This window comes from Akebia trifoliata, chromosome 10, assembly GCF_017979445.1.
Source record: "Akebia trifoliata isolate Shusen 1 chromosome 10, ASM1797944v1, whole genome shotgun sequence".
NCBI classification, from domain to species: Eukaryota; Viridiplantae; Streptophyta; class Magnoliopsida; order Ranunculales; family Lardizabalaceae; genus Akebia; species Akebia trifoliata.
Window position 1 is genome coordinate 22,343,158 of NC_141384.1, and position 63,238 is coordinate 22,406,395.

General features: G+C 34.6%; 2 protein-coding genes across 2 annotated transcripts; both read right to left on the reverse strand.

Annotated features, from left to right (window-relative positions):
• Positions 1-7,173: 7,173 nt before the first annotated feature.
• Positions 7,174-15,941, reverse strand: LOC147393288 (putative serine/threonine-protein kinase PBL19). The gene is made up of 4 exons (XM_086456225.1): positions 15,132-15,941; positions 9,072-9,332; positions 8,232-8,354; positions 7,174-8,042 (listed from the first exon to the last, which is right to left on the reverse strand). The coding sequence occupies exons 1-4, from the start codon at positions 15,483-15,485 to the stop codon at positions 7,488-7,490; spliced, it is 1,293 nt and encodes a 430-aa protein (XP_086312351.1). The 5' UTR covers positions 15,486-15,941; the 3' UTR covers positions 7,174-7,487.
• Positions 15,942-31,782: 15,841 nt separating this feature from the next.
• Positions 31,783-43,245, reverse strand: LOC147393289 (casein kinase II subunit beta-1-like). Its single transcript, XM_086456666.1, has 5 exons — positions 42,683-43,245; positions 39,167-39,385; positions 32,688-32,797; positions 32,434-32,599; positions 31,783-32,250 (listed from the first exon to the last, which is right to left on the reverse strand). The coding sequence occupies exons 1-5, from the start codon at positions 42,921-42,923 to the stop codon at positions 32,120-32,122; spliced, it is 867 nt and encodes a 288-aa protein (XP_086312792.1). The 5' UTR covers positions 42,924-43,245; the 3' UTR covers positions 31,783-32,119.
• Positions 43,246-63,238: the final 19,993 nt, after the last annotated feature.

The window sequence follows — 63,238 nt, forward strand, 5'->3', positions numbered from 1 at the left end:
TCTTGAATTCCGCACACAAGGAGAAAATGAACAATTCAAAAAAGCCCAAAATCATATCGGATGCCCTATGGCTCACGTGGCAAGTTTTTATAAAAACGAATTCCAACTAAAGTGCCACATGCATGAATAATTACCCAATTAATAAAAAAAAATGGCATCACATGCTTAATTAATTTCCAAAACGGTCAATATCATCAAATGCATAGTTAATTTCCAAAATGATAAATGTATCACATGTATAAATCATTTTTCAAATCGGTTAAATATTTAACACATGGACACATAATTTCCAAATTGGTAAAATAATATCACATTCATAACTGATTTCTAAACTAGCAAAGTGATATCATATGCATAATTGATTCCCAAATCAAAAAATTCATAACATGTATGTTTCATTCTAAATCAGTAAAAAAAACATCACATGTATCAATGATTTTCAAATTGGTAGGGTTTATAACATACATGAAAAGCATCAAGCCAACCAAATTATCATAGGCACAGGTATCATCAAATTGGTCAAGTCATCATGAATATCAATATCATCGAATTGGTCAAGTATAATTACAAATGTGAACATTACCAAATCGATCAAATGTCCTCATAAATACGAATATCATCAAATTAATCAAATCATCATAAGTGTGAATACTATTAAATCAATTAAGTCATCATAAACGTAAAAAAAATACTGAATGAAAATTTTTTATATAAAAAAATTAATTCAATGGTGACTTAGACATGAATTATTGAGATAGTAACATCATCAATTTATGCATACAAATTTACCACATAACGGGAAATATGCCTTGATAAAAATAAATAAATTTAAAAATAAAAAAAATCACACAATCATTGAGAAAGAAAGATGATTCATTCAACTTGATCAATTTTTGAATGTTGTTTACGCGTGATCAAACAAACATTAGATCAAAGATAACCGACCTCACATAAAAATTATGTCACGTTCCTCAAGCCAAAAGAAATAATCCTAAAGTCCTAAAAATTTTAAATAAAACTAGGAAAATGCTGAATGAGATCAAAACATGAAAATATATATATATATATATATATAAAGAGAAAAGAAAAATCAAACTTACTAGTATATTGAAGGTACTATTGTGGAATGTTTTCTTTAAAATTTATTCTGACAAAAGCTTGCTCAAATAATGGTATTCTAGGAAGTGCTCGTGGCTGTTGAAACGTAGGGTGAATATGGGTATTTGGAGTTGCTAATAGAGCATCAAGAAGGATGGTTTGTGATTGTTATTTGGGCTATTAAAAGAAAATAAAAAATTGTTAGGGGTTGATATTTGGGGTTTTAAAGAGAGAAGAATGAGAGGTTGTCAAAGACTGTTTGGGGAGTTAAAAGAAGATTTAAAAAAATAAGTGACTAATGGGGGTGGTTATTTGAGGTATTGAAGAGAGAAGTAAAGAGGAAGACGGAGATGGTTGTTTAAAGGGTTAAAATAAGATTTTTAAAAAGTGTTATTTGGAATATTGAAGAAGAAGAATGAAAGGTTGTCAGGGATTGTTTGAGAGGTTTTAAGAAAATAGAAAAATGATTAATGGCAGGTGTTATTTGGAGACTTGAAGAGGGAGATGGAGAGGGTTATTTGAGGGGTTAAAAGAAGATAAAGAAATGAGTGTTGGGGCAGCACTAGGTCTGGTTTGTTTGCAAAAGATGAATGAGGATTGTGTTGTTGTGCTGCAATATGAATGGAGAAGATGACAGAGCTTCAATAAGCATCAATAGCGACTGAACCAAAGATAGGTCGTGAGGGAGATGGACTGAGGTAAGGTTGACATCTTTTTCTTCTTCTTCTTCCTTTTTATTTTTATTTTTATTTTTTTTATTTTTTTGTTTTTTGTTCTTGCTACTACTAATAAAGAAGAAATATTAAAAAGGGGAGTTATAAGGAAAAGCTTGAAGACATGAGAATAAGGGAGAAAGAGTTGAAAGGAGGGCTACCCACGTCAATGAAAGTTTTTTTTTTCTCTCATTTATTTATAAGTTTTTCTTTCTTATGATTAGTTTTATTTTTACTATTTTCTTTCCTTTTTTTCCCCTTTTTTAACCAAACCAAAAGAAGATGGAGTTTATTTCCTTTTTCTTTTTTTATTTCCATAACGGCATGTGGGTAGTATGTAAAAAAAAAAAAAAAATGAAACAGGATGATCCTATATATCACGTGACCTATAGTAATTCAATGGCTTAGAATCAACTTTTTAATTGGTTTGATGTATAGAGAAGTTAAATTGATTGATTTTAAGATCAAATGATTGTATTTAGATGAAATTTATTAGATTGATGATTAATCGATTGGTGATTTTTAAAGTTGATCGACAATGGATGATTAAATATTTTTAGGTTAGGTCATGGATTAAAATTGATCAGTTTCAGATTGATTGAGTTAAATTATATTTTATTACACTTCGATTTATGATGGGTATGATTGGTTTTTAGGTTTTAATTCACGATTAACTAAATTTTTTAAATTGATTGGTCGATGCTTTAATTTGTCGATCGATCAATGGTTTAAACTGGTGATTAATTGGTGGATAATGAATTGTTCAATATTAAGATTATTTGATTTTTTATTTTTTTTATTTTGTGGATAATGAATATTAGCAATTACTATTAACATCTCACTTTCGTTTAATTTGACCTTTCAAATTGGAGTGTAATAAGTAAATTTTAATTTTTTATCGGCAAAGATTCAATACCCGATTTCTTGATTAAAATTAAAATTCTAATTTAATTGTCTCATCACAATTGATTAGTGTCATTCTATGTAATAGAAATCATCATTTATTCCACGAGGTAGAAATTGTCATTTTATGTACAAAATTTTGATTTTTTTAAGCGTGAAGATTTCTAAATTTTATCGATATGCTTGAATATTGTCGGAAGTTTATTTTCAGTCATGTTTCCTAAGAATCGAGGTTTCTGAATAAAATTTGAATATCAAGGAGCATTTTAATCATTTTTATAATTCTTTGTAAACTTCTCCCTTTTCATCAATTTTAGTCTCGTTAGACTCGAAATCACATTACAAAAATAACATTAGTACTTTCGAGACATTTCGAATGAGTGGGATCCATGAAAGGTATTTTTGTCATTTTATTGATTTTTTAAATTTTTGGCAAGTGATTTCTTTTAGACCCAATGTGATTCTTTCTAAGTCTCAAGGTCTTATTTTTCTAGTGTTGCAAGATTTCTAAGTCGTTGAAACGTGTAGTAATCCAAAGTGTACATACTTGCTACATCTAGTGTAGAATGTAGCGATTCTAAGCGTGTGTAATTTTATGTCGAGCATGTCAAGGAAAGAAGAAAGGGAAAATTACAAAAAGTGAAAGGGATAAAAATGGGAGATGGTCTCTCACAAGCATCTGACTTTTTTACATACTTTACGCTCATCATTAAGAATCCACAACAACTGGGTGACGGATTGTTGGATTAGGTAAATGCAAAATGGGATGTCTATAGATAGCTAACATCGTGGTAATACCCAAAAAGAATGGGGATGTTAGAGTCTTTATAGACCTTACAAATTTGAATGACAACTTCTTAATGTCACACATTGATCAATTGGTAGACGCAATCTCAAGACACAAGAGACTGTCATTCATGGGTGATTATTCGTGCTATAATTAAATCTATCGTAATTAGTATTATGGATCAAGAGAAAACAACCTTCATCACCGAGTAAGGGCTTTATTTCTATAGAGTCATGTCGTTCGGATTAAAAAAATGCTAGAGCCACATATCAGAGATTAATGTTGATTCTATTCAGAGACGTACTAGGAAAAAATGCAGAGGTCTATATTGATGACCTCCTTATGAAGAGTAAGAAGAAAAAAGACCACATGGCAGATATAAAGGAAGTCTTCTCTCAGGTGAGGCAGATCAAGATGCAATTAAACCCAGAAAATTTTACTTTTGTAAACACATCCAAGAAGTTTATGGGATACCTGGTCACCAAAAGAGGAATAGAGGCAAATCCAAATCAGAGTAGAACTTTGATCGAGTGCCATCCCCTAAGATAAAAAGAAAGTAGGAGCAAAAATTAGTTGGAAGACTAGTCACGTTAAACAAATTCATCTCCTGGTCATCCAACAAGTGTAGACCTTTGTATATGATATTAAGCAAGAATACAACGTTCAAGTGGATAGAATAGTATGAGCATGCATTCTATCACATTTTCCACTCCACTCTAACAGTCATGAAAATCTCACCATAAATAACACATTCATTTTTCATTTTGCACAATTTTACAAGCAATTCTACTGATTAATCTATCTGCTTCTTACTATCTAATTTCTCTTAATTGTTGGTATATTCTTTTCAAAAAATTTGTAAGAAAAGTTTATTTTTGAGATAACTACTTGAAGAATTATTGCATGTCGGTATGGAGGTTATTGTGAAAATCTGATGTACATTGGTGGTAATACTCGAATTTTAATGGTATCCGAGATATATACGATGATTATTTCAAATTGTGAGATTATAACAACTTTTATATTTAAGTCACTTATTACAATAAATTCTCATTCAATTTTAATTGATAGTTATAATCAATCTACTTGGGAGTATATATTAGAAGTGAATGAAATTTGCCAAAGTAAATTATTTATGTAGTCCATACTATTAACTTGACATCGTCCTAATTGACCTAAGGTTAACAAACAAAATACTGATGTTGAAGATGCATGACAATTATATTGTAGTCGTTGTGGTGTCATTGGACATTATCGATTAATATGTAAAAATCCTATTTAAAAATTTTATGTTTTTTTACAATAATATGTTATAAGTAAAACATTATATTACTTTATATTATAATTTAATAATAATATCACTTTATATATATATTATAATTTATTAATACTCCATCAAATGTGGTTTACAAATTTTCAGTAAAAAATCAATGGTTCACAATTCTAAACCAGTTTTAATGGACTTAGAAGTTTCAGATTCAGCTGATTTTTGGTGAGGATGATCTCCTCACAACAAATCAGCTCAATTTGAAACTTTAAAGCTACGTAAGAAAACGTGTTGGCTCCTGAACACCACCGTCTATATATATAATTTACGTTATATTATAACTTAATATATATTTATTTATGAAAACCGTCGGGGTTTCAATGAAGGGTATTTTGGGTGCATGGTTAAATTTAAGCTGAGAACCAACTGTCCAACCCCTGGTTTATTACTTTTTCATAATTTTATAAAAATTATTTTTTTGATAATTATAAAATAATTTATTATTATTTTAATAATTTTCCCGTTATTTTACTGTGCATAAATTTTCATGAATCCAAAATGATTCCATCAATCGTCAAATATTTTTAAGAGATAGAATATCATATTAAGTTCGAGATAATCATCTTCCATGCTAATTCAGATGATTTTAGTCGAAATCCCCTTTAATCCTATCCTCTAATCTTTTAGGAAGGAATCGGTTATTTAGAAGATAGAGGATTACAAGCGTCATATCTTTAATATAAAAAAAAAAGTTGAAAAGAGAGATCTGTTAAAAAACGTTGATTTTTGTTAGGAAAAATTACTTGGAGGACCCTAGCAAAGGGATTTCTTTCTAATTGATCGCTAAATTTGTGAAACTTTTATTTCTAATCAGTCTTGGAACCTCACTCCCCACATTTCTCATCGAATTTACCCTAACCATTCAAAGTTACCATTTTCATCCAAAAAGTTGGATTTTCAGCATCAGAATAGAGTTTTGGAAACTCCATTCTAACATAAAGGATTTGAGAAGGAAAAAGAAGTCATTTTCAAAGGTTTCTCACACATTTTGAGGACTACATAAAAACTACAATTTTTTACCTCGTTTTGGATTAAAATTGATCAAGGATGGTTATTTTGGTTTGAAATCATCTTGACAAGTCATTATATCAAGTTTTTAGTCTGCATGTATTTTAAACTGAAAAACGAAAATGGGTGGTTTTTACAACATGGAGTTCACCAAATTCTATTGTCGATTTCAACAATAAAAAAAATGTCAAACTCGACAATAAAAAGTAATGAGCTTGACAATAAATAAAAAGTGATGAGTTCGACAATAAATAAAAAGTGATGAGCTCAATAATAAAAATGTTGACCTCGATAATAAATAAAAAGTGGTGAGCTCGACAATAATGAGGGACCATTAAGAAATAAAAAGTTTTCTAAAGGGACTATCAAGCTATCATTCGGCATTCAAGGACTAATTAGAAATAAATCCCTCTATCAGGGCCCTTTAAGTAATTTTCTCTTTTTGTTATTCTTGAGCCGACTCACTTTCATGATAGTCCAGAGATAAAAAAAAAATATATCAATATTTGAATTAAATTTCAAGACAAAGTTATTATATGAATAAATAAAATTGTTGAGTTTAATCCCAGATCGGACACAAATTGTTTTGTTGCTCTCCTTATAAACTCTTGGGCTTTCCACTCATTGCCAATAGGCTTTGAGTTGGACCCCCAAATTTATCATGGTATTAGAACAGGTCTTTTCTCTCTTCCATCTCACCCAGTTCATATCTCCATTTGCTTTGGCCAAGTTCGGCCCACACGTACAGGGGCATGTTGAGTTTAGTCCCACATCGGACATAAATTGCCTTATTACTCTCCTTATAAGCTGTCGGGCCTCCCACTCATTGTCAACTGGTTTTGAGTTAGACATTAAATTTATCAAAAATCAAAGAAAATATCTTTATAAGCATAACCTCGTTTAACGTCTAATCTTCTTCTTATTCATGGGTATACCATTCGCAGGCATTCCTGGTCAAACTTACTGACTTCGGACCTGGGATTTGATGGCAAGTAGTGAACAAATAAATCGAGACCAACACTCGCCACAGGTAGCGAGTGTGTTTTGTTTTGACTTGTTTTTAATAAAAATAAAAAGTACTTTTCTTACTAACTTAAAAAGTACTTTTGATTATGCGAAAGGTTTCTATGCAGTTTGGTTTTTATCAGTTTATATGATTAGGTTGTTAACAAAGGTTCATAAATAGTTTACCTTATTAATATCCCAAGTTTTAATTATTAAAAATTAAAAAATAAATAAAAAATCATTCTTTTAAAAGGAAGTTTCTCTCTTCTCCATAGAGAGCTAGGAAAGGAGGACAAATCCTTTAAATCCTCATATTTTATGAATACAAGCAATATGTTTCCACTTTAGACTCCATTTTTCCCCCTTTTCATTCAAAATTTAGTATTCAATCCTACAAATGTCAGTCAGTGATTCAGCAAGATCAGAACGAAACATTTAAAATTTAGGATTACATCAATCAAGGTAGTCTCAATCTTTTCTCCCTAGACATCAGCTAAGACAAGATTTCAAATCTTGATTTTGTACGCCTTTCCTGCATAATCATCGTCTTCAACGACGATCATAAAACATAAATATAGAACAATATATATTAACAATCCATCCGCGAAGAATCAAATTGTATTTTTTCAGGAAAAAGGGTAAGAAACTAAAGCAAAAGTGCTCTCTGCTGCATAATCATAAGTCTTCTTCCACCAAGAACACTTTCATTCTCTCTCAATTTGGCCAAGTGGGCCATCCTCATTTTTGCATATTTTGAGCCATCCGCCTGATCGAGCTTCTCATCGGAGTCCATTTGGTTGAGTCCAGGTGACACAAGAGTGGTCAAATTTGAAGGGCTTCCTTGTTCTGATATTTGGATTGCTTGCTTCAAGCTCTCTACTACTTCACTCATCTTCGGACGTTCTTTTCTATACTTGCAAAGGCAACTGTCTGCCAACTTAGCAACTTTCCTTGCCGCGGTAAGAGAATACTGGTTTCCAAGTCGCGGGTCCATCATAATGCGGAATTTCCTTCCATCGACCGGGAACTTTTTCACCCAATCTAGAAGATTTTGTTCTCTCTTCGGGCGGTTTCTCTCCAGTGACCGCCTCCCCGTGAGGATCTCATACAACACCACACCAAAACTCCATACGTCACTCGCAGTCGTGACATGACCGGTTTCAATGTAGTCTGGGGCAGCATACCCGTTTGTCCCCACTACCTGAACATCAAACAAAAATTCCCTCATAATTTTTAGAAATGTGATCAAACAAGCCTAACAATCCTATTAGCGGAGAAATGTGATCAAACAAATCCTGATTGGTGGGGCAATTGCACGTTTAGATGGTTTTATACATCATAACATACGTAAGAACTAATTAAAACCACTACAGATGCAAGTGTTACATACCGTTGTGGATACATGGGTCTTTCCATCCCTTGGTCCCTCAGTGGCAAGCCCAAAGTCTGATATCTTTGGCTTGAAGTCCTCATCCAATAAAATATTTGATGATTTAAAATCTCGATATATAATCTGCCCAATCAGTATAACTGCGTAAGTAACGAAAGGTGTATGAAAAAATCAAAATAGCCAAGACAACACAATCGCATGAAACAAAGGATTTATGTGGTTCGGCAGTGTGCCTATGTCCACGGAACAGAACAAGAACAATGACTCTTTTCTCATAAGTTTTACAGACCTAGAGATCTCTATTTATATACTAAGAGTTACCAAAACATGTAAAACTCCCCAAAACAGAAATTCCAAAAAATATAAAACTCCTTAAGAAAATATTACACGATTGCCCTTTTCATACCCCTTAAAAATTTTGCAGCTCTGCGTAGCGCAAAAGAATACAAGACATTTACACAACAAGGTGAACAATAATTAACACTGAAATCTCATATGATACTCTCCAACATTTCAACTGAGTTTTATGGCTTATATTATACACAAGTTTATGAGGTTTCATGCAAGTTTGACATGTATTATTAGTTCTGCTTTTCTTGGTACCTTCGATTGTTTTTCAATTATTCTATCAGACAGTCTTCTCGACCTCCTTCTTTGTGTCTTTTTTTTATTATTATTATTCTTTGAATAAAATCTAAAACCCATAAGAAAAAAAAAAAGGGAAGCATGTAACTAAAATTAGACAAGAAAAGTGAATTATGGAACATAATATTCTATAAGAATCCATTAGAATTAAAAGGAAATCAAATAATGTCAACCGAAAAAGTGTTATTGTTGAACCTGGACTTCGAATTCTTCGTGCAAATATGCTAAACCCTGCGCTGCACCAAGCATTATCTGTAGTCTTGTCTGCCAGGGAAGAACAGGTAAAGGCCCTCTGAAAAGATGATCTTCTAAGCTTCTATTCGGCATAAACTCATAAACCAATAAACGTTGGATCCCTCTTTCATCATCTACTGCACAATGTCCAATAAGTTTTACAACATTTGGGTGCTCGACAACACCAAGAAATTGTACCTCTATCATCCACTCTCTATGGCCCTAAAACAGGAAAAAAGGAACCCAGATTTAGTGACTAACAATTAGAACTAATTGAAAAACAATAAATTAGAATAAACCCAAACCATCAAAATTGGCATAATTTTCCTACCTTTTATTTGGCATTTTGGAAACTTCATGCTTACAATTAAGTATCAATGCCACAGAGAACATATAATATAAAAGGTATGATACGGCATTGATTGAAACATAATCATGCAATCAGGAACCAAATCTCTACGACAAAATAAAATTTTCATCATTCATTCGCACATGTAATTACAAACTACATTAGTTCATCATCAATTCAGAAACACAAATTCTATAATAGATGATAAATGATTAACGTTCAACAACATTTCTTTTGGCTAATCTGGAACGACAATTTTCCATTAATATTTAACAACACAAGTGGTTGGAATTAGTATTTATCAAATTTATGAAATTTCTATTAAAAAATAAAAATAACTGCAATGATTTTCTTAAAGCTTACGTGGCCGATTTAATAATGTGGTTGTCCTTGCGAAACTCATTATCATAAATTATCATTTATCAAAAACATAAACTTTTAAAGGATGAGAAGGATTTACAAGAGATTACAAAGCCAATACAAGAAAAGAGAAAAGAGGGAGAAACCCTTCCTTTCGAACAGAATTTCAAATGAATGTGGCCTTGTGAAATGGTCCAGTTTACTCTGGTCAGCTTCAACAATAAGTGGGATGGAACATCCAGATATGAACGAATTCCAAATAGTTGCCCGGAAAGGAATTAAAAACTATTTTAATTGCATTCATAAGACTAGTATTTCAAGTGAGGTTCGAACTTTCTTCTTCTTCTTTTTCTTTTTTTGCTGCTTGTTCTCTACTATATAGGTCTTCTTGACCTTCTAGGACCCACTGCTTGGCCACCACTAATGGACCTTCCCCTATGCAGGACAGCTCAATACAGGTTGAGGCCTAAGTCGAAAACTCTAAATGAGGCCTTTTTTGGAAGGGAGAGCGGGGTATTTTAACCGTGGGAACGTTTAAGTCTTAAAAGTTCGTTTGTATGTTTGTTTGTTTTTGCGATTTAGCCATGATCCTCTACATTTTGGTCAATATTAGAGATATCTTCCTAGGTTTTCAAACTAATAACATGCCCCCCTTAACCTAGCACTTCTCTGAGAAAGTAACAGAAATGACCTAAACACTCTCATCATCATCCTCTAGCAGATGAATGCTTGATCTTCTCCAAGAAAAATCTATCATCTTCAAATAGTTAACCAAAAACTCTTTTCTCCCAAAAATCCATTATCTTCAAGATTTTCAACCTTTATGGAAATTATTTTTACCTATTCATCCTCAACTTGATTCCATCATTTACTACCATGATTTTTCTACCCAAAATTTCATTGTCTACCACTTCCAAAAATTTCACTCTCGTTCTTGAGAATTTGTATGTTGAAGTGGGTAAACCTAATATAGTAGAAAGCTCAACGTCGCATGCGCCACACACGCACTAAGGTTTTCCAGCAGGTTGGCCCTAAACAAAATGGGTTGCAATCCCACGGTGCCTTGGGGGCCCCCATGTGCGCGCAAGGCCCACTCTCTTTTTTACTCACATCCAAGACAGAGAGAGAGTAGGATCCTTTATTAGTTGAATACCATTCTTGTATTTACTCGATGTGGGACTAAAGATTTGAAGAGTTGTCTCTACAACTCTCACAAACAAGAAAGCTAAGAGAATCTTAAACTTTCAACTTATACAAAAAAGGAAAAAGCTCATTTAGCTTATGTTACACCCATTAAGGAAATCTCTACACTTTACAAATAACACTCAAGAGGTCTTGAGTTCAAACCATGCACTCAACAAAATACATGAGTAATACTTTGAATTTTACAACAACAACTTGGCTAAGATGATTGGTTTTGGGAAGAAAATCGAAGGGCAAATTCTTATCTTGTTTTTGAGATTTGAAGGTTGAAGTTTAACGGTAAAGAACTTGGCTCAGATGATTGATCTTGGAAAGAAAATCAAGGGGGCCTTTGAAGATGATAAGGATGTTTAGGTCATTTAAGTTATTCTCTTTGAAAAGACCTAGGTCAAAGGCATGACATATCATCAATGTCTCTTATATAGACAAAAAGTTGGAAGGGAGCTTTTGATGAGAAGCTAAAAAAGTTCTTTTTGGGAAGGGCTCTTCTCAGAACGTGGGTTTAGGAGTTTTAATTTTAGGGGCCTTCGCTAAACCATGGCCTTAGGCAACCGCCAAAGTTACCTCAAGTGGAGCCAGCCTTGCCCTTGTCAGCATCGAGGGAGGTATTAGAATATTATAGGATGCATGCAATTGTAATCAAGTGTATTGTGATACGCCAAATCATTTACTTATGAAGATTATGACTAGGATTATTGATTTTTTATCTTTTCAATAGTTTTCCTCTATTTTAAATCTATTAATGGTCATTGTAATTCATCCAATTATCAAAAAAAAAAACTTTGCTTCTCATGGTATCAGAGCTTAAGCTCTACTTGGAACACTACTCTCTAACAGTGGGTCAACGCCGTCCTTGGACCTAAATCTTGCCTTCTTTTTTTCTTTCAATAAAACCCTACCAGAATGTCTCTAAAAACCCATAATTTGTACTCTTACACATCATAATCCCCTTTTTAATTTTATCAAAGACCTTTCAATGAATTTTTTTCCAAGTTGCATGGTCTTACATCATATGCTCCTTGGAGATATAATGACGAATCTAATCTAGACACTGACTCCGACACACTAACAAATGAACAAGGTATGACAATGATGAACTTCTTAGATAAGTGGTGACCAGTAGTGAGCATGATCGAATGTTTTCAACAATCTATTACTAACTCATTTCATGATATAAATGGTTATTATTCCATGTAGCCAATTGCATGCTCCTTCTTCAACGGACCATACAATTGTCAAAGAACCATGGAGAATACATGAGTTGCAGTGTATCCTTGCTATGGTGAAACTCATCACATATCTTCAAGATTTGGATAAACATCAATTGGAATCAATTAGATGTTATTAAATTGATTATCTTTCCATATTGATGGACTCTTTTGAGTCTATATAAAGGATAAACCAATAGCACAAATCTATATAATAAAACACAGTGGTGGACCTCATTCCCTTTATCTCACATAAAAAGGGGTTGAGATTTAATCGCTATGAATCTCGATACTATTACATTCAAGATCCCTTTCCTTTTCTATCTCCCTTTCCAAGAATAACACTCGCACTTTATTGTAGCTCCTCTTTTCTCCACTTTTTCAATAATATCCCTCCCAACTTTTTTGGCAATCCTCTTCTACCCCCTGGCACGGGCAAACTCTAGTCTATTCAAATCCACAATTTTAATAAAGTTCACTTTCTCGCAGAAGCAACCATTTAACCATCATAATTCACCAAGCATCAACCCTTGCAAAAACATACAAAACATATGTTTGGCACCCCCACCTATTGAAGATCAATATAAATATAGATAAAAACCCACAGACCAAATTCAACCACAAAGCATCGACATCGTTTGTCATAGAAGACCCAGTTATATCATTCATAAACCATCATGCTCATAATAAGCAAAACTCATGTTACTAAAACATATGTGTAACGCTGGGCCTAGTGCTATTGAATTAAACAAATAAAAAAAAATATTAACAATATCACCCCATGGGGATGGTCTACAAGGTTCATAACTACTCTTACTACAGGACGCTTACTTGGCCACTTAGATCCCACGCTCAAGCCCCATTTGTAAAGGCCACGATAAATTCAACTACTGATCTGATGTAAACTATAGAGCCCCAAATTATGCTATCTACAAGCCTATCTATCTTTTATTTCAATAACCCATTTAAGCCCCCCTCCCCAAAAAAAAAAAAAACCAAATGGAGAAAAGTAAACTTCAAGCCTCATCACCTCATAACAGACACTCATAATTTACAAAAAAGTCAATCACAGGAAGTAAAGAAATAACTAGTGCACGCATAGATGCTCAAGACTAGATTCAGAACCATCAATGGTCCTTAAGTAGAAAATTAGTACAAAAGTAGCAATGACCAAGTTGTCCATATACAACTAACAATTACAAATGATCTAACCAAGTACCATATTGATTTCTTTTAGGTGTCACAAACATTGACACCCATAAAAGGAGATAATTATTCTAAGTTCGATTCTTGCTTCTGTCGAAATATCATGGAGGATCTAGCAATTATGACACTGCTAATGATATATTTTGTACTCTCCTCCAAATGTAAAACTAGGTGTTACGTTTCTTTCCAAGTTTAAATTCCATTATCATTCATTGGTTAATCCTGCAATTAAAGCACATTAGAGCATAAGATTATGATATGAATAGTATGGATGAAGCATAAAATTCATCGAGATCATTCGAATGTAATGTTTACATATCTAAGTTGTTGTAACTATTCAAAACTTGACATGTTATCAGAGTCCTTGCCAAATCCTTAGACCGGCCATGGTCTTGGCTCCATCACACACATATGCTTTTCATCATTCATAATCTTCATTGGGGATGACCACGTCGCACAATCTAATGGACAGACTCCAAGTTGAGTGTGATAGACTTTATGTGGAAAAAACAAAGCAATAAAGAGAACAAAAAAGAAATCGCACACGAAAAACAAGGCTTTATGTGGTTTGATAGTTTACCTACATCCAGGGATCAGAACAAGAACAATCACTATTTTCTTTTCTTTTCTTTTTTTTTTTTTTACAGACCTAAAGATCTTTATTTATAAAACCGGGAGTTGCTAAATGCGTCTATCTCCCCAAAAATAGAAAACCCTTTAGAAAATATAACACAATTGCCTTTTTTGTAACCCTAAAACAACGTACCACTAATAGAATACAAGACATTTACACAACACTTTTACATGTTCTTATTAAAAAGAACATGTGATTGCAGGGGTGTTATCATTTATCTATGTAGTTGTAACTATTTTAAAACTCCCTACTTTTCACCCACATGATTATCATAACCATTTTAAACTCCCCTTCTCCACTCCATTATTTTCAAAGCCAATCTCATCTTTGTTTGACTCCCATTGAGTTGACTTGTCTGAGTCAACTCGTTTGAGTTATCTTTTCTCTGAGAAGTCAAAACCATCTCAATTTTTTTTATTGATATAGATTTATCAAAAATGTATGTTTTTTCACTATAAAAAAGATTTTTATATTTAAAAAAGATTTAATTATATATCTTCTATATTAATATATTAAAATTTTTATTTTTCCATTATAATAAAAACTATTTATATTAAAAACTGATTTGATTATATATTTGCCAATATAAATATATGATTAAAACTATGCTCCACTTTCCCACTTTGCATCTTATATTTATTAATTGTAATATTTTAAGTGGAACAAGTCCTCAAACATTCAAAAACTCAGCAAGTAAGAATGAAAAGAAAGCCTCTTGAACCACACTAGACATGCAAAATCAAATCCAAAATTAACAAATTTCTCTCTATAATGGAGTAAAACAGGGGAGATTAATTAAAGACCATTAAAATAAATACTATTTATATTAAAAACTGATTTAATTATATATTTTTCAATATAAATATATGATTAAAAGCATCTTATATTTATTAATTGTAATATTTTAAGTGGAACAAGTCCTCAAGCATTCTAAAACTTTACAAGTAAGAATGAAAAGAAAGCCTCTTGAACCACACTAGACATGCAAAATCAAATCCAAAATTAACAAATTTCTCTCTAAAATGAAGTAAAACAGGGGAGATTAATTAAAGACCCATTACCTGAAACCCATTGTAAATAAGTTTTTTCACAGCAACCACAATTCGATCTCCCTTACCATCAATAGGCTTGATTGAACCTCTATAAACACACCCAAATCCACCTTCTCCAATCTTAAGAGATCTGCTAAAATTATTAGTGGCCTTCTTGAGTTCCGAATACGTAAAGACGCGCAATTTATGCTTCTTATCTTCATATATTTCTGATATACTTTGCTGAGAGGCAACTGAAATTGGAGATTTTGATACTCGATTCGCTCCTAAAGTATTCAATCTGCTTCCATATTTCAAATCAGGAGCTGATTGTTGTTCATTGGACTTGCATGGTTTCTTCTTGAATTGAAAGAAACACTTCATCCTTCAAAACTTGATCGAAATTTTGATGAACAATGTAGTTTAGGATTTTGGATTAGAATCAATCTGAATTAATTTTCTAAATTAAAGAAAACTCAGATGGAAAAACAGGGGAATGAGAGTAACCCAGATGAGAAAAAAGAGATTTTGAGAGTAAGAAAAAGACAGAGAGGTTAGAAAACTCGAAGTAGTGGAGAAGTGAAGATAAATGGTTGAGGAGAAGAGAAAAATGGAGGAAACCCAATGGAGATATGAGAAGAAAAAGAAAACCCAGATGGGAAATGGAGAGAAACAGAAGAAAATTCTAAGTAGAAGGAAAGTGAGAGAGAAACAGAGAGAGAGAGAGAAACAGAGGGTGACGGGACGATATCGAAGTGAGGAAGACAGATGGAATTGTATTCAGTCTATTTGCTGTGATTAAGAAATAACACCCCCACACATTTTGGTGAATATTAGAGACAACCCTATACTTTGAAACTCATGGTATGCCTCACTGTCTGTCTTTTTAATACATTAATAAAAAGACCTAAATACCCTTTCCTTTTTCTTTTTGTTTAAAAAAAAAAATTAGTAAATCTTCAAACTCTTTTGGGTAAAATAACCTCACCTTTAACCTAAAAATTACATCTACTTCAACCTTTAAACATCATAGCAAGATAGGGTTTTTAGAGAAATATATTAAGATAAGGTAGAGAATGATGGATTAAAGATAAAGTTGAAAAAATTACATTTAATTTGCCATTAAGGTTGAAGAACTTGTAAATGATTAATTTTGAGAAATAAATAAAATAAGATTTTTTATAAAGTATAGAACAGTGGAATTTTAGATGGGAAAATTTAGGGGTTTTTTTTCTTTTGGCTAAGGGGTAGTATTAGGTTTAAAATGAAGAAGTAAAGATGAATTTAAGTAGATTAAAAAGAATATAGCCCACAATATCAATGAAGTTGAGGAGGTTGACGTGCCTAATTTTGGGAAGTAAAATCAAGAGATCTTGAACAGAGGTTGAAGATGAGGGCAATTGGGTCTTTTTCCCCTTAATCTATAAATAAGACTGAGGTCAAGGGAGGTATGTCATTAATTTAAAAATACAGGGTGTATCTCAAATATTTATCAAAACATGAGCGTCTTGTTTAAATTACTATATTTTCTGGATAATTTTCCTCGGCCCACATTTTATAGATTTCGGCCGTTAGTTTGAGGAATATTGTCAAACGTCGTTTGGGGCTAAATATTTCCTTTTTTGATCTTCTTCACCTACCTTGCTATTGAAAGACACGTGTACCACGACCCCACCAGGTAGCCTACGTGGTACTCTTTTGCAGTACGCTTCAAAATTTGAAGCAACCCTTCTTGATAGAAGACACGTGTGGATTGAATTTATTTCACACCCCTACAATTTCGCAAAATTTTGAAATGCCTCCTGTAATGCCACGTGTAATACAATGGAGAGGCTTACTTCAAAATTTTGAAGCCGGCAACCCGCTTCAAAGTTTTTTCCCAAACTTATTTGTAAGTTCTCTGAATATAAATGGGTCAGAAATCCGATCTGAAAGAGGCTCAAATTTCGACCCGAACCCAAACACAAATCCGTTATAAATCCAAATCGAATCTAGAGCGATTTGTTTCGATCCAGGTTCAGTTTCATCCATTGTAACCCAGACCAAACCTGAACCCAATCCAAATTTGAACGCATATTCAAGAAAATTTCTATAAATATAAACTCTCTCTCTCTCTCTCTCTCTCTCTCTCTCTCTCTCTCTCTCTCTCAAAATCTCACAACTCTCAAGTTCTAATATATTTTTTTTTATTGAATAATGATTTTTTAATGCCCCCATCATAAAATGATAGATCATTTACCTCGGGATGCACAAAGTCATAAATCTATTTCTTGTATACTCTAAGGCAAATTATCTACGATTCTGTGATGGGGGCATCAGATTATCACGACTCTTTTTTATTTAATAATATTATTATTTTTTATATATCTTTTAAAAAAATTAATTAATAAAAAATGTATAATTTTTGTATTTTATTTAAATTATTTTAATACCATTTAGTTTTTTTTTTTTCAATTAAAAAGTTTTACTATATTCAAAATAATTATTTAATATAAAATTATTAAAAATATTTTAATTTAAGATCCAAACCCAGCCATTCGATAATTGAAAAAAAAAAAAAAAAAAGTAAACTACACTTTGACCCCCTCTAATTTGGCATGATTTCATGTTGACCCTCTAATGTTTTGATAATTGCAATTACCTCCCTTTTCACTATCTGTATTAAAATTCAGATTTTATTTTACTATTTTACCCCTCTAGTTTTATTTTTTTTATAAAAAAAAAAAAAGAAAAAACTTTTAAAGTGATAATTAAAAATGCTCCCATCTAAGCATTCTCACATTTTAAAAATGGTAAAATTGTCTTTATAAAAATACAAATTATTGGTTGACGGCAAGTAAATGGAAGGGGAGTAAATGAGCACCTTAGATAACAATAAGTGAGGTAAGTGAAATTATCAAAATGTAAAGGTCAATATGGAATTATGACAAATTATAGGGGTCAAAGTGTAATTTACCCTCAAAAATAAAAAACTGAAATTTTAAACTCTGGGTTAAAGGTCCATACTTTAGCCCGAATCAATCCTAAAACTGAATTTTGGTTCAGTTTCAGGTTTAACTGAACCCCAAAAACGCAAATGTTTAGTTTGGGTTCGGTCCAGTCCACCCAATTTAATCTAATATTATTCAAAAAATTGAACAAAAGTCAAGATCATTTAATCTACTTGTTTGTACTTAGTACGACTTACCCAAATTGGAAAATTCTTAGAAAATTCTTATAGATTTACAATTTCTTATATAGTTTGGATAGTTCCAAAAGACCAAATAGATCTTTATTTTATTTTTATGTTTCCTATAACCTTAAAATAAAGAAAGTGGAACATCAAATAATTATTTTTAATAGATTTGAATGAGATTAAGATTAAATTAGTTATTTATCACAGTTATGCATTGTGTTGGAGCTCAGTTTCTACTACCAACTATTTGTAGAACTACAAATTCCATCACCATGTGTACGAATTTTAGACTTCGATTATAGCTCATCATAATCGGATTTTGCACTAATTATGTAAAAAATAAAAGTTATTTTATCAAAAATTTACTTTTCACCATATTGGTTTTAATTGTTGATAGGTGTGGTTGGTAAAGGCGATAAATTATCTAGACCCTACACTTGTCCAAATGTAAACAGAGCAAAGTAGGACTAACTTGCTCAAGGTGGTATCTAAGGCAGCCCAACTCATATGAAGGGCAGGTTTACAAACAAATACCAAGGTTGCCTGGACCTTCTTGATTTCAGGAAAGATCCCAGGAATCTCGAAGGAGGATAACGCGCACATCTTGACTATTTCTAATTCAGGTAACTTCCTCGTAAAGTAGAGGATTGTCATGTGAATATCCCTGAAGATCATGGATCATAGAAAGACTTCTATTGTAGGAAGAAGAGAGCTAATTTAATCGGAGGATTTTTGACAAGTATCACACCAGTGCCACCATTTGGTCGAAGGAACAGAATTGAACGCTTGGCAAAATGACGAAGATAAGTTGTTAGAGGTAATTTAAAATCACCTTTACATTTTTGCGCCATCCGTAGAAAACGTAAACAAAAAAGCAAAATTTTGATTTGATTTTCGCCTTCTTGTTAGAGAGAAATAAAACGCAACGCAATGATGAAGCTTTAAATGTGTCATTTAATGGAAGTATGTTTGAAAGAAGGTACCATTTCTCAAGACAACAGTTGAGATTAGCGTCACCTTGCTCAAAGTGGTACCTAAGGCACCCAGTTGAAGGGCAAGGAAGAGAGCATCTAAGAAAGCATAGCAAGGCAGGGTTATGAACAAATACCAAGGCTGCCCAAGCCTCCTTGACTTCAAGAAACATCTCAAGAATCTCAAAAGAGAATAGTACAAACATCTTGACTCCTTAATCAAGTAACTTCCTCTTAAAGCAATGGATTGCCATGTGAAGATCTCTGAAGATTAGGATTCATAAAAAGACTTCTATTTTTGAATAAAAAGATTAAAAGTCCCATGATACATACAATTATTAGAGTTTGCCTGTGCCTGCGACATGGGCATCCTCTTATGCCCCTTTGGGTCAAGGGGGTGAAAAAGAAAAATTAATAATTTTGAAATGATATTATTGAAAAAATGATAAAAGAGAAAAAATTATATAAAAAGTTGTAAGGGTATTTTTGAAAAAGCGTAGAAAAAAAAAAAAGACAATAAAGTTGGGGGTATTATTGAAAATGGTTAGAAGATAAAGGAGGGAAAACCTTCCACGACATACATTGTTTATGGTACAAATCTTGAGACAAAGGAGTGGGATCCACCATTATATTTTATAATAAAGATATCTTGAAGGGAAAGCTCCTTGCCATTAAAGAACTACAATTATGTCTTGAAGTAGAACCTCATTGACATCAAAAATCCCCCCACACAAATAACCGATTAGAATGATAGACCATGGATCTTCTTTGACATAATAAATGCAGCTCCCTAGAACACTGGAGATGTAAAACAAATTCTAGAAGTATGTCCACACTTCATAGACAAATGAGCAATGGATGAGAATCTGATTCATCGATTCCCCTTCCCTCTTTCTTACAAAGGCAATAAAAATCTGGTGTACTGAAACCCTTGTTAGTGTATTGAAACCCTTGTCGGTGGATATGTTGATCCATCATGAGAGATTTGTTCAACATTATGATCCAAATGAAGAATGAAAATTTTTACAAAAATTTCGACCCCTAATTTGACCACCATCGGAAACATTGCTCCATCAACTTGATTCATTCATCGATAGAAGGAATGCACAGAAAACAAGACATATGTGGACCCATTCCACATGGAATCGTCATTTGAATCAAAAGACACAAATACTCCAATCATACAATCCATCAATCTCCAATTCCTCTAGCTCCCAATCATTAAAAGTTTTTCTAATACACAGTCCCAAGCAACCTTATTTTTCAAAGAGTCTGACTAGTCTTATAAAGTAAGGGTTCTACCCTTAATAAGGGTCCTTCGGCTCACCTTGTGTATCCTCACACACATCCGATGCTTCAGGGTTGTAAAGGATTATGAACTTTGTGGGGGGGGGGGGAAAAAATCCAAAAAAAAGAAAGTTATTTTTCATGGTTAAGATTTAATTTTAAATTTCAGAGTTACATGGAAGTTCAGTAAAACCTTCGATGAAGCCTAAAATTACTTTTTCTTTTCTTTTCTTTTATCTAATTTTTTTTCATGAAATCAAGAAGGCTGTGGTGTTGGATTGCTAATATGATAATCCATTTGAGCAAAACGACCCTTAGTAAGGCTTAAATCTTAATAAGTTAATAAGAAAAGTGTTTTTCTTTTCCCAATACACCAAGAAATTTGAGATAAGCAAGCTCGTCTTCAAGGATAATTCGAATAAAATCCCCTTTAGGAAAGTATGACCCATACCTCCAATCCTCCGAAAATCTCATCAAGAAATTAGAGATAGGCAAGACATTATTCAAAAATAATGTTGATTTTATTATTTATAATCAAAACAACAGCAATTTTTCACAAATTACCAGAAAAAAAAAAAAAAAAAGCCAAATCTTTCAACTTTCTATAGAGGATTATTTTAGGTATGTGAAAAAGGTGAGAAGCTAAAATATCTTTCCATAAAAGTCACAAAATTACCTTAATTTAGGTATTAAATAATAAGGGGAAAATGATCTTTAAAGCCAAATTTTGGAAAGACGGACCAACAAGTCTCCAGTTTTTAAATATGGACCAACAAGTCGTCAATCATCTCGCAATGTTCTTTCCATAACAAATAATCAATTTTAATTTTAATGATATAAATGTTTATGATCTAAAAATAAGATTTTGTAACCGTGCAACCTAATGTTCCAGTTATGATAGAAAACAAACACTTGAAAGAAAATTTAAATTGATATTATAATCCCACCCTTATAATTTGCACTCAATCCTCTCAGATGATTTACTCAAAAAGAGAATTTGTAACAAACTTCTCAGCTAAGATGTTGAAGTTTTGTCCACTTTTAAGGGAAACTGTTAATTAAGTGCCTCTTGTTAACTACACCCAATCTTTTGAAATCCTAAAACCAACTAATTCTCGAATCTGGTTCATTGCAAATCCAAATATTCAATATATATATATATATATTGGGAGCGGTTCGGCAGCCCTAAAGTTTGCCAAGTTTGGTGCCAAACATTTTTTGTAAATCACTTTTGATGGGGTTAGAAGTTTTGGAATAGGCTGATTTTTTGTGAGGATGATCTCTACGGTGAAGAGATCATCCTCACAAAAAATCAGCTCATTTTGAAACTTCTAACCCTAGTTTACAAGTTGAAGAATCGTGGACTGTCCAATTTTTGTAAATCACTTTCGATGGGGTTAGAAGTTTTGGAATAAGCTGATTTTTGGTGAGGATGATCTCCTCTTCATAGAGATCATCCTCACAAAAAATCAGCTCATTCCAAAGGTTCTAACCCATATTTTGAAAAATGTTTGACACCAAACTTGGCAAACCTTAGGGCTTTTGAACCGTCCCCATATATATATATATATATGAAAATGTTCAGCACCAAACATTTTGGCAAAACATTTTTCAAAACATGGGTTAGAAGGTGTAGAGATCATCCTCACCAAAAATCAGCCCATTCCAAAACTTCTAACCCATGTAGGACAAAAATGGTTGGCCAAAATGTTGGTGCTGAAAGGGACCCATATATATATATATATATATATGGACAATGTTCGATAGATAACGTTCTAGACAAAATTGTCTTATATGGATAAAAAGTTTTGGAATGACCTGATTTTTTGTGAGCATAATGTACATCGCAAGGAGATCATCCTCACAAAAAATCAACCCATTCTAAAACTTTTAACCCCATCAAAAGTGATTACAAACAAACATTTAAAAATTTACGGTAATCTTCAACTTCAACTTTAAAAATTGGGTTAGAAATTTTAGAATGGACTGATTTTTTGTGAGGATGATTTTCTCGACATAAAGATCATCCTAACAAAAAATCAAGCCATTCCGAAACTTTTAACCCATATAGGACAAAATAGTTTGTGGAGACTATTGCCATTCTCCATCTTGTGGGTAGTTTGGAATAGGAGGAACAGTAAGTGCTTTGAAGATAAAGGTGTGCAAGTCTTGGAGGTGATATTGTCAGTTCTCTCGTGCCTCTACTTTTGATCCAAAATTTATGCAGAGTTTAGGGGCGGGGGTCTTCTTTTCGAATTGTGTCGCTCGTTGGGATTGTATTTGTTATATTACTAGTACTACTTCTTAAATCCTTTTTGTATCATTTCTAGATGGTCTTCTCGACCACTTTATCAATAAATTTCGTTATAACAAAAAAAGTATATATATGGGTCCCGTTCAGCGCCCTACTATATAACAAACAGTTTGACAAACAAACCTCGGTCGTTGGATATAAAGCAGACGGGCGGACGAGATTAAAAATAAAAGTGTTTCCGATTGAGTTATGAATCATGTGTTTATTTACAGCGTCATCCCTCAAATGTTTTTATTAATTAGTGCCACCTCCCTGGGGCAATTAAAACCAGAGAATAAAGTGCTCTATCAATAGAACTGAAACCCTCTCTCTCACTCTCATTCTCCCTATTACTGCAACGACATCTCACGAACACAACCCTCTCTCTCACTCTTGCTTTTCCCATGATTTATACGTGTCTAGTGTGCTCCATGCCCTAATCGCTTGAGCTTTCTCTATTATTTGCAACTGTAGCACCTCCTAAAAAACAAAGTCCACTCATTCTTACTGTGCCATACTCTTTGAGAAAGTTGTCACATTTCCGCCTTTGCATTCTAGATTCAAGTGAGAGGCCTTGAATTCTAATTCTTTAAGCACAAAATGCAAGTTTAAGTAGAGAGAGCAAGAGATCTTACAATGTCAAAGAACTCAAATGACTACTATGACCAGTACTTAATCACCCCAAGTTGTTTAGTAGATCTTCAAATATGCATTATAAGGCCCAGAAACATTTGCAGCCCCCATGAATGTGAAATAGAACATTCTTATTGGAAAAAAAGAACTGCATTTTGTTTAAAATCAGTAAAAATAAATAAAAATGCAGGTGTTATTCTCTCTCAATCAATGGTTGACACACAGGTGCCACAGCCAACACCGTTGTCTCCGTGAAATGCCTTTTTTTTTTCTCTTTTTTTTTTCAATTTTGGACTAAAAAAAAATCTCCTTTTAATCCTTTGAGCTTCATCTCTTTTGCAAGCTGTTGGAATTTTGGATGGAAAGTAACACTCTGTGCTTAAATGTAAGAAACTTGGGACAAATGAAGTTATTTTCAACATCTTGAGATGGGAAAACCAATCGTGAGAGAGATGGTCGTGTTCGTGAGATGTCGTTGCAGCAATAGAGAGAATGAGAGTTAGAGAAAGGGTTTCGTGAGAGAGAGGATTTCAGTTCTGTCGATAGAGATCTCTGTTCTTTAGTTTTAATTACTCCAGGGAGGTGGCATTAATTAATAAACATTTGAGGGATGGCGCTATAAATAAGCACATGATTCATAACTCAATCGCAGACGCTTTTATTTTTAATGTCGTCCGCCCGTCTGTTTTATATCCAACGACCGAGATTTGTTTGTCAAACCGTTTGTTATATAGTAGGGCACCGAATATATATATATGTCCCGTTCGGGTACCAACATTTTGACCAACAGGTTTTATCCTACATGGGTCAAAAGTTTCCTAGTGTGCTGATTTTTAATGAAGATGGTCTCTATAATGAGGAGATCGTCCTCACCAAAAATCAGCCCATTCCAAAACTTCAAACCCCATGTACGAGTGTAAGAATCATGGACTGTCCATTTTTTGTAAACCACCTTTGAAGGGTTAGAAGTTTCGGAATAAACTGATTTTTTATGAGGATGATCTCATCATACAGATCATCTTCAACAAAAATTATAGCCCATTCCAAAACTTCTAACCCATGTAGGACAAAATATGTCAACCAAATAGTTGGCACCCGAACGGTTCCCATATATATGTTCTTTCCAAACCCCTTTCTCTAAATTAATAATTGTTTACTACTAGAACTCTTAACTTTCCCATTGTATTCCCCCTCAAATCTTCGACTACATGTTATTCGTACCAAGATGGACAAGGGCCCTTTCCATGTTAGACCCTCCTTCCCTTTTATAACTCTTAGGGTATGATTAGATTGAGAGAAGAGAAAATAGGCAATTTTCTCTCCATTTCTCCTATTTGGATTGTTAAATCGAGAGAGAAGTGGAGGGAAAAATATCAAATTTGGTTCTCTCCAAAAGTCGAGAAACAAGGGAAGTAAAGAGAAAGAAGTTTTACATTCCAAGTTTGTCCCTTTCAAAATTTCCCAAGCTAGGTAATATTGGCAGGCCATCTATTGCTACTTACACCCCAAATAAACAAAAATTTTAATCTAATTTCAAAAACCTAGAGATGTAAGGTAGAACAAAAGAGACGAAGTAACCCTAGAGATGTGGAAGAAAGAAGGCGAACTCATAAAATAAAAATATAAAAATATAAAAAATAAAAAAGACGAACTCAAGTAGGAGACGACCTGAGGTATCCTCTCTCTCTCTCTCTCATTCTTTTTTTTTTTTTTTTTTTTTTGGACAAAAAACCATAAAAGTATCATTTGAAATTGAGTAGATATGTTGAAATTGTGAAATGGGTTCCATTTTTAATGTAGATTTGTTCTTAGTAACTATGATCATTTTTTTTAATTATATTTTTTTGAATTATATGTGAAAAATTATAGGTTGAGATGGTATAAGTAATCAAACAGTTTACAGTTCTATTCTTCAAAGAGAATGAAAATTAATAACAATTAATAATAGAACAAAGCGACACATAACAATGGGTTATGTAGAGGATTATGATATCTGATTTGTATTGAAGATTATCTAGGTATGATATCTGGAATGGAGGGGCTGGAATGAGAAACTTTCATGTAAAATAATAGTATCTGAAAGTGCTCCACATCGATTTGCTTGTATGTCTATTGTTTTTATGTTTATTTGTGTGATATAATACTGTTGGCTTATGAAATATATCGCATTTTATACAAAATTTTCGACTTTGTCGAAGGAGAGTTGCAGAAAGCTTTATGATTTGTGGAGGGTAATAAAATGGTTCTCTTGTTTTGAGTAGCAAGACGTGACTATATGCATAATAGATCCCCCAAAACAATTTTAATAGAGAATGGTTCAAGTATGTCTGATGTAATACATAATACTTGATGGCACCCTTTATGCAATATACTTGGTTAAGTCCTAACCCAAGACTAAAGAGGCAGCTTATACTTGGGATTTGCCTTACACTACTAATAAGTAATGTAACCATGGGTTAGCCCATAGGGATGGTCTTAGCGACACATAACAATTAATAATAGATCAAACCGTGGTGGTACACATGGCACAAATGGGAAGAAATTCCATTGAAAAAAATAACAGATTTATTAAGTTACTACCTAATATTTGTAGTGAAACTATGAAAGTGACCGTTAAAATTAAGGTATTGTTCATGTTCCTTACTCCATCTAGCAATGCTGTCCTCCTACTAAAAAAAAATATAGAGAGGTTGCACAACACCATTCTCGATCACCATTGAAACCGCAGCACCCCACATTTTTTTCCTCCTTTCTGTTTCATAGCCCCCACCATTACCTTTTTCATCATTATCGGCCTCACCCTCACTCTCTCAACTCCCACAACCTCTCCACTCCCCCTTCATCCCTCTCGGTTCAACCACTCACCATAGTATGGACTATATTTAGAAAGGTTATTTGTGATTTGGTATATTGAAGGAGTATGACATTGATGATATAAAATCACACCATGACTCACATAAGTATCTTGTCTTAATTACAATATTATAATTGTAAAGAGTAATAATGGCACGTTTATCCAGATCGTACATGTGTCCAAGCTGGTATATTAGTACCATGTGTAAGTAAGTATTCCTAACATTACCCAGTAGCAGGGCAGATCAAGATAGAATACTTATGGCTTGGCTAGAAGGGTAGAGTAGCACTAGATAAGACCCTAGTCTAAGTATATTTGTAATCCTGATTTACACACGTCAAGTCCAGAGTTCTCAAAGGGGATCCCCCTGGAATAATGAACCCAATCTCAAAAGATCCCAATTCCGTTTAGGATCTTGGTAATCAGAGGATTCTCCGGGATTGCATCCCACTAGAGGGGGAAACCCTGATTCAAAGGAAGGATCTATAAATAGCTGAATTGGCAAAGGCTAAGGGGACTTCTTCGGTGGGCTAATTAAGGGTAAGATCAACCAGTTATAATCATTACTCTTCTACAAATCTAACTTGAGCGTCGAAGAATTCTTGGCAGGTACCACACTAGTACTTACAGGGAGGTGGAAGGAGTGACTTCAGATCAGTAGGACAAAGTCCATCAATACCTTCACCGGAATCCGACCCCATAATAATGTCTAAAATAAATTGGATTTATTGATTTATTATCAAAATTTGTGATCACGTATATTTAAAAAAAAAAAAAAAAATTGTGGAATGCAATTAAGTCATTTTGTAAAATCGCATTGCTTATTTTTTTTAATTGGAATTCACATTATATCTCAATCAGCTTAATATGTCACTTCCACAACTTAAGTATGACCCTTAGGCCTCTAGGTTTTAATATTTCTATAAATACTAGATTCTAACTATAAGAAGGTCAATAATAAGGAGCCCTAATTGAGTTATGATTGATCAAGGGGATCCTCTTAATAGGAAAATAGTAGTTAACTTTAAAAGAATGGATTAGCTTCAGCCTTCCTCAAAATGGGATGTTAAATTCAAGAGCGATCCATAAGGGTAGAAAAGAAGGGAGAATGTGAGTCTAGAATTAGAGAGAACCAAATCTGGATGGCTCGAGGTCTGGCTCTAATGCTTGAATCGTAAAAATAATTATTGATGATAACGTTTAGATTATGTATTCATATTTAAAGGAAGTAAAATGCATGGATGAAACCAAAAACTCACAAATATACATTAGCACAACTGTAATTACATGAAGCTTTTTACAATTAAAGACACAAGTTTCTATCACTGTTTCCCAAGTTCTAACCCTGAATCAGAAATTGTACTCATCCTTTCCTCCTCTTCTTGTTGTTCTAATGTCTCATACAGTGGTGTGTTCCTAGTCTCAGGCAACAACCACATCAACATACCACTAAAGATTGCAAGGCCTCCGAGCATAAGAAACGAAATCGATGGGCTCAAACAACCAAGAACAACCAAAAGAGGAGCGATAGAAGCTCCTAACATCAATGCTTGGCGCAACAAAGATACAGCAAAGTTCCTTACATTTGTGGGGAACAACTCAACACAATAAACATATAGAAAATCAAAAGTAGTTGAAGCTGCCCTAAATGGTTGAGTGGAGCAAAGGGGAGTAAAAGATCCACACCAGTTGTTTTTTTGGTATATAGTTTTGGCTGGGCCCTATCTAAGAGTCGGTCCACGATTAATCGTTAATTATGTCATTGTCACAGTTGAGTGGGGTAAGTTTTGAGACTCAGTTGAGTGGTTGATTCATTTCCATTAGAGAAATGAGTGGGCACGTGTGAATTACTCAAATGTAGACAGTCATGATTCTGCATCTTGGGAATTTATTTTCCTCACCATATATGTGATTTTATTTTCTTGATTTCAATGTGAAAATGCAGAGTGGTATGCTACGACAGAAAGTTGAAGCTTACAACAATTTGAGTTCATCAAACATCTCCACCATGGCTACTGAGTATATGCCTGTTCTTAAATGGCTTGGAACTATAGTGTCAGAGGCAGTTCATGTTCACCAGGAGAAGATGTCGTGTGACAAGGTGGAAGAGGACCACTCTTACTTGACAGACATGGATGACCAAGAAGGCCAGCCATCAGGGGGAAAGTGATGAAATTGAAGATTGGTATGTATGTGCTGTATGGGAATGACAAGGAAGCCAAGTGAGTTACAGATGGATCCCTTGTATGTAAAGAAACTGTAAGGAAGGTAAGGCCTTTCAGATTTTGCAACATCCTGATGCACTTACCCACATTTTAGAATTAAAGTTGTATTATCGAATCTCAGATTTGTAAAGCATTTTTGTTGAAACAGATGGCTATCAGATTTATTTGATGTTTGGAAATATAGGGAACTTCGATAGAAGTGGGAAATATGAGCTGCAGGTTGCACTGTCGAGCATAGCTCAATATGTGTACGTTTCAGGGTGCCGCACCCACCACCAATGATCAACCGATCCTCTTGGTTTGCTTTTTTACTATTATAAAATGTTGGGATAAGGTTCTGTTATCGTTGTAATGCAATGTTGGTGGCATTGCAGGTGTGGCTTTATAGGAGTAGAGCAGTCAATCCATGATTTGGTTGGAAGATGAATATTTATCATGTTCTTTATAAATGAGTTTAGGTGTTTATATTTTGCATCATTGTACAAGTAGAACTTTGTTCTTTAGACCATGAAGGGTATAATAGTCATTTGACAAAAATAATTTCTCTTCTCTTCTCTTATGAATGCTAACCAAATAGGAGAAACTTGGTTCTTTCTCTTCTCTTCTCTTTCAATCCAAACAGGGTGGAGAGAAACTAGGTTTCTCTTTCTTCTCTTCTCTTAATGAGTTTCTCTTCTCTTCTCTCAATCCAAACATAGAATTAGGGTTGGAGTCCTTGTCACCAGGTGACACTATACGCTGTCAATCATCCTCCATGGTGATAGGGATTGTCATTACACTTTCCTTGTTGGCAGTGACAGCCTTGGCATCGTCCTCCAATTGTGATGTTCCAAATGGCATTCGTTTCTCGCCCACATTCATAAAGACTGACACCATCCACAATTTGCTCTCCCCTACAAGAGCTCCATCAACACCTTGCTACATAAAGTTAACCATCCTTGATGTCCATGGATTGTAAGCACGTTAACTCTTTTCACCAACTAAAGGTTCTCTTTCAGGTCTCTACAGTCCATAGATAGCAGGATGAATGAGATTTTGGTGGGCTAACTTCTATCAACACCACCCTTCTGAACCCCCAACGAGTTGGACAAGGGACAAGCTAGGCCCACATAAACACCTCGAGAAGGGTAGGTCAAGTGTTTGAAACCCCACAACGCAATGAATTCCTTGGGGCCACCCTCCAAGGTCCAATTGACCCTCCACTCATCAGTTGCACATAAGATTTTCCGAGGTGGCGGAGCGTGTGACTGGGATTAGGCTCATCTGAAGGGTGAGGATATCCCACGATAAGCAGCACAACAACAACAAAAAGACACCGCTTATGACTTCTGAAGAATACCCTTCGTCCCTTCCCAACCTATAGTCCCCTGAAGAGTAGGGAAGCCGACTATCCTAAGAGCGGGTATAATAAAAAATTAGAAATAGAATTATTTTATACCATAAACAAGAATACAAAGATATAGATCTTAGTGACCAGAGCGTGAAACAGGTATGAGAGCAAGAACACGAAAACACCTACTTGAAAATATCTTAAACTGCAGAGCACCTCCAAAGCGTTATGAATTGAGTTATATATAACATATTCAAATATCAATTTTAATATTGTATACTAGCTTTAATTAATCCATCACTACATACTTTCTCTTGCAAAAAACACATCTTTTACATTTTAGAATTAATAATTTTCAATCAAATAAACAAACTTTTCTAATAGATTCTTTACATAACTCCACCATGGTCCATAGTTATATTTTCACTCGCCCTACCTCCATTGTTTGTTTGTATTTTTTTGTACTATTTATATAATTTGACTATATTATTCTTGTTACTATGCTACTCACCACCTCCAATTAGTAATGAAAAAATAATTCTTGATCAATATAATTATTACCAATTAAATAATCAATATATGTTTTAATGATTGAAGCTCCTTCTATTTGGAATGATTCAAAGTAATTCTATAATGACAGTAATATTTTAACTTTTTAGTCATTACAATCTAGTTGTTTCTATTTGTAATACACAGTAATAATTCATTATAATATTTAGTTTTTAAGACATACATCACTAATTGTTATTTAAGAAATACTTAATATGATAGATGAAATGAGATTCTTTACAAGCAGGTTTCATCATTTTGAGAGCGGGTTCTCATATTTTGAGAGCTGGGATTGGAGAAGGATTCACTCTGAAAGCGAACAAAGTTTGAGAGCGTGAGGGGCACCCCTAACAGAAGGATTGGCTCACTAAGATATAGATAATTCTTATTTACTAAGTGCCAAGGACTAGTTCTTATAATCAAGGTCTACAAATATCCAATTAAGAGAAAAACTGTCTTAACCAAGTATTCAATGCTTCGTTTGGGTTCTGACTGAAACCAGACCATCCAGACCAAAACATTTTGAAATAAAATGAAGCTTTAAAGTGATATTACCAGATTCATTCCTACTAGACCAAACCACAAATCAGTTCAAAGCAACCTAGTTCGCGTGTGGTTCATACCATGTTCAACAAATCCATACTACCCCATTTCCAAATCCAATCATTCCAGTTCACAGAATTTTTTTCATTGGTTTCTTGTATACATAACTCTTAAGAAAATCTAGAGTTTTTCCCAACAAACTCTTAGAAATTTTTAACCTTATTGACGTACTCTCAATTTGAGTGCTAGAATTATATACACGCATAAGCAAACCAAGCTAGCCAACTTAAAGCAAACCAAGAAACTGATTATCTCAGCCTACCCCTTATGAACCGGGTTCATTCTAGAGTGGTGAACCACAAACCCGGATTTGAACTGATGGAAGTGGGAAACATAAGCTTTAAACCATACCAGTTAGGATATACAACTGCTAGAACCTATTTTGGCTCTAGTTCCTATAATGAAACAGATGATTCCGGGACCGGGGGGGAATCAAGACCAGGCCCTGTAGGATATCAAGTAGTAGATACCCACTGTCACTCCGACATAATTGACTATTTTATCTAAAGCAAACCTAAGATAGCTATGAGAAAGAAAGATTGGCTCAACAATATGAATAGGAGAAAAAAAAAAGGGTCTCCCAACTGAGACCAAAAGCTTTCAATATGTGAATACTTATAGAATTTACAACATGTCTCATATCTAGTCAGTTGCATGAAAGTAGCATTAAATCATTAGAATCAAAAACAATTAAATAGAGACAGAAGATAGTAACCTCCATCTAAGAAAGCATATGCTTCTTCAGGAATGCAGGCACCATCTCACAGGAAGACTAGCAATCAATTATCAAAAACTGAAGTGACAACAAAATAACCCAACAACACAAGGCACCCCAAATATTTCCTCAATCAAGCAAAAAAGCTTACATAAGAGCTCTAAATAAAAAGCTAAACCAAAAGGAAATAATAACTCAAAAGGTAGGTTAAATTTCTTTTCAGACATTTTCTTGAATTTATAAAAGAGAAACATGTTGTAATATTGGGGGGGACCTTTCGAAATATACCTTGATGGTTGAATCCTTCCTTCCCAATGGGAGCAGGGAGAGAGTAACCAACAATCGAACATGAGAATTCATCCAACATGCAGCCAACTCTAGCATCATGGCTTGTGAATCTTGAAGCCGTGAACTCTTGGAACATAGTTCTGCGACGCCTTTTGAGGTTTGAGATGCCCATAAGTCATCATAAATAGGTGAGGAAAAGTTGTTCCAAAGTAAGCTCCGTCAATGTCTATGTTTAATCAAAGAATAAACATTTCATGAACCATCAAGAAGTAGCACATAAACAGAGGAGAAGTATAAAAAATAGAAATCAGTGAGAAATGGAAGCAACTGATGCATGACAAATAGAAATCGTAAATATAGTGACATAAAAGATCCTAGTAGAAATAAATAAAATTAAAGGGAAGGATACTGCCTTGATACTTGGATCTCGGGTAATAAATATCTTCACATTTCGGACAGTAAATTTTCACGGTACTAGACCGAGGAACGTCCGATTGGCCAACTGGAAGACATGGTTGTCCAAAGCAGTGAACTCTTAGACACCTCCCAAAGTCATAGTTCTTGTACTTGTCTAACTGAACAAGTTACCATAACCCAAAAGAATGAAATTAGATAATTATTGAAACAAACAGTAACAAAAAAAATGTTTGGGAAAGATCTCACCATTGCAGTCATTCCTTTGCTGGTTAATATGTATCGAACGTGAATCAAACCATATAACATCTCTGCTGCAGATTCGACCAATTCATTTTGTTCTTCAGTGAACATATCACCTGAGAAGCCATACCCAAAACAAAACAAAATTATCACTAATTAAAATTACTAATTAAAAAAAAAAAAAAAAAGGATAGTGCACATTTAATCAAGAATCTCATGTAGGATCAAGTCTAATCTATTACTAGAATGATATCATCTTTACTAGAATAGTGTCTTTAGTCTCCTACACGGTGTTGATTAACAGATATCCAACCTATATTTCTAAAAGTTACGATAAGGATACCCGCTCTCTCTCCCCTTTCTTTTCATTATAGTGATAAAGCCACTTACTAGAATGATATCAAGAGCAGTGAAAAATTGGGGCCATTGAGGGTTTTAAGATGGGAAATGTCAACGTTAATATTTCCAATTCCCACTTACAATTAGCTGGTTATACTATTATATTCATAGAGCAAAGGCATAAGCAACTCAATTTCTTGAAAGGTCTCCTTTGTTGCTTTGAACCAATTTCAAGATTGAGTATGAATCTAAAGAAAAAAAGTAAGCTATTTGATTTGGGAGATTGAGAACATCACGATCATTGCAGATTCTTTGTAATGCAAAAGAATATAATCCACAAATTGCCCATCCATCTTGTACATTGCACGGAGATGAAACCTCTCTTGATGACATGATCAATCGGGAGAATCTTACCCACGGAAGCTGCCCAGATAAAAAGAATTTTAAGCAACCTGTGAACCCCCAACTGCCAATGCTGGGAAAGGAGGGGACAGGAGCATAATAAAACGATTAAATTGAAAAACACCCGCCAAACACCTACTGCCTTCTTCGTCTAAAAAAGTAAGCACGGGAGCAACCAAACTGGCATGTCTAACAAGTGATCCACCTCCCAGTTATTAAAAGCTCTTCTAAAACCAAAATGCCAATCAAACCAAAATCCTATCTAATGATGAAGCTAGAAAGTGGAACCTCTTTCTTTAGGTATATAGCAAACAGATGTGGAAATTGATCCTTGAGAGATGTCTTCCAATATATTTCATATCAGTGCTCCGAATATCGAATGATGTGAAACACATATTGGACAAGATCACGAGGATTTAAGAATGGGGAGGATTGGAAATCAACTTGGTAGATGAGGATAATACTTCCAAATACCTTTAAGCTCATGGAATGATAAGGACAATAATTCCAAATACAACTTGGTAGATTGAAATACCATAAATACCTTTAAGCAAGGGGGGGATAGGGAATCAATGAGCTTATGAACGTGAATAGAGCTCTACTACGAAGTGGAATTGGAAAAAGTTCTGGAAACTATGTATGGAAAAAACTTCTGGTTGGGATAGCAGAGGAACTAGTAGTCCTTGTGATTGTAGTGCTTGGAAAAGGTCGACTCAACCTATGACACATTCTCCATATGTGGTTTCCTTCTTGGTAAGGATAGGAAATAGGATTGAGTTTTGGGAAGATAGGTGGTGTAAGGACCTTTTGAAGGACTTCCTAATTTTCCATGCTCTCTTGTCCAAGGAAAGGTCAATTAGTCAAATATTTTCATGATATAGATTGGAAAAAAACATCTTGGAATCTTGATCTTAGGAGGAACCTAAATAACTCTACGATAGATTTGGCTCTCTACTTATAATCTTGTTTTGAAGTCCCTCTCCTCAATCCGTTGAATGGAAATGAAATCGTGAACCATAAATAAGAATGGCTTGTTTGCAGTGAGTTCCTTGTACCATTCCTTGCAATTGGCTCATACCTACTGCTTTCAAACTTCATCTTTTGGTGGCTCAAAAGTCCCCACAAGGATATCCAATTTTTTTTGGACAACCCTCTTAAATAAAATCCTAAATAATGGATCATGCAATTAGACTCTTGTAAATTTAGGTCCTATGTGCAAGGAAAATGGTAACATGATAAACCACTTACTCCGTTGTAACCTAGCTAACATCATTCAAAGTGCTTTCTTTGAGTAGCTCAAGATTTACTGAAGCATGTTGTCAGTTTTGGATTGCTCATGGTTGGCATACAAAGACCCTTTTTAAGAGGCCACATGGCACGGAGATATCTTTTTGCTACCATGGGTTTTTGGAATAAAAAGAACAATATGATTTTGAATGGGTGGAGAAAGTACCACAAAACATTATTTTATATGTTCCAATGGGCATCACTGCACAAGGAGGGTGTTCTTCAAGGACGTAGTCTTTGTATGGAAGTGGTTCATAAGGAAGCCCAGTTTTTATCTGATATGCATACAGCATATTTTTAGCTTATTCTTGTAGCTTTCATCAACTTGATAGGATGGTCTTCTCAAATTTATGCTTTCTCTTTATTTGCATTTGTGTTTCAATATTAACAAAGATCATATACTTGTATAAAAATAAAATAAAAAACTAAAATAAAATAATATTTTGATTTACCAATTTGGCATCCTTTTTTCTTATATTTTTAAGTATGAAAGTGAGATTTTGATCCCAAGTTTGTGGCATCAAGTATTAACACAAACTACCACCTCACAGAGGTGGCACCTTCAATTTGGCATCCTTTTTAATTTTTATATTAATAAAATTTCACTTGATGAATAGCTAAAAGGAATAGAAAGGTCATGAAGCGTACAACTTCAACCATAATTATGAAAGTCTCCTTTTTCCATCTTGGTGAATGGCTCTCCTCATTGGTTTTTTAAAAGCTCTCGAGGTCTGCGGCAAGGGGATCCTCTATCACCTTTCCTCTCCATCATTGTTGTTGAGGCTCTTAGAAGGATGGTTAGGAAGTAGGTGGAAGATGGCTCGTTTGTGGGATTTTCTATAGGCTGGGAGGGGGCCTATGGTCTCATCTACAATTTGTTCTTCTTGGATGACTCAACTAAGCAACTGGGCACTCTTAGTGCAATTCTCTGCTGTTTTGAGGCCGTCTCTGGTTTGGCAATTAATTTTAACAAAAACAAAGTGTTGGAAGTGGGTGACGTGAACTGTATTGAGTTTTTAGCTGCGTTGTTGGGTTGCTAGTGTGATTCCCTTCCTTCTTCCTATTTGGGGCATCCTTTGGGTGCTCCCTATCATAGCAAGGTTTTGTGTGATCCTATTTTCTAAGAAGGTTAGTAACAAGCTTCATTCTTGGCAATCGGGATACCTTTCTGGAGGAGGACAATTGACCTTGATAAAAAGTGTGTTTGCAAGCATTCCAACATGCCATCTATCCTTGTTTACAATGCCGAGAAGTATGGAGGTTAAATTCGACGGACTTTTTAGGAATTTCTTTTGGCACAACTCGAATGGAAGAAGGAAAGTGCATCTAGTTCGTTGGAAGTCAATGTGTTTACCTAAGTCCCATGGTGGGTTGGGTGCCAGGAATTTAGGTCTCATGAATATGAATTTATTGGGGAGATGGTTATGGAGAAGGTCCAGCTCAGAGGAAGGAAATCTTTGGGGGAAAGTGATGGTGGCTAAATTTGGGGTTAGATTATATGGATGGGAGAGTGGCCCAAATAGATAGACGTAAGGTTGTGGAGTGTGGAAAGGGATTCTTAGATCCTTGCTTATGTTTCAGAAATGTATTTGCTTCAAGGTAGGCTCCAGAAATAGAGTTAGATTTTAGGAAGACATCAGAAAAATTATTATTAAGATCTTATTGGATTTTGGAGATTCATCATCTCGAATTAGTGGTTTAGAAGGTCCGATCTCCCTCGAACGAAATCAATTTCTGATTTTTCTTCATCTTTTATTATCCTTGTGATCCAATCAAAGTAGGTTCGTATCAATTGGTATCAAAGCAGGCTTTTCTCTTCTCCACGTCACTTAGTTCATATCTTCATGTGCTTTGCTCACGTACGGGGCGTATAGAGTTTAGTCCCACACCGGACAAAAATAGTGAGGGGAGTCACCCCTTATAGTGCAATTTCCTCAAATATATGCTTTATCATTGACGAAAAACCATCTGATTAGCTCTTTCTTAGCGAGTTCAGGGAGGCAAGGTGCCATGGAATTTTGGCCTCATAAAAATATTAATAATTGGGAGTTGGAGGAAGAGTTTTATTGAATGTTTGAGTGGATATGATAGTTCTATGTCCTGCGGTCCAAGATTCCAGAATGTGGGCTAGGAGACAGAATGGATTGTTCTTTGTTAGCTCATTTTGCGGTCCAAGATTCCAGAATGTGGGCTAGGAGACGGAATGGATTGTTCTTTGTTAGCTCATTTTACGCTTTTATTCTGACGCATAGAACCATACCCTTTCCTTCATGTGCAGTTTGGAGGCCCAAGGTCCCATCGAAGGTGGCTTAATTTATTTGGTGTGCTGTCGTGGAAGAATCCTTACTTTGGACCACAAGAAATCAAAGAAGTTATACTAATCCGAACACGTGTTGCATGCGTAAAGAAGCTAAGGAAACAATGGACCATCTTTTGTTTCATTGTTCTTCTGTGAGAAGGATTTGACTAAAAGTCTTTGGTTTGTTCGAGATTCAGGGGTGTTTTCTCCACTCTTTAGAGTCATTCTTTGGCTCCTGGGGCCATTAGGGTTGGCTTTTTAAGGGACGAAGCAATTGTCGTGGAGCATTTTCCCATTTGCAATTTCTTGTGGCGCTTGGAAGGAACATAATTGTAGAGTCTTTGAAGGGAAAATTGTCTATATGAATGTTTCCTTTTTAAGATATTTTGATTTGTTTCTTTTTTGGTGTAAGATTCTAAAGAATTTAGGGGTGTTTTCTTTGATGATTTTGTAGGTAGATGGAATTGTTTATCAACTTGAACCTACCTAGCATTTTTCTATTTTGGTGTAGTTAGGGGGCGAAGCCAGAATTTTTGGTCAATGGTTGCTAAGTGCTAACAATGGTCGATCGGTAATCTTGGTTTCCTTCTATACAATGTTGGACTCGTCACTACAAAGGATGGTTGGCCAATAATCTCTATAAGAGTGACAGAAGATTCCCATTAAAATCATAGATATTTAGACTCTTTAAAAAAAATCCTTAGGCTTGATATCCCAAAGGGATTGGATGTAAAGAAAATTGGAGATCAAAACAATCATTTTTACAACTAAAATGGTTTGAAGTGCCTTACCATGCTAACAGATGACTAGATATCATGCCAACACCACCTAAACCTGCAATAATAGTTAAGTTCTTCCACGATTTGATCTCTTCTTCTTTTGAACATAGTAAAAATATAGATTATTCAACGATTTGGGCAGACCTTACTGTTGCATTTTTATTACAAAACTCCCTTGGAGTTCTGAAAACTCCGAGGGAACCTTATTTTTTCATGTTTACTACCTAAAAAACCTGGACCCAAATCATTTTGAAATATTAAATACTTATAATACCATCATTTCTTTATATCAAATACCTATCATATCCTTTCTTCTCTCAACATCAATCTCTCCTAAAACCAAGAATCAAACCTAAGAATTTTTATTTTTTTAATGAGATTTCTATCAAGAAATTCTAGAAGATTGTGGCGTTAGATCGCCAATGAGGTCATGTGGGCCCAATGATGATTTTGGAATAGATAATTGATGTTGAGAAGAGAGGGGATAGATATAATAAGTATTTAATTTAAAGAAGAAAAGTATTTATAGGTATTTAATCTTTTAAAAGAATGTGGGTCCCACTCCAAGGTTTGTGGGGGTAACAAACTTGATAAAGTAAGGTTCCCTTGGAATTGTTAATACTCCAAGAGAGTATTTGTGATAAAAATGCAAGTGACAAATACCCGCTAAACATCTCTCTCTCTCTCTCTCTCTCTAAAAATTATAAACCACAGATTTTTCAATGTGTATCTCGAGAAAATAAATCTATGGTTTTGTGCACATTCCACATCAATTGAGTGGATTTGAGTGATTTTTTAAGTCAGTTTAGCACAGCTCTTTTTTTATACTTTAGTGGGGTTACATGTCATCACTTTCAATAAGACATGGGGTATCTCCAATAGCTATCAAAATGTAGGAGCTATAATCAACAACAACAAAAATTCATAAAAGTTCAGTGGGGGCCATAGCTCCCACTGGTCCCTACGTGGCTCCGCCCTTGGTTGTGGTTGGTCAACTCAACCACTTGTTTTAGTAAAAAATTTATTTATCAAAAACAAAAAAAAGGTAGGATATAAGAATCTGTGGGAAGAATTGAATAATTCTACAATGTACAATCAATTTAATTGGTACCATACATTTGTTGAAGGAGAAAGCTGTGTAAGAATTTTGAAGGTGTCTTTTTTGAGGATTTCATGTTCAAATGGGAAGCGATGTCATTTGTAGTCCTGTTTGGGCTGGGTTGTCTTTGGATGTTGGACTTTGTAGCTTTTTCTTTCTTTCTTTCTTTGTTGTATTGTTTGGGGGGGGCATCTGACCCTCCTATATCTTTTTCCTTATTAATAAATTTATACTTCTTAAAAAAAAAAAACAATCCACCTTAATTAAAGACATTCCTTACCATGAGAAGATTCAACATCCAAAATCAAGTCAAGTGCATAATCATAATAGGGCACTTGACTGCTTAAGCTGCAAAGGTTAAAATCATCTTGGATGTACTCATCATCAACTTCACAGAAGAATTCATTGCCCCGCAGATTACAGAACCATGAGATCCATGAAGTGTCATCCCCATCAGAGCCACTAACATCAGATTCTTCACTGTCTGTTTCAGATTCCTCTGCAATTAATGAAATCATCAGTGAATATACAAGAAAGATTACTGCATATTTCAGGTCAACTACATGCATAAACCCAAATAAAAATGGTCTCCCATGGATAGTAAGTAAAATAAAAAACCGAACCTCATAAAAAAACTAAGAAACTCTTCAATCAGTATCGTATTTAGAATACAAGCTTTCTATGACAATTGAATGAGGATTACCGAGTATTATTTTGGTTTGTATTCTCTATTGAAATTACTATGCAGAGATGGGGAGGAACCAGATGCACTTTGGTGGAATGTAGTTTGGACCAAATATGAATAGTGTAGAGTGTAGAATGGCGCTATTCCTTCTTCATCATAAGGGTTGCAGGTTTGGAGACGCATTGCAATGTGCTTTCAAAGCCAAAGGAAGGCATTATCCATAAGTAGGCAGAAAAGGTAAGAGTAAGATTTTGGTATGCATGGTGTGGGATGACCCATTGAGAAAGACTTTTCCTTCGGGCTATGAAATTCCGGAAACCAAAGAACCATGTGCGAAGGGTGCTTGGACATGTTAAGATGTTAGTTTTTTATGGAATTTGATACCTACAAGAAATTTAAACGAATGGGAAATTAGAGCAGAATGAGGAGTTCTATTCAATATTCAAGCAAGAACACTAAAACAGAAGATAGAAGGGTGTGGAGGTGAAATCCCGGAACGAAATTTTCAGCAAAGTCTTCCTATCACAATGTATGTAATAAGGAAGCATTTCTTTTCCAGATAAGCTGATTCCTAAGGCTTCTGTGCCATCAAAAGTTGTCTTTTATGTGGACAAAATCCTAAGTAAAATTACCATTGATAATTTGATTGGGAAAAGAATCATCACAATGCCTGCATTCTATGCAAAAGATATGGGGAATGCATCAGCCACTTATTCCTTCGCTAAGAGTTCACAAGAGCTACATGGACCTTCGATAATAGGGAGCCAAGTCTCAAGGTATAGTTGTATCAACCAATGCTTTTAACTTATTATTGGTAAACTATTAATCCATATCGTAGAGGATTGACATTCAATGACATCGTACTTGAGGCATACCTTTATCAACCAAGACTTTCATTTCTTTATTCTTAGTTCATTATTCACTCACGCCACCTTTTTCTAAAAAAATTTACAGCTTTGCCTTCTTACTAATGAAATTTCTTCATAAAAAAGGATATGTTCTCCTCCCTCAATGTTTCCAGAAGCTAAGCCGTGAGGCGAGGCGTTGGAATCTCCAGTGCCTTGAGGTGTAAGTCTCAAAGCGTAAAAAAGGATATGTTCCCCTCCCCCAATGTTTCCAGAAGCTAACGCGTGAGGCGAGGCGTTGGAATCTCCAGTGCCTTGAGGTGTAAGTCTCAAAGCGTAAAGCGTAAGCCTCATGCGGATGAAATTTTTTTAAAATAAATAGTATAAAATATATATATAAACAATTTAAATAAAAAATAAGACAACCAACACATATTTCTAATTTTAAAATTCCAAATTTCAATCCTATTAATAAATCCAACTTTTAATCCCCTATAATTACTGATCGCCAATACTCAATTCTAAGCTTGTCCATGATCCACCATCACAATAAATAAAAATAAAAGGTTCACTTCCACTACTAAAAAATAATCTCATGACCAAATCACTTTTAACTCTTCCACTGTATCAAATGCTTCTACAACATCCATTTCTTCTTCTTCTTGATTTGACCATATGGTATCATTTTCTACAACATCCATAGCAATTTGTTTAGAGATATTGAAAGTATAGGTGTATAAAAATACTTAAATAAAAATGAATTTGAAAAAGAAAAATTGATTTACAACTGACGCTTACACCTCTGCAAAAAACACTTGTCTTAATCATGCCTCAGTTGAGGCATACGCCTTTTCTAAGCCTCAACCACGGCTCAGATGTTTGGTCACCTCACCCTAACACCTCAACAACCTTTTGGTGAGCCTCGACTCGAGGCTTACGCCTCAAGCGCCCATATCATGTATCGAAAGCAGCATCAAATAATAACAGAAGGCAACAGTAATATTTAGAATAATCATAAAAGATTATCTGTATGATAATATATATGACAAATTGGGATCATTAACATCCAGTGCTTCATTGGCACATTATCATCCCCCAATACTTTTCGCTTCTAATAATATGATTTATTATATTTTCGTTTAATATAAAAGGTAAGGGTATTTTGGTATTTGTGCAATGACACTTTTGTTAATAACAAAAAATTTACGGGTACTTTTGTAGAAGTGTTAATAGAATTTATTGCACAAGCATTTATTACTTAATATCCAAAGCCCAAAATGCCCTTAACTTTTTTCATAAAAGACAAATATTTAATATCTAAAAGAGAAAAGTACCCTTACCTTCTTCACTAAAAGACTAAACAACACAGGGTATTATTCAAAAAAAGAAGTGCTAGAGGATGCAAACCTCTTAATGAAGCATCAAATGTTAGCATTATATATAAATAAACAAGTCAGCGATTATTAATTAATAAGGGAAGGCAGATTTTCAGGTTGTGGTATCAACTCTCGCAGACTTTAACCAACTAAGCAAGCTGGCACACTTCACCTGCTTGTTAATATTGGTACATAAATAAAGAATCCCAAATGATTTGGACACCCTCACTTGTAATCATTTTCTATCCATAACTAGGAAGGCAAAGGCACTAATCTTGCAAGATATTAGAATAACTTTTAACCACTTAACCTATCAAGTACAACAGGAGCCATTATCATAATCTAGAGCCTAGCCTTGTGATAATTTCTCAATCCACTCACCTAAACACAATTGAATTTCCCAAAACTTTTTGGATCCTACAAAGTAGCCCCTTGTGTACTCGGAAAAGTTTTTCTGCACACGATAGCAATGTGCCAAAAAAATATAATCCAAGGTGAGAAGTAAATTATATTTTTTCGCTTCAATTGGTTCCAAATTTGCTTTTTTGAGAAAATTCAGCATTATTACCAGCTAACACTTGTCATCAAATCCCGAAGTAAAAGAGTGAAGTTTACCCAAATTTGGACCAAGTCCCAATCCACTGATTTGTATTGCAATATGGCCCAAAATTCCATGCAATTCCCATATTTAAAGTTAAATCTTGAAAATCATAACAACCCATTTCTAATAAATAAATTCAAACCCCCAAAGAACAAACTTGCTCCTACACCATTAAACACAACACATGAAGATCAAAAACCCAACATAAACATTCACCAATTACACTAAATTAAGTTAAATTTAAGCCAAAAAAATCACAAAATAAATAAAGTTATAAAATAAAACTGACCCTCTGAAAGCTTGTTTTTAGAAAGAGATGCGGAACGGGTGTCCCGATGATCAGGCGGCAGTTTGCCGACAGAACTCGAAGGCACAGATAATTTGTCCTTGTCCTTTTCCTTGACATGTAATCCCTTAGAAGTAGATGGTGATGATTTCTCAAGATGCTTATCTAGGGCATCATTGATTCGTTTACGATCGAGAGGACCGATTTCAGACTTCGATCCCCCACGGCCTCGATCTCTATACATGTCCTCTTCTCCTTCTACTTCTCCTTCTCTCTCCTTGAATCCACCACACCTTTGTTAATCTCCCAACAACATAATATGAGCAAAAAATTAGGGTTTTAAACTGAGGGAAAATATGAAAGAGAAGCTTTGACTATAAATCACAGTTATTTATACAGATGGAGAGTAGAAAGAGAAACAGAGGAAAAAAAAACCCTAGATTTGCAGAGAAAATAAACTTGAGATTTTCAGGAAGAAAGAGAAAATGGTTTCCGATGGAGAGAGAGAGAGAGCGAGAGGCTACTCTCCTCTCTCTATTTGCTGATTTTTGGCTACGAAGGGGAAAGAAATAAAGATTGGGAGGGCCTAACGATGTAAGAGGAGAGATTCTATCGCCACATTATCTTTTACTAATAGCACACCAATTCATATGCATGTCAAGGGCAAATGAGGTATTTTTCCAAAATATAATTTATATTGTCACACCTATTTTTACTAACGCCACACCAATTGTGTACTATATGAAAATTGGTGTGGTATTAGTAAAATTTGGAGTGGCAATAGTAACTATCTTTCCAAAATTCCACCAGGCATACGCTGTTCATTTTACTTTTCGAACACATACTTTTTTTAGTGGATTCATCACTTTTATAATCAACGAATTAACCAATAGCATATGAGCGAGATCGCAAATAAAGACAAGTTTGTTGGTATTTTAGCAATGAATTCGTTAATTATAAAAGTGACGAATTTATTAGAAAAACATGTTTTGAGAATTAAAATGAACAATGTACTAGAACTGAAATTTTACCAAATTCAACTCAAGAAATGATAGTTCAAATAAAAAGAATTCTTACACAACATGAGGTGTTATTAGTAAAAATTGGTGTGGCAATAGAACATCTCTAAAAGAGCGGCATAGTAAATGGTTTTTTATAGAAAAAATTTATATTAATAAAAAGAGCTGTTATTGAAACACCAATTTCTCCTTAAAACACCTCCAAGATGTGCGGCAATGGAATGTCTCTTTAGAGAAAAAAAAAATTATATATATAAACCAATTAAGTCGAATTTTAACAACTTGAAAGACATTTTCCAAACAAACATACTTTCCTTATGGAGTTAATAGAAAAATGCTAAGAAGTTAGGGAATCCCAAGAAAAATGTATCACTAAGAAAATGTGTGTAAATTCCTAAAAAATCGGAACTGGTATCTAGGAAATATTTGTCTTTCCTCAAATCATAATGGTCATGTTGATAGAGATGTTGGGAAGTTAGGGATTCCCAAAAAAAATGTATCTAAAAGAGAATGTGTGTTAATCCCTAAAAGATCGGAATTGGTAGATAGCAAATTTATGTCTTTCCTCAAATCTTGACCGTCATGTCGTAGAAGATCCTCAACTATGAGTTGAGGTTAGAAAAATGTAATTTAGTAAAGAAAGTTTATTGACCGCAAGCATCTAAAAACATAATTAGATGCCACAGAAATGTAAATGACCAATTTAAAGAATTTATTTTTCGAAGTAGAATTTTAATTTTAAATTTGAGAGCTTTATGACCGTCCATTTAATATGCATTCAATCAAACCCAGTTTTTTTTTTTTTTTTAATATAAGAATTTCCATGAAATCTAAAGCATTGTAATGTTGGATTGCCAATATGGTAATCCATGTGAGCCCAACAACTCTTAGTAAGATTTGAAATCTTGCTGAGTTAGTAATGTTAGCCTCTCTTTTCAAAATATAATAAGAGAGTCATCTCACGATGATGCACATTGAATAACCCGCTCATTCAATAACGACACTCAGATGAATCACCTTGGTCTCAGACGATATAAAAAAAAAAGCGTTTTGTCAAAAACCCAAAAACAAAAATCTGTCAAGTTTTAATTTTGAAATGAATTGCAAATTATATGAGTAATTTGGTTGATTTGCTAAAATTACTTCATTTTGGCAAAGGGTTCGTTCTTTCCCTTTACCCAAAGATGCATTTTTTTCTACAATGATCTGCAAAGATAACTTTTGAAAAAAGCTTTTAAAACGAATACAGGATGGGGGGGCCAACATGTGCGCATCTTTTATTAATTTGCTTTTATGCGAGAGAATGTGACTAAGGAGTTGATGCTTAAGAGTTGGGATGTTATTTTCTATTTCCAGGGTGAGAAATGATAGAGATAATGGGGTTGGTAGGGAGAGAGATGAGATAAGAAAGAGAGGGACAAGAGAGATATTGGAGAAGAGAGTGGGATATGAGAGAGAGAGAGAGATGAACGAGATGGAGAGAGAGAACACAAAGGGAAAGGAGAGAGAGAGAGAGAAGATTTGTAAAATAGTTCATGTAACATAATTATTTTCCAAGTACTGTGAAAATTTTCGACTTATTCACATTTTTTTCAATAGGAAAAAAATGCACAAAATGCTTTTCACCCCAAGACTATGAGAGGATGTAAGGGTCCAGTGCTAGATTCATCCTCTTTATTTTTCTACTTTAACCGGCTAGGTAGGGTAGTTGTAGAAATGTAAGTTTCAACTAGGAAACTTTCATACTACTTAGATTTCAGAGTTGTCACCATTCATTAATCATTTATGGTGTGAATGGTTAAAAGTAATTTTCCTTAAAGCTCATTTTAAAAAGAAAGCAGGGAATTTTGGTCTTAACCAATAAGATTGAATATGGAAGTTCAATTGACGGATGGGGAAGGAGTTAGGCACCCCATCCTACCCACCAATTCAATGGTTACATGTGAGGTAATTAGACTAATTTTTAAAATGTTTTTCAAGTTAGAAAGAAAAGATTTTCAAAGTTGGGAAACTCACTAATTTTGGACTTAGGCTTAGGTTAATTCAATGGGTTTTAGCCATCCTTGCCTATGTCCCTTAGGTGCATGTCGATGAAATGATCATATATGACAGCAAATGCACGAACATTTAAGTATGTATGTGTGTGTGTGTGTGTGTGTTATATGAAATATCCCCACTAATTGGGATTTTTATTTTTTCTGAGAATTTGCAAATGACTTTCTATGAGGGATTGGCTAATTTTTGTGAAGATGATTTTCTCATCATAGAGATCATCCTCAAAAAATATCAGCCTATTCCGAAACTTATAACCTACATAAGACAAAATGTTTTGTCTAGAATGATGTTTAGGATTTTGTCAAAAGAACATTGCCTTCTGTGTGTGTATATATATATATATATGGGGCAGTTCATGAGAAATATGTAAAAACAATGGGTTTTCAAAATATGGGTTAGAGGTTTTGTCTTGAGCGGATTTTTTGTGAGGATGGTCATTATGATGAGAAGATCATCCTTCCAAAAAATCAACTCAATCTGAAACTTCTAAATCCATCAAAAGTGATTTACAAATTATTGGCAAAAAATCGACTGTCCACATTCTAAATCACTTTTAATGGGGTTAGAAGTTTCAGATTGGACTGATTTCTTTTCCGGATGATCTTCCCATCATAGAGATCATCCACACAAAAAATCAGCTCAATCCGAAACTTCTAACCCATATTTTGAAAATTTATTATTGTTACATTTTACAGTTCAAAATATGGGTTAGAGTTTTGGATTGAGCTGATTTTTTGTGTGGATGATCTCTATGATGGGAAGATCATCCAGAAAAGAAATCAGTCCAATCTGAAACTTATAACCCCATTAAAAGTGATTTAGAATGTGGACCGTCGATTTTTTGCCAATAATTTGTAAATCACTTTTGATGGATTTAGAAGTTTCAGATTGAGCTGATTTTTTGTGAGGATGATCTTCTCATCATAGTGATCATCCTCGCAAATAATCAGCTCAATCCAAAACCTCTAACCCATATTTTGAAAAACCATTATTTTTACATATGTTTTTACATGTCCCATGAACCGCCCCCATATATATATATGGGGTTAGCATTCGGCAGGCAATCTTAAGAGGACAACGTTGGGAGACAAAAAAATTCCTATATGACTTAAAACTTTATGATTGGGTTGATTTGTTGCGATGATGATCTCTATGGTGAAGAGATCATCCTTACAAAAAATCAGTCGAATCTAAAACTTCTAACACCATCAAAAGTGATTAACAAATTAACGAAAAAAATCAACAATCCACAATTCTTCAATTTTTGTAAACCACTTTTGATGGGGTTAGAAGTTTCAGATTGGGTTGTGTGTGTGTTTTTTTTTTTTTTTGTGAAGATGATCTCCTCACCATAGAGATCATCCTTACAAAAAATCAACTCGATCTGAAACTTTTGAGTCATATAAGACAAATTTTGTCTCTCAACGTTGTCCCTCTAAGATTGTCGAGGTGGATTGATTTTTTGTGAGAATGATCTCTATGGTGAGAAGATCCTCCTCACAAAATATCAGTCGAATCTCAAACTCCTAACCCCCATCAAAAGTGGTTTAGAATTGTGGATCGTTGATTTTTTATCATTAATTTGTAAATCACTTTTGATGGGAAAGTTTCATATTGGACTGGTTTTTATGTTTGTTTTGTGAAAATGATCTCCTCGCCATAGAAATCATCCTCACAAAAAATCAGTCCAATCAAAAACTTTTAAGTCATATAAGACAAATTTTGTCTCCCAACGCTTTCCTCCTAATATTGTCTTTCAAATGTTATCCTATATATGATCGACTGAATTAGTTATGACCTCTGCCTATCTCGAAATCCTAGTGCACCCATTTTATTGGTTAAAAATTTATTTTTATATTTCAAAAAATTTATAAACCTTTTTGTATTAAATTTAATCAAAACTCCATAATTGATATTAAATATTTTAATATTAAATGTAAATATATAATTACTTGACTCATCTAAAATCTAAAACAACTAAAAATGTTTAATATATGGGGTAATTTAATAAAAACCCTATTAAATTGGTGACATTTGGTTCACCTCTGTAAAATGCAAGATTAGATTTACCTCTTGAATGGAAGTTAAGGTACTTTTTTAATGAATTAGGGTGAAATTTTAATATTTTTGTCAAAAATACCCTTTAAACTTAAATTATTTTATCAAAATTTGAGTAAAATCAAATTTTCAACGTTAATGCAAAAGAAAAAAAATAAAAAATCAAAGGGTAAATCTAATCTTGCATTTTGCAAGGGGGAACCTAATATCACCAATTTAATAGGGGTGGTTTACTAAATTATTCTAACATAATTTATTTGACTCATTTGTGCCAACTCAACTCACAAACCATGGATTTGACTCAACTCTACATTGAAGCCAAGTTGAATTTCTGAGTTTTTAAACATAGTTATCCGTTATTTCTCTTAAAGGGGGAGAAAGATTTTTCTCAAACATTACTGGAGTTAGTGTTTTAGTTGAATTAAAAGTTTTAATTAATTACAATTGATTTAGATTTCACAAGGATTTTTTTCACCCCCTTATTTAATTGGTTGACTTACCACACAATGCTTTTGTCTTATTTTTGTCTTCCCCTTTTGACTTGGTTAAAATTGTTTGATCAAAGACATCGTGGTGAAGGTGGTTTGGGGAAATTCCTCTATATTCTTATTTTTCTAATAAATGTCTTGTGAATCAAAAGAAAATGTGATTTACAAATAGCGTGGTGATAATATGATACCCCTTTCTAATAAATGCCCCCATCACAGAATAGTAGATTATTTACTTCGAGATACATAGAACCATAATCATTTTCTTGTGTATCCCAAAGCAACTGATCTACGGTTCTGTGAGGGGGGTATTTGTCAGAGGAGGGCGTTATATTATCATAGTTCTTATAAATATACTAGAGGATATATATGTTAGCCTGGTAGTGACATGCCTCTTTAGGGTTAAGGGAGTAGAAGAGGAAAGACAATACATAAAGTTGAAGGGTATTTTTGAAAAAATAAATTGAAGAGTAAAGATAATAATGTTGGAAAGGTATTTTTGAAAATGGGAGAAAGAGGTAAGGAATAATGTCAGAAGTCATTGTAAAATTTCTCCACCCCTAACATGAATCCTAACTTGATCTCTCAATAAAGTATGTATATATAATTATATTATATCAAGAAAACAAACCCCAATTGACATCAATATTTTCAAAATATAGACATGTCATCTTAGTTCTCCACGACTCAATTCACTAACCATATCACCTAGTTGCCTCTAAGATCTAGATGTCTCACCAAGTCACCTCAGTCTTGGACGATTTTTAAATCATAGTGAGAGGCCTTCATATTAGTTTTGGTCAATAGTTTAATATGTGTGTGCATGTGCGCATGTGTATGTTTTGTTTTTATAACCGGTATCACTATAAACATAGGACTGGGCTTGTATCTAGGCTTTGCCTAATCTATAGACCATGGTCTTGTCCAAGGACAAGTCTCAGGGCACATGCAACACTCCCACATTACACGCACCAAGTAGGTGAGGGTACTCCCTCGCGTGTGGCCCCTGAGGAATTAATGTTCATATTAGGTATCGAACTCACGAGCTACATATACATACATATATATGCATGGGTCAGGATCCTTTGGCTCCTAAGAATGACTAGTGAAAAAAACACATGATCACAACCCATTAAACACAAAATCCAATGGTTGAGATTTATGAGTATATTGATAACACAAATCTCGGAGATACTTATCCCAAGGATAAATCTCAACTATTAGATTTTGCATGTAAAGGGTTGGGATCATGTGTTTTTTGCATGATTCATTCTAAGGAGTTAACGGATCCCAAACCTATATATATACATATGTAAAAAACAATGATTTTTCAAAATATGGGTTAGATGTTCTCGGTTGTTACCATGCTCCTAAGATGAGATGTGACCTTCTACTCTTTTGGGCACATGCTTCGCATGGTTCTAGTCCTAATTTTAGTGACATACTTCTTGATCTATGGGTTTATAGAAGTCTGGCTAAGTTGACCTTAGTGTCTATTTTCATTACACATGTCATTATCTTATATCATGACTAATATGGTCCCCACAATTGTCCCTTTTTTGTTAGCTTGGTTCACTAAGGTGACAAAAATAATTATCGAAGTCAATATCTTATTGTTTTTTAATGCTCGACTAAAAAATAACTCCATACCTATTTTACTTTTGGTCAATGAAGGTGGAACGTTGTGTCGTTTTTCCTTCTACCTCATTCTTATCCTACCTTTTATTGCTTCTTATTTTTGGTGTAATCTTCTCTGTTTCTCAAGGAGCCAGTTGTAACAGTTTATTAATGCATCTATCTTGGTCCTGATGAATCATTTTGATCTTGACGAATCGCCTTGATCTTCTCACCTTCTTCCTAAAAACGCATCATTTTTTTATGAGTACTTTGAATGGCATTGATCACGTGTATTCTTCTTTCTATATATAGATCTCTTCTTTCATTTTCTTTCTCATTTCTGTCTCTTGTTCTTCGTTCTCCTTTATTTTCTTTTATGGCAAAAATCTCATCTTTATTTATCGATCTTCTTAGTAAGGACCTTTTTTTCTTTGTTTTGCTTTTCATGGAAGTTCCTAAAGAAGATAATGGTGTCCATGTCCACATCACTGAGGTATTCTAAACAAGATCCTTCCTGAGCCACTGTTTTGGAGAAATTGCTGCATGATTCTTAAAGGGTGGGTCAAGTCTCGTATAAACTCATTATTGGGTAGGTCTATAAGTTTTAGATAGCCCTTACTATTCAAGATGGCTTCTCCTCCTCCTTTTCAACTCCAATGAATTCTTTGAGGAGCTCAAATAGTGAAGGCCAAGCTCTTTTACTGATTATATCGTGGATCGGGCTCTTCTACTAGATCTACATTCGACCGAGCTCTTCTACTGATTCCGTTGTTGATCTTCGTTTTTTTTTTTTTTGGTAATGCAGAGACATATCTCATGTAAAATGTAAACAATTAAAAAGATGAAATAAAAGTACATTTTTTTACCTACATACATTTGTCTCTTTGTTTTACCTAACTGTTAGTCTCTTTATGCTAATTGACCGAACTTCATACTTATAAGAAAAAAGCAAACAGATGTATGTAGAGAAATTTGTTTTTGGCAAGTGTTGTTCTTTTCATATGTTATGTTTCTTCTTATGTTTCTGTGAATTTTCTAAGTGAAAATATATGATCTTTCTAGGTTACCTCGGTATGTGAGTTTCTATGTCTTTCGTATTTTGGTTTACTTGAAAAATATATTCCTCGCCTATAGCCTTGTTGTGGGTATTTCATATGAGGGTCTTATAGCTACCTTGATTAAAAAAAATTATATTCATAACTTACTTTAGTATATATATAATGTTTTTAGCTTGTAATTTGGATAAGTGTCTTAACAAATTTAACATATGCATATAATTTGGATAAGTATCTTTATGTACACATATACGAGTATATTTAAATGACCTCAATTTTACATTTTTTGACTTTCAATTTATACGAATATGCATAAGTGCCTTACTTCCTTCTCCACTTGCCCGAGCCAACTTCCCTTTGAGCATCGATTGCACGATAGCTACCTCGGTGTGTTATCATGAGTACATATAGCGACCTCAAATTTGCTTTATTGTACTTTTTTCCATACTTCCCCTCTGAGTAGCAATTACACGATAACTACCTTGGTGTATTATCGTGAGTGCATTCATCGACCTCAAACTTGCTTTATTTTACTTTTTCCCCCCACTTCCCCTTTGAGCACTGATACACGATAGCTACTTTACCGTGAGTACATACAACAACCTCAAACTTGCTTTATTGTATTTTTTCCTCATTTTCCCTCTGAGCACCAATTGCACGATAGCTATTTCTGTGTGTTATCGCGAGTGCATACAACGATCTCAAAGTTTCTTTATTGTTATTCTTTTCCCCACTTCTCCTCTAAGTATCGATTACACGATAGCTACCTCGGTATGTTATCGTGGGTGCATACAACGATCTCAAACTTGCTTTGTTGTACTTTTTTCCCCACTTCCCCTCTGAGCATCGATTACATGATAACTACCTCGGAGTGTTATCGTGAGTGCATACATCGACCTCATACTTGCTTTATTGTACTTATTTTCCCTACTTCTCTTCTGAGTACCGATTACACAATAGCTACCTCGTTGTATTATCGTGAGTGCATACAACAACCTCAAACTTGTTTTATTGTACTTTTCCCCCCATTTCCCCTCTGAGCACTGATTGCATGATAGTTACCTCAATGTGTTATCATGAGTGCATGCAATGACCTCAAACTTGCTTTACATGCCCCCGAATGCATATAACGACCTCAGACATACTGAAATGTCCCCCGAATGCATATAGTGACCTTGATACACTACCTCTCATTCTTCTTTACATATTATAGGTGAGTGTTGAATTTTTACCTGAGTGGACTAGCTTCCCAAAACCAAAATCTCCCTTCACCTCCTCGTGCATTTGGTTGTGTCTATCTTCAACTTTGATTGCAATCAAGATCCTGTAATGATGAAGGTGTCTTTCTTTGAGTCTTGTAAAGGAGTGATTTGCCTTATCTAAGCTTCCTAATGAAATGATTTGCCTTGCTCGTTCGCGGTACATCGATCTAAAGTACCTTCGATCGATCTTGATAATACTTGCATTTATAAAATTACTTCTTCTTCCTAGGAGCACAACTAGAAGATGCATTTTTTTAATCCTTGCAACTGAGTCGTTTGTCTTGTTAGGCGAATATTCCTTGTTCTCTTCATGTACCACCATCTTGTTAGTTATGCCATTTGCAATGTATGATTGATCGTCTTATTAAAATTTTGTGTAGTTGAAGATCTTTTCTTTGAGTCTCACTAGGGGTGTGATTCTACCTCGTCTAACCTTAACTTACTTCTTCTTCACTACTTTAGGGCTCTTGAATAATAGAGGACGTGATGGTAAGAGGTAGGGCCCCCAGTATGGTGTTTGCAAATGTTCCTCTAACAATCATGTTTTTGTGTATGTGAACACCTTTGTGAAACTCACTTAGTAATTTGATTAAAAACATGTAGACACCCCATTTTTGCACTCACCTGATTAATCAACTCGTCAACCCAATCGCAACGGTTCCCAATGATGGATGTTTATTCCAATGCTTTATTTTGTTACCATATATGTTTTAGAAATCCGGATGAGGTATCTCGAACAGACAAAACTTTATAAATCACGCTACGTTAGGAAAATACGACCCCAGAAACATAGAAATCATCATCTTACAGACCAAAAAGAAGCTTCACGATAAAAATCACTAAAAATGATCAAATTACCAAAATATCCCTAACATCAAAATAATCCTAGAGCCTACGTTACGATTAGGAAAACTCATTTAAACACATAAAATAACAAATCGAAACCAAATAAATCATTTCGCCAATTTTCAAAGAATTCGACAAAATAACGAAAATACCGCGCATAAAGTTCACGACCATTTCATACAAAAAACTTCATAAATGATAAAAACCAACATTCTCGTTGAATTCCTTATGAAAAACTGATTCCAAAACATCCTAGAACATTGAAAAATGACTTAAAACGCAAATATTCCTCTCCGAGGGCAAAACAGTAATTTTACAATTTTAATAATTAAAATTTTGAAATTAATAAATAAAATATTAAATAATGTAAAGTGAAACATTAATAAAATTAATTTAAAATTTTGAACCAAAAATCCGATCAATCAGGCTTTCAGGCAAAATTGTTGATGGTTACCAGGATATTTATTCAAGGACCCCTTCATCTAGGGGTCCAAAGAATTAAAGATATAATAAAAAGGGGTTCCCCAAAAATTAAAGTCAATCAAATAAGGCTAAAGTCAAGATATTAAAAGTTAACCAAGATAGACTAAAGTCAAAGTATTAAAGCCAATCTCATAAGACTAAAGTCAAAACCCTAATCTAAATTAATCAAGTCAATCTCATAAGACTAAAGTCAAAACCCTAAATCAAAACCATAATCTAAACTAATCAAGTTAATCTCATAAGACTAAAGTTAAAACCCTAAATTAAAACCCTAAAGACTAAGTCCGTCTCATAAGACTAAAGTCAAAATCCTAATTAAAACCTTAAAATAAATCCTAATCAAACCCTAATTCTTCTAAAAAAAACTTTATAAATAGGAGCCTCTACACCCTATTTTCGTATCAAAGAAAAAACCCTAGAAAAAGTAGGTCAAGAAGCCTCCACAACCTTCCCAAAACCCTAATTTTGAAGCCCCAACTCCTTACCTAACACCCATACTTTAATTTTAGCTTGAAAAACACTTAGAAGCCCTTCAAAAATACCTCAAAATCCATAACAAATTCGAATAATCCAAATCCAAGAAGGAGATACCTTGCCTCAGAGATCAGAGATCAGATCCAGAGACAGAACGAAGCAAGGAGTACGATATAAGGAGCAGTTTCATCAAATCTGAGGGAATAAAACCTTTGCGTATCGAAGGTAAAATTTATGTTATTTTTTATCTAGGTTTTGTCATTAGCAATGTAATCTTATTTGGGATAAGTAGAAACCGGCATTGGCCGGGCGGGGTTGGTGCCTAACACCTTCCAACCCCGTAATGTGATCCCCGGATTCAGTTTTTCTGTAGTAGATTAGTTTTTTATCCGTTTAGAGTCAGTATTCGATTCCTAGACCGTAATAACTAGGTGGCGACTCCCAAACCTCAAGGGTCTAAAGCGGATCCACACACCCCACGGATCAAGGACGCTTTCAGTGGCGAATCCACTGGGGATCATTGAGAATCAAACTTGAAAAATTCCAAGTATGGGAGCATCGCTAAAATGACCTAGAATGTGTTTATTTATTTATTTATTATTTTTTTTTGGTTTATTTGTTTATTCATTATTATATTTGCATCTTTGTTTTTTGTTATTTTTTTTCGATTAGTGAGCATGTATTTTGACTTTAAATATTTGACTTCGGCATATTATTTTTGTGAGTTAATCAAGGGTTATCTAAGGCAATCCTAAATAATGAAGGGTTTCAGAATGGTTGGTTTTATTGAAGATAGTATGATGATTGTCGGACCATGACGTTTGATTTTTTTTTTTATTATGTGTGTAGATCTATTTTATTTTATTTTTTCTTTTTTAGGGTGCGTGCGATTGATCATTGGACAGAAAGAGTGTGTAATTACCTTTCTTAAATAAAATAAAATAAAATTTGTTAGGAAAGTAGTGCTGTCCATTGACAACAAGTAGGAAATTAAAAAAAAAAAAGTTTTTAAGGTTCTATTTACAGCAACTTTGGGCTGGTGTGTAACAAGCAAAAATCATTTTTTATAATCGCACATCATCTTCTTAAGACGTTGAATCACTTTGGTTTCATCGTTTTTAACAGAAACCAATTCAATCGGTTGAAATCAGCTCAGATCAATTTAAAATCTCACACTAGTTGCTGATTTCTTTTGTTTTAATCAGAAATTCCCTTTGAAATCAACTCGAATTAATTTTTCTCACCAAGAGAAATCAACCTCTCTTCTCTCTGTCGAAGAGAAATTCAAAATTTGTCGGTTTAGATTCTTAGAAACACGAAGATTTGAATGACTGCTGGTTGAGAGATCGAGCTTAAAGATGTTTCGGATCAGCCCCTATTCATACTTTAAGGAAGTTTGAACACTGATCCACTCCCTGTTTTCCTTATTATCTGTTTGTTCGACCGAATTGTAAGATCGTTTTTGGTATTCGGTGTTTCGATTTAAGAGTTTTACGAGTCTTCTGTCCCCGAGCTTGCCTTGCAAGAACTTTCTTCTAAGCTTCATATTCGGTGGTTGAAGGTATTGGTAAGTCTTACGGTGAAGAGAAGTTCATAAATAACGATTATCTAATTTTCAGTTGGGGCTGATAAGGACGTTAAAACCAATGTTAAAGGCTGTCTTTTTAGCTTGTTGTGGGTCACTAATAGTGCTAATGAAGAAATTTAGAGGTCAGAGATTGTTGTTTGGGCATTTGTCTCCCATAATGTTTTCAATCTGGACTACCCCATAAAGACAACATATCGACCTGAGGAGATTTATTCACCTCTTTTGATTTATCATCCTCGATTTAGATTTTGTCGGACCAGATCATCAAGTTAATCTTCCACTATGGGACTTAAAGATGGGTCATCGCTGGTTCTTGGATTAAAGACACTTTCTTAGTTTTTTAACAGTGAATGAGCGAATTAAATCGATTACCATGTCATGGGTAACAAGTGAGTTGACGATGTGTATCTGAGGCACTCATGCATGCCCCACAGCATTCTTGTGCTGGTGATTTAAAATCTAGAAGGATGGGGGGCCAAGCCTAACGTTTCTAATTTTGTTGTTCAATCTAAAAAGCCTGGGCTACAAGCTTTGACCGGGTCTGACTCAAGCAACAGCTAACTCGTCCCCTACCCTCATTTTTATTTCCATAAGCCAATGTCTTTGTCCTATAGATCATAATGCACCAAGGTATGAGACATTAATCGTCTAGATTCTAGAAACTTGGTTGGGTGCGCCAATAGGATTTTTTGTATTCTTAGTTTTTTTAAGTAAATAATTTTTTTTCTCTCTTTTTGTTTGTTTTTTATTAATAAAAAAATCAAATCAATAAAAAAAATAAAAAAAGATATAAAAAAAAAATCAATTTGTTTAATGATGTGTTAATAACATGTTTCTTTAGTCTCTCTTCTATTATAGATTTTTTTTTCTTTTCGAGAAAAGAGGGGATTCATCACTTCAAATCTCAACGATGATCATGCTATCTTCAATCTAATACTCATTGGAACCTCAAATTATTTCAGGTCACTAAAAGTGACCCCCGATTGGATCATAAATAAATAAAAAAAATCCTTGTGGATTGGATTAAAAATTGGGTGTTTGTTTATGATTATTAGTCTCTATGTTATCCCCATCGATTGTATATTTAACATGCCATGATTGACACATGTGATTTTATCACTTTGATCTTAATTTCGATGTGATTTGTTTTCTCATTATCTTGATTAATATTTCTATGAAATCCATGTTATGATAGTATGATCAGGCCTATTTGTTCGAAAAAGCCCCGGGCATACCCCACCCTATTTTGCACACACCACATGCACGTTTACTGTTTTGCCCACTTACACGTCCCATATAGCCAACGTGGCACTAATGCGTAGTCCGGTCTCTTTGGAGATGCGACGTCATTCATGAAAACCACAACTCCAGTCACGTACCTTAGGGTATATCAAACTGGGGCATCAATACCGTCTGATCAGGTGATTCTGAAAGGTATATTGATACACCCAGGTTGGAGCGACTTGAGCCTTTGACCAATTGTGAGCCACACAGTCACATGTCCCGATTGCCAACGTAGTACTAGTACGTGGTCGGTCCCCTCGTAAGATGTCAAACCATTTATGAAAGTTACAACTCTTGACTCGTACCCGTAGGTATATTAAAGATAAACCAAATACATCAATTGCACTTCTTGGTCAAAATCGGTGCCTAAGAGAGATCCTGTACCGTTGTACCTTACTGTACGAGGGGGATAGACTACGTCTATTCTAGACGAGATGTATTTAAGTGGGCCCTTACTTAGCATCGTGCGCCACCTCCTAACTGGGGATTAAACTGGTTGCTTTTGACTTTAGAGAAGTGGGTTGAAGTTTTAGATTATCACCTACACGGTATATCAAACCAAGTCACCACGTACCGTCCGATTGAGTACGCTTGAGAGGTATATAAGTGCACTTAGGCAAGGGTAGCCAGATAAATTGTATTGCACATAGTAAACCTAGAGTCTGGAAGCCTTCCTATAGGTCACGACTCGAACTGACTATGGGTATTCCCGGGTTGCTTTATTCAATCCAACCAACAGGTAAGTGGGCGGACCGATCCAGAATAATCAAACAAAAACCGCAATATTGGTCCGACCCAATCGGTGAAATGTACCGATTAATTTGAACCACTTAAACCAGTTGGCCCAATTGACAAATGGATCAAACTGATCAATACCAAATTAGTTGTATTAATTGGTTTTCCCTTTTAAAGATCCAGACCACCTTGTATAGAAAGATTCGATCTTAGGATCAAATTAATTTGTCTGATCAAATGTTCAATCCCAATCAGGGGTAGACTCGCGTCTAACATTTCTCACTTTCTTGGTCACTATAGACTTATAGTGCATTTGGATTCGATATTTTTCACAGGACTTGAGCTATTCTATATCGAAATTTTAATCATGTGGTTAAGAGTCAAACCTTTAGAGTCAATGGTTAACCTTGGTTTACTTCCAATCAGGTGATAATTGGTCTCAAACGTTCTAAACCTCCATCTGTACCACTTTGGGTCCGTGGAAAAAATCGTCTTTCTAGAGTACCATTGTCAAGTAGTCAGTCTTTACCACAAGAAGAAACGAATACCATGGATGAAGCTGCGCTCCGTCAGATTTTAGAATATTTTCAAACACAGATTATTGCTTCTGTCCAAACACAAATCGAATCCCTGAAAATTGAAAAGAAAATAGATAAAATTATAGAACCTCAAGCCGTGTTTGACCTGGTTGAAGATTTTGAAGATGATCAAGTGCCCGTTGACCCTGTATTAGCTCATCGAATAAACTCAGGTAGAAACTGCATTGAAGAATATCAAAGACCCTGACGATCTCGCCCTTGGATTAGGGGCAATGACATTATTTCCTACAGTCCGTCTGCAAGAAAAGTTCACAATGCCAGATATGGATAAATTTGATGGGACTGGATGCCCTAGGACTCACTTAAAAAACATGTCGGCATCATGCAACCTCAGGGTCTGAGTGAAGAACAGATGGCCCAACTTTTTCAGAGAACCCTTACAGGTCCTGCCTTACGCTGGTTAATGTCACTGGACTCGTCTCGGATAAGAACATGGCACGAATTGATGAAAGAGTTCATTGGTCGATATTCTTTTAACACGGACATTGTACTCACAAGAAGAGATCTAGAAACAACTAAGCAGAAGCCTGGGGAAACCTTTATAGAATTCATTGCTCGATGGAGAGTCAAGGCCGCTCAGTTATGGGACCGACCTCAAGAAAAAGAGCAAGTTAAGATTATCCTCAGGAATCTTACTCCCAATTACGCCAAGTACTTGATGTCTCCATACTTGTCTACCTTTCAATCCCTTCTTGAAGCTGGAAACCAAGTCAAGGACGCCTATTCTTCAGGACTCTTTGGCAACTCGTCTGTGTCAAAACCCAAACACTTCAAACCCAGTACAAATTCCTTGCAAGTGACCCACACCTCTTTTGCCCTAGCTCCTCAAGCCACTCAATCCTCACAAGCCAAGCCTATGAGACAATTCTCCAATCTCGGGATGTCCCTTAGTGTTGTTTATCAAAAACTAATGAAAAGGGGACTGTTGACACCGTTACAACCCAAGCCGTTGACAAACCCTCTCCCTCCAAACTTGGACAATGGGCAATTCTATGGATTCCATCAAATGCCCGGTCATGTTCTAGATAGGTGCCTTACCCTCCACCATGTTATCCAAGACCTTATCGAACAAGGAAAAGTTACCATACCTGCTCCTACCGCGCCTAATGTCAAAACTAACCATTTGCCTACCTTTTAAAATCAACCCCCTCCTACTCTGAATCTAATATCCATGTCCAAACCTGAATTAGTTGACCCAGCTTCTTTTATCCGCTTGATTGGTATTCATAGCGCATCCTTATAATGCAAAAAAGGGTTCATCTGCCCTGAGACAATCACAGAACAGAAAAGCATAGACAGTATTGATAGTGCATCCTTATCATGCTAGAATGGGCTCATCTGCCTTGAGACAACGACAGAATAGAAAGGCAAGGACAATAGGCAAGGACAATATTGAAGCAATGGGTTATCCAGCATCAAACAAGCTTGAATCAGAACATGAAGGTATAGCAAAAGCGGACGAACCTGAATCATCTCTCGTGAAGATATCCAAAGTAGCATAGACCTTAGCGCTGTGTCCTTTTACTCAGAATCATATCCCTATTTTGAGTTTTTTTTTCTTAAGTGCCAGTTGCGTCAGTCTTTAAATTCGGTTGATTAATTTCATTATGTTAGGGTTTATTAATTGTTAACTTTTAGTCAAGTTGTAGGTCTATATCTTTTTATTCCAATAAAGTAAAGAAGCTTTTGATTATCATGCGTGCAATAATAATGTGAACATAAAATCTAACACGAGAAATGACTCAGAGCTCACTAATCGAATTTGATAAATATTGAATAGGAGATTATACTCGAAAAGTGCAAACTAGCACTACATTATCCTCAAAAGAACATAAGAAAACGATGAACTTACTTAAGAAATTCAGCAGTGTTCTCGTCTGGTCTCATTAGGGTATGTTGAATATGAACACCATTTTACCTTTCATCAGAATGGATTTCACCAAAATGAATCAGAACTTACTGTCAAGAGTGAACTTCAAAGTCAAAGATCATTAAGAATGATGTAATTGAACCGTCGATAAAGATGTCAAGATTTGCAAGAAGGGATTCCTCATAAAGGATAAATGATTTTTTCAGAGTTCTAGAAGAAGTGAACAGTCGAATGCAAAAAACTTAATCATATTCAATTTTACAAAAGAAGATTGAAAGCGGTTTATTCTCAAAAGAAGATCTCGCTCGACAAAGTAATCAAAACATCGAGTTCCCAGAACCTTGACCAGATCAAATAACTTTTACTAAAGGAGGCCTTCTTTGGTCGAATCCTTCTCTTATCTTACCAAAAAAAAAACTTTCTTTAGCCCCTCGCAGCCTTTTAAAAAAAATAAAAATAAATAGCCTCTTCTTTCTAAATCACACCGACCAACCTTGGGAGGGAATCTTAGTATGAACTACGTTTTGACCTGATCCCAAAAGAAAAAGAAATATTTGGGGTACGTAGGCAACTTGAGAAGTTACTTTAGGCTCGGTCACGCAAAGAATAAGTGTATTCTCTTAAGAAACGTATCATGTAAAAGGAAAATCCCCTATTGAAAGATTCAAAAGAAAAGAATGTCAAACTAAGGGTATTAGAAAAAAGAATCAAAAGAATTGATAAAAATAAAAGAATACCAAACTAGGGGCATTTAGAAAAAAAATTAAAATAATTGACAAAAAAGAGAGAATATCAAACTATGGGCATTTTGAGAAATTGAGCCTTATATCTTTTCTCTCTAAATCATATTTTAAGCCCACATATTAAGTCCTCCTGAATGCTAATTGACTCGGTTAAGGTGCAAGGAACCAAGAAGTTGTCGAGTTGGTTATTCAAGATCATCAAGAAGAAAAAAAAAAGCTCGCTAAGTCGAAAATCCGAAAAGGCGACTTAGGAAAAATTTTGGCATAACCATAAAAAAAGAAAGCCTGCTAGGTTAAAAACCTGAAAAGATGACCTAGGCAAAAATCAAGACATCATCACAAAAAGAAAAACAAAGCCCATTAGATTGAAAACCTGAAGAGGCAGTCTAAGCAAAAATTAGGACATCATCAAATGTGAGGAAATGTCCTATCAAGATAAAAAATTCAGAAGGAAGTTTGTGCAGAAACTAGAAAATGCAAAACCATTCAAGTCATAATATTCATTTTTCAGCCAAAAGCTCACATCCGAAGAAGACAATGTTGAAGTCAAAAAAGTCAAAAGTCATCTTAAATATTGTAGGATCTTCAAGAGTATGTTTACTTGTTCAAGTGTTCGCTAATGGAAGATGTAGAACCATCAACCACTTTGAAGAAAAAGATCTTCTATTCTAATATTTATCAAGATTTTATTTAAGTCCGGCTCAAGCATTTTTCAAAAGAAATTCGAAAGAAAATGATCAATCCCTTATTGCACATATGATAACCTTAAGAGTCTTAAATTTAAAGGAATGTCAGTTCTTCTATCTGTCATACATCAGAGTCTATATTTTTCAAGCATAATCCATTCCATCAGTCTCGTAGTCAAGCTCCAATTAAAGCCAACCTTGAAACTAGGGGCATTTTTTAAAAGTCATTTAATTCCAAAGTTTTGTTCTTAATCACATGATAAAAAAAGAAAATCTTATTTAAAAGTCCGATGAAGTCAAATGACAATTATGAATCCAGATGCATGATAAGTTAATAAAGGCCCGATCTTTCAAACTTTGAGCTCAATTAATAGGATTGTTTAAATTCCTATAAATCTAAGCCCGAGAAACGTGACTTAGTAAGTTCGAGTCCGAGAAACGAGACTCCAACTTTTTGAATCATAGAATGAATAGGCTTTTTGAAGTGCCTACAAACCTAAGTTCGAGTCCGAGAAACGAAACTCCAACTTTTTGAATCATAGAATGAATTGGCTTTTTGAAATGCCTATAAACATAAGTTTGAGTCCGAGAAACAAGACTCCAACTTTTTTAATCATAGAATGAGTGAGCTTTTTGAAGTACCTATAAACCAAAGTTCGAGTCCGAGAAACTAGACTCCAACTTTTTGAATCATAGAACGAGTGGGCTTTTTGAAGTGCCTATAAGCCAAAGTTCGAGTCCGAAAAACGAGACTCCAACTTTTTGAATCATAGAATGAATAGGCTTTTTGAAGTGCCTATAAACCTAAGTTCGAGTCCGAGAAACGAGACTCCAACTTTTTGAATCATAAAATGAATAGGCTTTTTGAAGTGCCTACAAACCTAAGTGCGAGTCCGAGAAACCAGACTCCAACTTTTTGAATCATAGAATAAGTAGGTTTTTTGAAGTGCCTACAAACCTAGTTTTGAGTCTGAGAAACGTGACTCTAATTTTAATAGGATTGTTTAAGTTCCTGTAAACATTAACCAGAGTCCAAGAAACAAGACTCCAGCTTTGTTTGAATCATATTGAATTAACAGGATTGTTTAAGTTCTTTATCCCGAGAAGCGTGGCTACAATAGGTTCGAGTCCGATAAACGAGACTCATACTTTTTCAAACTCTAAAAAAGAATTTCAAATAGGATTTAACGAAGTTCCTACATTGTTATGACTACAATTACCTCATTTTTCAACCTTGCCATGATTGCTTTCGTTGCATAAGTACATTTCAATTTTGAATCATTATTGTTAGTGAGAAAAGATCTATAGGACCTGACACATTTTACTCAGTAATCATCACACCATTGCACACACGTGCACTTTTGCATTAGTCAGGGAGAATTTTCTAAAATTCAAGGATCTGGTGCTGTCAGTGAGAGCTTGCGCTCAGGGACCTGACAACCTTTTTGTTCGAGGAGAGTTTAACCCTCAACGATCTGAACATCCCGACGAATTGCTAAATCAGGCTGCAAAATGAACTGTTACTAGCTTTGGCAGTCGGATATCGCACTATCTACCAAAATAGATTTGCTATCTAGTTTGCTTCAACCCTCTGCCAAAGATAGGCATCTGTAAACACCCCATTTTTGCACTCGCCTGATTAATCAACTTGTCAACCCGATCGCAACGGTTCCCAATGATGGATGTTTATTCCAATA

What these genes read in the sequence shown, in the direction of transcription:
- LOC147393289 (XM_086456666.1), bottom strand. Translation starts at nt 42,923, where the DNA reads ATGTATAGAGATCGAGGCCGTGGGGGATCGAAGTCTGAAATCGGTCCT. An exon ending in TAAAAACAAGCTTTCAGAGG is followed by an intron (nt 39,386 to 42,682) that starts GTCAGTTTTATT and finishes CATTAATTGCAG; the next exon opens with AGGAATCTGAAACAGACAGT. An exon ending in GAGATCCAAGTATCAAGGCA is followed by an intron (nt 32,251 to 32,433) that starts GTATCCTTCCCT and finishes GATTAAACATAG; the next exon opens with ACATTGACGGAGCTTACTTT.
- LOC147393288 (XM_086456225.1), bottom strand. Translation starts at nt 15,485, where the DNA reads ATGAAGTGTTTCTTTCAATTCAAGAAGAAACCATGCAAGTCCAATGAA. An exon ending in TTATTTACAATGGGTTTCAG is followed by an intron (nt 9,333 to 15,131) that starts GTAATGGGTCTT and finishes TTCCTGTTTTAG; the next exon opens with GGCCATAGAGAGTGGATGAT. An exon ending in AGACCCATGTATCCACAACG is followed by an intron (nt 8,043 to 8,231) that starts GTATGTAACACT and finishes TTTGATGTTCAG; the next exon opens with GTAGTGGGGACAAACGGGTA.